This window comes from Coptis chinensis, chromosome 5 (assembly GCF_015680905.1).
Source record: "Coptis chinensis isolate HL-2020 chromosome 5, ASM1568090v1, whole genome shotgun sequence".
Classification (NCBI taxonomy): domain Eukaryota; kingdom Viridiplantae; phylum Streptophyta; class Magnoliopsida; order Ranunculales; family Ranunculaceae; genus Coptis; species Coptis chinensis.
Window position 1 is genome coordinate 87540627 of NC_141460.1, and position 72089 is coordinate 87612715.

Here is a 72089-nt window from a genome sequence, read left to right on the forward strand (position 1 = left end):
CCCATTCATGTAGTTCCTAAGAAATCAGGGATTACCATGATACGTAATGCTAAGGGTGAATATGTTTCCATGCATGGTCCTATGAAATGGAGAATTTGTATCGATTACAGACGTTTAAATGCCATGACACGAAATGATCATTTTTCTTTACCCTTTATAGATCAGATGCTCGAACGTCTAGCTGGTCATGTTTTTTATTGTTTTTTGGATGGCTCCTCTGGCTATTTTCAAATTATTATTGATATTGATGATCAAGAAAAGACTACCTTCACATGTCCTTTTGGAACATATGCCTATAAACGAATGCTTTTTGGCCTTTGTAATGCTCCTAGTACCTTCCAGCGGTGTATGTTTCATATATTTAGTGACATGGTAGAGCGCTTCATGGATGATTTTTCTATTTATAGAGACTCGATCTTTCACTGATTGCCTATCTAACCTGTCTAAGGTTTTGACACGGTGTGAAGAGAAGAGTCTGGTTTTAAATTGGGAAAAATGTCATTTCATGGTGAAAAAGGGAATAGTGATAGGTCACATTGTATCTAGTGATGGCATCGAAGTAGATAAGGCCAAACTAGATAAGATAGCATCTCTACCTATACCACGGTCTGTCCATGATATTAGAGCCTTTCTAGGCCATGCAGGTTTTTATAAGCGTTTTATCAAAGATTTTTCAAAAATAGCTAGGCCTTTAACTAATCTGCTTTTAAAGGATGCCATCTTTGATTTTAATTTTATCTGTAAACAGGCTTTTGAAACTTTAAAAGCCGCCTTAACCTCTGCACCCATTATACAGCCTCCCAATTAGTCTAAACCTTTCGAACTCATGTGTGATGCTAGTGATTATGCTGTTGGTGCTGTCTTGGGACAGAAACTAGATAATAAGTCCACTGTTATTTATTATGCTAGTAAAACTTTAAACAATGCTCAAAGGAATTATACAACTATGGAAAAATAATTTTTAGGTGTCGTTTATGCTTTAGATAAGTTTCGTCCTTATTTGGTTGGTTCTAAGACTTTAGTTTACATGGACCATGCATCCCTTAGGTACCTTCTCGCAAAGAAGGATGCTAAGCATAGATTAATCCGATGGATTCTTCTCCTACAAGAGTTCACATTAGAAATAAATGACAAAAGAGGGGTCGAAAAATGTAGTTGCCGACCACTTATCTAGACTAACAAATGATGATGATAGTGATTCTGAGTCCATACCTGACTCTTTTCCTGATGAACATCTGTATGCTATTTTTTATGCACCATGTTATGCTGACATTGTGAATTATTTAGCTTATAATATTATTCCTAATGATTGGTCAAGAAATGAACGTAAGAAGTTCTTGGCCAAAGTTAAGCTATACTATTGGAATGAGCCCTATCTTTTTTAGTATTGTGCGGATCAGATTATTCGTCGTTGTATTCCCCAGTGGGAATATAATGAGGTTCAATCGTTCTGCCATGACAAAGAGTGTAGTGACCATTTTAGAGGTATGAAAAAAGTTGCTAAAATTCTTCAATGTGGGTTTTATTGGCCTACCCTTTTTAAAGATGCCCAAGTGCATTGCAAGATGTGTGTTCGTTGCCAACAACTTGGGCGAATCACGAAGCATAATATGATGCCATTAAATCCAATCATGGTGGTAGAAATTTTTGACGTATGGGGCATTGATTTCATGGGTCATTTTCCTATTTCCCATGGTTTTATATATATTCTAGCTGTCGTGGACTACATGTCTAAATGGATAGAGGCCATGGCTTGCCGTAGCAATGACCATAAGACAGTTGTGTTTTTTGTTAAGGAATACATTTTCTGTTGATTTGGCATTCCTAAAGCCATCATTAGTGATGGTGGAACACATTTTTGCAACAGAGTTCTTGCATCTCTAGTAAAAAGTATGGAGTTTCACATAAGGTAGCAACTCCTTATCATCCACAAATTAGCGGACAAGTAGAAGTTTCTAATAGGGAAATCAAAAAAATCTTAGAAACAACTGTAAATCCTGATAGGAAAGATTGGTCTAAGCGTCTAACTGATACCTTATGGGCGTATAAGACTGCTTTCAAAACTCCTATAGGTATGTCTCCCTTTAGACTTGTATTTGGGAAACCTTATCATTTGCCCATTGAATTGGTGCACCGTGCTATGTGGGCTATAAAAAGCCTTAACTTCAATTTTGATGAGGCGGGTGTCAAGCACAAATTGCAATTGAATAAGCTTGAAGAAATCAATAGAGATTCTTATGATCTCGGGAAGGATTATAAAGCTAACATGAAATGTGTTCATGATAATCAAATCTTACGCAAAGAGTTTGTGGTAGGTCAAAAGGTCTTGCTTTACAACTCCCGTCTACATATTTTTCCCAAGAAATTAAAAACCCGTTGGTCCGGTCCTTTTTTGGTTACTGAAGTTACCCCTTACGGGGCAATCACCTTGGTAAATCCCAAGGACAACAGTACCTTTCAAGTCAATGGCCAACAGTTAAAACATTTTCACGAGTTAATGTCCCCTGATGTGGAAGAAGTCCTTTTACAGGACCCCCCGTTTATGAGGAATGACCTTTGTTGTTTGGTGTACTTTTTTACACTTCCATATATTGGTAAGTGCACCATTCAGATAACCGAGCCCTCCCTATGGAGTAAGGGTGTTCATGGGTCGGTTCTGGGTCGGTTCTTATCAGTTTCGGTTCTGGGTCTATTTTTAGCGTTTCTTATCGGGTTCGGTTCTTTCGGGTTTTTTCTTATATTTTGAAAACCCGGACCCATACCCATTAATTAAGTCGGTTCGGTTCGATTTCGGTTCCTTATTGGGTTATACATTTTTATTGCTAAAATTATTTTTTTTAATTATATAACCGATATAAAAGTTGGTTTACGGCGACTATAACACTTGTCATCAATATTTTTGTCCTCTCATAAGAAGTAATGGTCCTAAATTCAATAATAATATTTGAAAGTTATCTAAAAATTTTAAATACATTCTCATACATTATACGCATGTGTATATTTTAAATCGAACATATGCATATTATACTATACGTAATGCGTTATATATAGAATAAATACCACATGTACTACAATTGTTAGTTAGCATTGCACATATTCGTTATCTAATATATATACATATAATATATCAAGCACGTACATGTTCATGCATTAGTTAATATAAACAGTGCATTAGTTAATTAATAGTATACGACTATACGTGTAGACTTAGACACGTAAATATTATTATTAATATTTATAATACACATATTTAATGTAATATTATAAAAAGTGCATTTAATAATACACATTCACTATTATGCTAAATGTTATATATATAGTTAGTATAATTTTACACCTAACAAATATATACTATATATAATAATAATATTTGGGTTTGTCTTTATTTAGTGTAATATAATACTAAATTCTATATATCAAAATCAAACTAATCGGTTCCAGTTTCAGTTCGGGTATCCATTGGTTTTTTACTATTTGGTTCTAACGGTTTCGGTTATTTATTGGGTCGGTTCTTGAAGACCCACTTTAAATGGGTCTAACATTTTAGGACCCAGATACGCTATAAATGGTTCCAGTTCTGGTTCGGGTTCGGGTAATTGGGTACCCATGCACACCCCTACTATGGAGTGTGTGGCTGTAAGTACCAGATCCTAAGACCACGTATAACATAATTCACATTTTTCACCCTTGCATGTTTTCTCGGTTTTTGAGTCATGTTTATCTATGGTGTGAATTATGTCCTTATTGCTTTATTGTTTTTCTTATATTAAATCTTATTCATAAAAAGAAAAAAATATCAAAACCATATAAATAGTAATCTAGGAAGTCTCGGGAATCTTACTTTAAAAGATCCACGTTTAAAACAAATTTTCTAAACTTTGTTCTATCAAATTTGTTTAGGGGTGGGGTGTTGGTCTTTCCGTTCTTCATTGTTCAGCTTTTCATTTTGTTTGTTGCATTTGCCGTTTAATCGTATTTTGATTCAGGTTGACATTATCTATAAATTTAGATTTTATTTGTTCGCATAACTTACGACATTCACGCACTTTGAGGCATTTTTCATATTTTTATATGTCACCCACGGTTAGAATAGAGTGTTTTATGGATCATTAGATTGGAAATTCTCTCCTGATCATTTCCATATCTCATTTGCAAAAATCGGACCGGTAACGAATCGGCAATTTTAGTTTGAAATTTGCGCGCATAAAATCGGAAATGTCAAAAATTGAATTGGGCTTGGGCCCAAATACCGCACGCACGTGAGCGGCACGTGCCTCTCCTTCCTCACAAAAAAACAGATCACGAGTTTTTTGTTTTCATTCCGCCATTAACAAAAGAAAACCAAACCCTTAAAAAAAAAAAAAAAAACACCACCACGCCAAAATAGTTTCTCCCACTCCAAATCTTCTCCACATCATCTCCACTACCATTACCAACAGTTTAAACCACCAAAAATACAAAAAAAAAAAAAGAAAATTTGAACCACCACCGCCACCATTGCGCCCACTCCCAATTTTTGAGTGAATTTGATTCAAACTCATTCCCCACATTGCATTCAAGCCACAAATCAACTCCAAACTTCAATGGCTCAAAAACGAAGAATTTTGCTAGAACAAGCTTTTAATGCCGACCGCTTTGCGCCGTTTTTTAGTGACGAGATGATTAGAAGGGATTGGAATAGGTTGTGGTATTCGACAGATGATTTCTACCCCTCCGATTTGGTCAAACAATTCTATAAGAAGAAATTTTTTGTAGAGGTGGCTGGGACGAGGAGAGAAGTTTCTAGAGAGTTGTTGGCTGATATTTTAGGCATTATGCCGGAATGCCATCTCGAAGCCACCTTGTAAGAATCCCAGTATGCAGGAGTTCCTGCATTGATGAAAGACACTGTCATGGAGGGACGGTACAATCCGAATTCTCATTGTGTCCGACAATCATCTCTGCGAACCAACCAGCTGGCTGTAGCTCAGTGGATTGGTAATAACGTCATCGAGAAAGAGAAAGTCAGCGACATCGGTCTGACCTGTCTTCACGTTCTCTGGATATTGCAGGATAAGAGGTATAAATTCTGCATCCTCAATTTTATTTTAAATATGATTAGAGGAGTTGGAAAGAGTATTGCGCCCTTCTCGGTATTGATCACTAAGATCATGATGTCTTTTAAAGCTGTTACAAAATTTGATCGTATTATGTTAAAATTGCATTCAAATGTAATTATTTATACGGAGTGTATCCAAAAGACTTGGAAGTTGTCGGAGGATAGGGTAGTTGATTCGGATGATGAGATGGAGGATATGACATGTTTGGATGCCAATGCCTTGGAGAGTTGTACTTCTGATTTAGAACACATGTCAGTGCTGCATAGTGGCTTGCGTTGCATTTATAGTATTTGTGAAGATTTACGGACTAGGCAGATTAAAATTCGAAATAAACAAAAGAACCTTCAGACGAATTTTGAACAGCTCAACGATGGTGGGAAGGATCTCCAGTATAACATGGAGACTCTCGTCTAGCGTCAGGATGCGCATTGGGTAAAAATGAAGGCAAAGATGGAAGCACAGCGCCGGTTCCGAGTAGAGATTTTAGAACACATGCCACCCATGAGGGGTTCTTCCTCAGGGGAGTCTGTGAGGCATGAGCATCGTCGCCGAAGGACGGATGGCTCGGGCCGATCTTCATCCTAGGCCCCATCTTCATCCCAGGCCCAATCTTCATCTAAGGGGCCATCTTCATCTCGTGGCTAGCTGTTTAGAAAAATTTGTTGTTTTGATGTTACTTTTATTGTTTTTATTACTTTGGATGTTAAGTTGTTAAATTCAGTAGTTAAATTTGAATTTGGTAGTTAATTGTTATTTGAATTTTGATTTGAATTTAATTTGGTTCTTTTCAACGCATGCGATGATTTTTGCGTTAATCTCACCTTCCCGAATTGTTTGGGGGTGGTATTATATATATATATATATATATATATATATATAGGGGAAGGATAGAGGCACATTCACTGTAGCCACATTCTAGCCACATTGTGAATTAATTAAGTCATGGATTTAAAAGTTGAATTAAATGCTGAATTTTTGAGATATAATTTGGTGCTCACAAAAATTCATCTCATTCAAAGAAGTCTAACCTTAGAACATGCTCACAAAATTTTTTGGACCGTTAGATAAAAAGCTCAAAATGAACACTAATTTTTACATGGTTAGACATATCCAAATATTATAATTTTTGTGAGAATGATCTTCATGGTGGGAAGATCATCTCCACAAAAAACTAGACCTTAATTCATTTGTATGTGAAAAATGTGGCTATAATGTGCGCATAAGAATGTGCCTCTATCCCTCCCCATATATATATATATATATATATATATATATATATATATATAGTATTGCTTTTATATGATCCACCATTTTAGAAGTAATTTTACGATGAGTTGTGGGAATGTTGTCGATATTGGCATGGCTAAGATCAAATATTATGGTAGGATGAAATTTCAATGAGTTAGGAAGTTGCTAAATCTAAAAGATATTAGGTTTGTTTTAGAAAAATACATATGGATTGTTTCCATTTTAGGTTTTGGAAATATTTTGTTTCCGGCAATTGCCTTAATTTTTTTTGGCAACTTGTTAATTTGTTTTAGAAATTAAAACCCTATATATATTTCCTTCATTCTACACTCAAAACCCACACATCTCACTTTCATCTCTCACCTTTAACCTCCAATTTTTCCTCTTGTTTTTCACTACACCCTATTCTTCATACACGGAGCGCGCCCCGCGCCCTAGCAAGACCAATTATGAGCGCGCCTAGCGCTAAAAACATTATAACTCGATTTAGACCTGAGCGCGACCTGCACCCTACCAAGGCTATTTCGGAGCGCACCCCGCGCCCTAACCTTCGTAGCCCCGAATTTTTTTGATTTTTTGTGAGTTGTTCCAGGGTTGTTTGCAGCTCTTCTAGAGAGTAGTTATTGTGATGACATCTCCGTGGTCATACCTGAGCAGTCTTTCGAAGACTTGTTGGGAAGCGAGACCTACGGAGGTTGGTTCCGCGACAGGATCTTGCAGTTAGGATGGTGACATCTAATGGTAAGTGACAACGACTCGTATTCACCTCAGCTTACTGCTTATTTCTACAATAATGTTAATTTCTATTGTAACCAAGATGGAGAACAAAAATTCTCCATTGTAGTTGATGACACGCCACTAGAATTCAGTAAGTCTTTCGTAGCGTTGGTTTCGAGATTGCCTTTGCCTGATCCTATACACACGTGGGGATATATGACCGATAATGCATACCTCTATGACTATGCGTATTTCCATGAGTATTATGGGGGAGGGGTGTTTCGTGTAATGGACCAAGGGCGATATAACATAGCCTTTGGTAGCCTGTCCCTAAATGTAGGCACCACCATGTTATTTATCCTGATTAATATTTTAGGGGAGTGGCAGTTTACTTTTGCAAATAGTACCGCTGGAGACATTTTCCTTGCTTTAGCTGAGGGGCGTCGCCTATATGACATTCCCAGAGTTTTAGTGGCTAGTCTAAAGATAGCCCATAGCATGAGGCATAAGTATCTTCTTATGCTTGTTTTGGTTTGCCGCATCATGCGCGTTTGTTTACCTATATTCTGTACCCAGTTCACGGATTGGGTTAAGGTTAAAGTCATGAGACCCACCAATTGCATGGTTTGTTCATTTCGAGTTATGACTTGGCTGGGATGGCAGGTGCAACCTCATTTGGTTCGTTGCTCCTTACACCCCATCAGACCGAGTAACACTTGACAGGTTAGCACGAGTTGATGATACACGGCGAAGGGCTTGGCAAGTTATCATAACGTGGCAAGACGCAAAAGAACCGTGGTCCTATGGAGAGGAGGAGAATGACGCTTAAACGATGGAGTTAATGTAAGTTTTAGTTTCAGTTTGTGTCTGCTTATGTCCCAAGCAATTTAATTCTTGTAACCCCATAACGGGTGAAACTCATATAGAGTTGCGTCTGTTTTTCTTTATCTATATTAGTATATTTTAACCTTGTTTTGCAGATGTTCCAAAATTTCACGTGTTTCCATGGTATTTTTCTACCTTTTCTATTTCAATACTTTGAGGACAAAGCATGCTTTTTGTTTGGGGGTGGCATAGAAATTCGTGTAATTAAGGCATCTATTAGGATATAGATATGTACAATATGCACTTGTTTTCTAGTAAAAATTTCAAAAATTAAAAAAATAAATAAAAAGTTATGTTATACACTTAGGAATATTGGTATTGTTTTCTTTCCCTATGCTCTTAATAATCTAGAAGTCTCACGTTAGCTTTTGTATTAGAATAGTTTATAGAAACTTAGGTTAATACGTAGATAATAATATTTGCATCTTTCTATAAATATATTGCATGAGTATCTATGATTGTTTGGCAGTAAGTTTATGAAATCTAGGCTAAAGTACTTATTCTACAAATTCAGTGAGAATATAGCCTAAATCCTTATATGAGTGAAATATTTGAGGAATGACATAAGGAAGAAGTAAATTCTGAATAGAGAAATCACACGTCCACTTGCTTGATCACTATACCATATCCTAAGCGATAATTTAGGCCCTCTTTGGATCGATATAACCAAAAATTCAAACCTTATGAAATTATTTTCCGCTAGTTGCCCTTCTGAGCCTTTCTTTAGCCTTTCATAAACCACAATTCCTTTACACTTTTACAAAAACAAAACAAAATAAAAAATCAACCTACCTATTTTAGAATGAGTATGAGAATAGGATGAGTGAAGAAAAGATAAGAGAAAAACCTGTGTAAACAAAAATTAGTTAGTCGCTTCAGAAAAGAAAAAGAAAAGAAATTTCCATCCAAAGAAAAGAAAAGAAAAATAAAAATAAAAACAAAATAAAAACTCTAAAAAAAAAATAAAAAAAAATAAAAAGAGTCAAAAAGCCAAAATAAAAAGGCTAAGGATGGAAACAAAGTGTAGAAGCAAAAGAACAAGGGTTTCTCTAGTTACATAATATGAAGACCTTATTATCTCAGACTTATCCTTTTTGAATATCCATTTCCTTCCTTCTTAACCCATCTCCTAATCCCCGCAACACCTAATAAAGACCTCTAGCTCAATTAGGAATAGGTTAGTGTGATAGTAAGTGGTAGATGTGTTTGATCAATTTCGGCTCCTTGTGTGTCATTGAGTTTGTAAGGTAAAGTGTGTCCATTGCACACTGGAGTAGCGAAACTTGAGCAGAAAAATCAGAGTATTTTTGTCTTGACTTTTATGTGAGGACCTACTTAAGGACACTATTCCAAAGTTTCAGAAACGGACCTGTTAGTGCATTTCATAGTATTACTCATTGTATATATGTTCATTCAGACGATGATTGATTATTATGCATATATTAGTTTAGGTTTCGGCTTGATTATTTTGTATTCATTGCTAGTGAGATGTATAGATCATTAAGATATAAATAAGGAAACAATAGTTTTATTTCTTAGTCGTTGTAGTATAGATGAAGTTTGTGAGTACCTTCACTGAAAACTCTCACGAGGCTATAACTCGTCCACTAGGGAATTTCTAGTGGTTTAAGGCCTTGTTGCATATGGTCAATGCAATTGCACTCGGCGAAATAAGATTAGTTAGAACTCCATTTTTGGTCACTTATGCCAATTTCTCATATTTGTTTGAGGACAAGCAAAATGCTATTTGGGGGTGATTTGATAAGAGCCCAAAACTGTAGTTTTAATCCCTTTAACAATATCGCTTTTGACCAATTATATGATTAATAAGTAAGAGTTAGTGCTTTTTATCGTGTTCTTATGTATTTCAGGCATTGGAGTTGGATATGTGCAAAAATGCGCCCCTTTTATGAGATAATAGAGCAAGAGTTGGTTGTTAAGAAGTTCTATGATTAAAGGCCAAGATCCAAGGAGAAAAAGCCCATTTAAAGCCGGTCAAAGCTAAAAAGTCAAAGTCAATGTGGGCAGAAACAACACACAAAAGTCAGCACAACTTTTGAAGGCCGTATCTTTGGACTCAGACCTTGGAATTGGGCCTACCTTATGTCAAAACGACCGGCTTGAAAAGAGCTTTCTAATGGTCTAAGCCTTGACCCAATCAAATGAGTATAAGTGGACGAAAAAAGCTGTTGAAGTCAAATCCAGCTGAAAAGACCTTTGTGGACTGAAGAAATTGGGTTTTGGGCTCTATTTTTCGGTCCAAAACATGGCTCCTCAGCTCATGCACGAAAAAGTGGATCTTGTCTCCTCCATATGGGAGACAAAGACTTAGCTCTTAAGCATCTAGTTTTTTTACTTAGCCATTATCCAATAATTTGTTTTAGATCTAGTTTTTACTTCATAGAATTAGTTTTCCATTAAAATATATAGATTAGTTAGAACAAAGAATGAATATTATTTAGAATCAGATTTAATTTTATAATAAATTATTAGTTTTTCATTTCAATTTAGTTTATTGATTCAATTCTTATTTAGTTTTAGTTGTCTTAAATTCATAATTAGGCTGTCTTAATTTGATAATTAGTTAATCATCATCTTAGTTTTAGATTAGGTTTAAATATTATTTTAATTCATTCGGAATCATTATTATTATTGTTCAATTATATTTATGAGTTTAATCATTTATTCAATAATGGGTTGTTCTATGTGTTCTTGTGTTAGAAATGATAGTGTAATGATTCAAGGCTAAAACCTCCATTAGAGGGGTTTGAGGAAGTCTTGATGAAACTTGATTTCGATTAGCGTAGAATAGATCATAATATTTTATTCCATTATAGAAAGTAATTAGTTCACTATGAGAATAGGTTTGATTGCTTCACATGCTAGTTGTTAGTTAGTAGAGATTACCATAAACAATTAGGGATTAGAAAGACCCAATTGTTATGCAAAAGCATTACAATTTGGATTACGACAATTCTTCATTAGTAAATTAAGTCGAGTTAAGGTGGAATCAAATTCCCCTAATTCTTTATCTAGATTCAAACCTTAGTATTTGAATTGCCATCTTAGTATTTAGAACATTTCGATTACGTTATTTCCATCGTTGTTAGCATAATTATATAATTCGTACTCTCATTGACTTTGATAGAACTGATAATCTTAGTTAACGTGAATTCTAAAGAACTAGGAGTGGAACAAACTTTCTATTCCAACTATATTGCAATAGCATCGATAGTAGAGAACTTTGATAATATAAAACTGAAATTAGTTTTAGTTTTACTTACGTTGAGTTTCGTAGCTTATTCGTAGGTAAAACTATCATATTACCTTTTATTAATTCTCATCAATAATGCTACTCGTATAAAATCTGGAATATTGAAATTGATTCTATAAATACAAACTGGGGTCTAAGGTGGATTTAACAGTCCTAGAATTCTCTCTATTGAATTTCTCAATTTAATTTATTGCCTTAGTAGTAATTAGTTAATTTTAGTTAATAGTATTTCAACTTCCATAAAAAGAATATTGTTCGAATTAGTTAAGTATAATTTTATTACTCGTTTGTCCCAAGTAGCAATTCCTGTGGGATCGACCCGTTTGCCACAACTATTTTCAACGATAGTTGTGCGCTTGCGGTTTAATTATAAGATTAGATTAGTCTATTTATCTAGACCGACTAATTTCATATTAGTAGGTTATCGTTAGATTTTAAAAACTTTCCTTAATCTCGTCAAAATTTATATCATTGTTTAACATGGCTAGTCTCCGGGGAAACGGGGGTTTCTCTCTATATTTAGCATATAGGTCAATAGGAGTTTTAACCTTGGCTGTTTTTTTTCTTGGGTTGTGGTTTAACTGGTACCTCTACAGGAGTAGGATATTTAGTTTCTATATCGGTATGTAGTAATTTTTCATTTTCAATGACCACCGGAGGTGTATCAATGGGCATAGTTACGGCGTTATCAACCACTCTGCTAGAACGGAGAGTGGTGATGGCATTTAACTCACCTATATTTAAATTTTCTTTACTAGTATTACCGGTTACTTCAAAGGCTGTGTTTGGCATTTTAGGATTAGGTATAACTTGACCTGGAAACACACCTTTAGGTTGGGCTTTATCTTGTGTTAACTGTTGTAAGGATTGTTGTATGGATTGTAAAATCTGTTATTGAGCTTGCATGTAGGCATTGAAATGATCCGGTTGTGAAGGTGTAGTGGCCACAGGTGGTGTGACAGGAACTATCTCAAGTTGATTATTAACGGGTGGGTTGTGATAGTTGTTATTAACCGAGACGATACCTTTATTATTATTATTATAATTATTATAATTACCTGGTTCTTGTCCTTGTCTTGGTGGAGCTGGGTTGTAGTTGTTTGTTGGTCTAACATTTTGATTATTAAATTCCGGAGGTGTAACTGGTTGATTATTTTGCCAACCGAAGTTGGGGATTTGTCTCCAAGGTGTGTTAGGATGGCTATTTATGGAGCAAACATTATCTGGTTGTGCGGGTGGTTGTTCATAGATGAGAGGATAATAGGAGTTGGGATGCTCAGGAATCAAACAGAAATTACATGGAATAAAGTTGACGTTCATGACAGAAGTAGGCTTATATTGAACATAATGGCTCTACCTTTTTTTGTGAGAGATTCGATTAGAGTTCTAAGCTCGAATCAGTTTTAACCTCAAACATACTGGCAGCCTTGGCTGTGGAAGAAGAATTACCGGAGCGGGGGCCCCCCCAGTTATTATTACGCTTAGATTGATCTTCTAGAAACCTATAAGCCTATGAGGCTCATTTACTAAGGAAACTACCCCCATTCATTATATAAAGAACCTCTTTATGATGATGTGAAATCCCTTTGAAGAAGGCACAAACAAACGTGTCTTTCGCACGGTTATGATGTGGACACTCTATAAGAAGATCAATATACCGGTTCCAGGCATCTGAAAAGGATTCATGAGGGTTCTGGCAGAAGAAATGAATCTTTTGAATCATTTCATTTGTTTTCAGCGGTGGGTTAAAATGTTCCATAAACAATTGAACGAGTTTGGCCCATGAGTTCACAGAATTAGGCGTTTGGGCTGTTAACCAAGATGTCGCCTTATCGGCTAGGGTGAAAGGAAACACCCTCAGTTTAATTTGTTCAGAACCTACGCTAGGATGATGGAATATAGTGAGAACTTGTTATATCCTACACATATGCTGATAAGGCTTTTCGTGGTCTACACCATGAAAAATGGGTAACAAATTAAATATTTGGGGAATTCGAAAATCCCCCATTGGGTCTGCAAGAACAATGCAAGACTTAGGGCCATCATTTAGGGCTTTGTAAAAATCAGAGAGAGGAGTCTCTGATTCTTCAGCCATTGATGCATGTGTAGTGTGTGATATTATAGATAGGCGTGTGCGTTGACGTTTATGATAGATAACATTAGATGGTTTTCTCTTACCAGACCTTAATCTCATGCAAGGCTAAGTCCAATATGAAAAAAACACAACAGCAGTCAAACAACAACCTGATATACTAGGATTTAAACTCCTCTGATAGAAGAAACGAGGAATGAAAGAAGGAGTACCTGAATGCCTCCTTGCTACGCGTATGAATAACGTCTTTTATATGCAATCTCAGTGTACAGAAGAGGTTTGGAACATTGAATAAAAACTAACTTGAACGAAAAGAGAGTCTGTAACTAACTTGTGAATCGGGCTTTCTTCAGTAGGGGTGCGGGCGCGCTCAAATATAAGGCCACAATGGCGTGGGCACGCTTTGTGATTTTTTTTTTTAAGTAATAGGCCTGCATGTGGTTTCTTAATGGGTTGGGCCTAAAAATTAGAAAGAAAACACAAAATTAGCTTACTAGAAGGAAGGGGCGGTGCTTTCGAAACAAGCTTGATTAAAGCGAGGAGCAAAAGCTCGAAGTTCTGAGTTAGAAAATTTCTAGTATACTTCCAGGAGCAAAATCCTATTTTTTTTCAAAAACAACAAACACAGTTAGAACACAAACAAAAGGGTGGGTGGGTGAAGTGGGATTTTGGTAGAATTGAAAACACGAAGGGAAACTATTCTAAACACAATTAAGATGGCAGTGGCGCCATTTGATAATTAGTCTCTTGTCTCTTGTCTCTTAGTTTTTCTTTTAGTAAACCTAGTTTATGTTATTTAGCCTAGCCACCATTAATAAAATCCAAGTTCAATAAAATCTTCTATCATGTCTTCTTATTTTTATTCTTTTATTTATGATAGTCCCATGATTCATAGCTAAACCTCAATTAGAGGGGTTTGATTGAAGCTTTGATGAAGACTTTATGTGTTAGTATAGAATAATTGTCTTTAAGAGTTTCAATCTAGAGGGTAGTTCATTCACCATGAGAATGGGTTTAAACTTCCTCTCATGCTAATTATTAGTTGGTTAGAGATGCCATGAATAATTAGAGATAAAAATACCTAACCATTATGTTGAACCTTGTGTGAAAACATAAAGATTAGGGCTGCAATAAAAATCTATACTAACATGCTAGTATAGATTTTTATTGCAACCCTAATCTTTATATTTTCACACAAGGTTCAACATAAATGTTAGGTATTTTTATCCCTAATTATTCATGACATCTCTAACCAACTAATAATTAGCATGAGAGGAAGTTTAAATCCATTCTCATGGTGAATGAACTACCCTCTAGATTGAAACTCTTAAAGGCAATTATTCTATAATAATACATCAAGTCTTCATCAAAACTTCAATCAAACCCCTCTAATGGAGGTTTAGCTATGAATTATGAGACTATCATAAATAAAAGAATAAGAATAAGAAGACATGATAGAAGATTATAATGAACTTGGATTTTATTAATGGTGGCTAGGCTAAATAACATAAACTTGGTTTACTATAAGAAAAACTAAGAGACAAGAGACTAATTAACTATTGGGTGAAAGAGTTAGAGTTTTGCCTTATTCTTCTTTATATAGGAGAGGGCTAGGTTTACAATTTCATACATGGGCTTTGGAGCCATGTTTTGGGCCACTAAATCAAGCCCAAGACCTAATTACTTAAGTCCAAAAAGGGTTTCTCTGCTGGAAATTACTACATTAGCCTTTTTGTCCACTTTTACTCCTCTGATTGGATCAGGGCCTAGACCATTAGTAAGCTCTTTCCGAGCCGGTTGTTTTAACATATAATATGCCCAATTTCGAGGTCTGAGTCCAAAGATACGGCTTGCGGAAGTTCTGTTGACTTTTATGCTCTATTTCTGCCCACGTTGACTTTGACTTTTCAGCTTTGATTGGGCTTTAAAAAGGTTTTTTCTCCTTGAAACTTGGGCTTTGACCATAGAACTTCTTAGCAACCAACCTTTGCTCCTTTCTCTTGCAAAAGTGACATATTTATTCACATAATTGATTCAAAAACTTGAAATACACAAAAGTATGTAAACAATACTAACTCTTATTTATTATAAACATAATTGGTCTATATGTAATATTATTAAGGGGTTAAAACTAAAGTTTTGGGCTCTTATCAGGCTGCCAAGGAGGCCTATGATAAGCTGCTGGATGTACAAGAGGTGGAACGGGTTGAAGTTGTAGGGCTGAGGGCTCAGGTCGGGGATCTAGCTGGGAAAGTGGCTTTGTTGCAGTCGTCTCTTGATGCTTCAAGGGTGGAGGTAACGCATTGGGTTGCTGAGAGCAAACAATTGTAGGTTGTTGCTGAGGGGGCTTAGAATGAATATAACGACCTGGTCGACTTGGTCGAGAGTGGTGATGTTTACATTCTGGTGGATGATTACATGGAGCTAGAACGTAAATATAAAACCCTCAAGAGATCTGTTACAAGTGGGGTTGCAACAGTAACTGTTGAAAGTACTATTGCAGATGCTAATAGACGATATACTCAACCAACCGACCTGGGTGCTGCTCCTTCTATTCATCCTACTGAAGATGTTACCACAGAAGTGCTGAATACAAGTGGTGATCTGGCTAGCAACTCTTTTGGTGAAGAGGGCTGCCTACTGGACCTCTTGAATGTGGAAAATATTCCTTGTGTCAATTGATCTTGTTCTTCTTGTAAGTTGTTTTGATGATGGACAAAGTGTGTGAACACTTTTCTTTTTTTATGTTGATATTGATACATCAATTTTTGATGGGGATGCTAAGGTCGTTTTCCCAGGATAACTTGGGGGCCTCTAGTGTCTCACCAAGATTGGATTAAGTGAAAATATTGAAATTACTTACTTGCTTTTGAATGAGATTATCTTTGAATTTTGCATGAATGTGATTGTGATTTGTTATTTGACGACCTGTGCTGCATAGTAGTAGACTCGATAACCTGTTGAACTTTGTTAGATCGTCTGATGCTTGTAGGTCGTAAGTATCTGTGTACGACCTGATAGATGCGCGTACTTGGCACCTAGGTTTCCTTGTGTCCTTAGGTGTGTGTATTGATTGAGTGGTTCCTTTTAGGGGAAGTTCTTATTGATTCTTGACTAATAATTAGCCTTTGATTGGTAATTATAGTTGAGTCAAACTTAAACCTTTCAAAGGCCTTAAGTTAACTTGTGGTCCTTTTGGGGGTATCTTGGATTGTATTTGACTGATAATTAGCCTTTGTGTGGCAATTACAATTGAATCATTCTTAACCCTGGCGTTGGTGCTAAGTTGATTTGTGGTCCTTTTGGGGGGTCGTGGATTGAATTTAGCTGATGATTAACCACTGCGTGGTAATTATAGTTGAGTCGTGCTGAACCCTGGCATTGGTGCTAGGTCGGATATTTTGGTACCCCAGATCGGGCAGCAAGTGTAAGATGCGTGGTACTCATGTAATGCAAGGATAACATATATACGCGAAATGCTAATGAAATTTTATTCAATTGATTGATACATCTGGAGATAGATTATTGGTAAAAATGCTTGAGTATAGCTGTATTCCAAGGTTGGGGAAGTACATCACCGAGCTGAGTTTTGATCCAGTACGCTCCATTTCCAATGACTTTGTGAACTATGTACGAGCCTTCCCAAGTTGGGTCAAGCTTGGCTAGTGCTAGGGCCTTTTTGAGGACTAGGTCACCCGCTTGAAAAGATCTTGGGACAACCTTCTTGTCGTAAGATCTTTGAATTGTTTGGTGGTACCGAGCTAGGGATATTGCAACTGTTTCCCTTCGTTCCTCTAGGAGGTCGACTTCTTTGGCTAAGATGTTGTCATTTTCTCCTAATTCGATGATGTCAGAACGTGTAGTTGTGATTGTTAGTTCTGACTACTTCTGTTCCGAAGCAAAGTGTGAAAGGAGACTCGTTGGTACTGGCTCAGGCTGTTGTTCTGTATGCCCATAAGATGTTCTAGAGTTGTTTTGGCCATTGGCTTTTCTTGCTCTCTAATTTCTTTTGGAGATTTTCTTTGATAAATTTGTTTGTGGCCTCTGCTTAGCCATTACATTGCGCTTATCTTGGTGTATAAAATGCTTGAGTGATGCGTTATTTTTGTAGGAATGCCTTGACTTGTGTGCTAGTAAATTGGGTTTCGTTGTCCATGACGAGGGTGTAGGGTAGACCAAATCTTGTGATGATATTGGTCCATATAAAGTTGATGACGTGGACTTCCTTGACTTGAACAAGTGGGATTGCCTCAACCCATTTGGTGAAGTAATCTGTGGCTACAAGGACGTATTTGAGTCTTGTTTTCTTTTATGGGATGAATGGTCCTGTGATGTCTTGCTCCCATATATGGAAAGGCCACGGGTTGGTTATGTTGATCAATTCCCGTGCTGGACTTAGGTGGTTATGGCCAAATGTTTGACATTGGTGGCATTTGAGAACATACTTCTTTGCCTCGATGTGCATGCTTGGCCAATAATACCCTTGGGCGATTGCTTTATGGGCCAGAGATCTTGCTCGTCTTTGTGAATTTTGTCGAAGGTGAGTTGGCCTTCGCATGGAATTCTGCACTTTAGGTGGGGTCCTCTTGCAGATTTACGAAACAATCGTCCATTGATTACGGTGTATCTGGGGGCTCGAAATTGTATGGCACGAGCATTTCTTGCCTCGGTTGGGCACTCGCCATGTAAGATAAATTTTAGGAATGGTCTTATCCAAGATTAAATGATCTCTTCTTCAGATGAGGGCTAGAAGTCTGTGAGGCTGTTGACGCTTTCTTATTGGTAGGCGGGCCTCTCTAGGATGTCAATGTAGACTGTGCTGGGACATGCATCTTGGGTTTTTGAGACTAAGAAAGCCAAGCTGTTTGTATGCCTATTATCATCTCGGGGAATGTGTTCTAAGGAGAATGTTGTGAACGAGCTGATGATATCATTGACGACTTGGGTGTACTTGGCTAAGTTTGCTCTATTTGTCAAATACTCTTTGGTGATCTGTTTGATGATTATTTGTGAGTCACTGTAAGCTTTGAGCTTTCGAACTTGTATTTGTTGTGCCATGCGGAGGCCTGTGATTAATGCTTCATATTTTGCTTCGTTGTTGGATGTTGCAAAATCGATCTTGATTGACTTTTATAGCTAGGTTCCTTCTAGTGAAGTTAACACAGCCCCCAGTCCACTACCATTATTGTTGCACGCTCCATCTACGTAGAGGTGCCATGTGTCTGGGGTGGTTGGTTGATGAAGTGAAGTGATGGGCTCAGGTTCCCAGTTGACATCTTCGATGCGGAAGTCAGCAATGACTTGATCTTTGCGAGACGTCCTGGGAACAAATTTGATGTGATGTTCTCCGAGTTTTTCAGCCCATTTGTCCATGCGGGCTGTTTTGTTGTTAGAACTCAAAACCTGTTTGATGGGTACATCTGTTATGACCTTGATGCTGTGAGCCTGGAAGTAAGGTTGAAACTTGCGAGCAGAGTATAACAAAGATAACATTGTTTTCTCAATTGTAGAGTAATGTTTTTCTGAATCTGCTAATGTCTTGCTGGTGAAATAGATTGGTTTCGATTCCCTCGCTTTCGCGGAAGAGGACTGAGCTAATGGTAAAGTCGGTAGTTGCAAGGTAAAGCCCCAATGTCTCTCCTTCAGTTGGTCTGGATAGGACGGGCGGAGTTGATAGGTAAACCTTCAGGTCGTTGAACGCTTTGTGGCATTCATCTGTCCATGTGAATATTGCGCCTTTCTTGAGTATTTGCAGGAACGGTCTGTAATTGTCAGATACACGTGAGATGAATCTGTTGAGGGCTAAAACCATGCCAGATAGCTTGTGAATTTGTTGCTTGGAAGTTGGTTCTGACATTTCAAGGAGAGCTCGTATTTATTTTGGGTTTGCTTCAATGCGTCTTTGTGAAGCGAGGTATCCTAAGAATTTCCATGAGGCTACCCCAAATACACATTTTGCTGGGTTGAGCTTCATCTTGTTTTGGCACAATCTTTTAAATGCTTCTTGCAGGTGAGAAATGTGATCGCCAGCCTTTTCACTTTTGACTACCATATCGTCTATGTAGACTTCCATAGTGTCGCCCAGCAAGTCTTTGAACATCTTTGTGACAAGTCTTTGGTAGGTTGCACCGGTGTTCTTTAAACCGAATGGTAGGACGTTGTAGTAGAAATTTCCTTGTTCGGTTATGAATGACATTTTTTCCTGGTCTTCCTCTGCAAGTGGTATTTGATTGTACCAACTATATGCATCCATAAATAATAGAAGCTCATGTTCGCAAGTTTGATCTACCAATATGTTAATTCTTGGTAGGGAGAAGTTGTCCTTTGGGCAATGCTTGTTGGCGTTGGTAAAGTCTATGTAGAGTCATACATGGCCATTTTTCTTAGGAATGGCTACAATGTTAGCTAACTAGGTAAGGTACTCGACCTTTTTGATGAATCTTATATTTTTGAACTTTTCTATCTCTTTATTGATGGCTTTTTAAAATTTGAGTGTTAGTTTTCTAGGTCGTTGTTTGATAAGCTTTATAGTTGGATCTACATTTAATTTGCAGCAAGTGACCTGAGGGTCGATTCCTGGCATATCGATATATGACAAAGCAAAAACATCTTTATTGAGAGATAGAAATTTGACAAGTTGCTCCTTGAGCTTGGGGTCTAAATCAGCCCCTACATAAACAAATTTTGGGTCATCATTTGTGCCCAAATTGACTTTTTCTCCTGGTTCGATTTGTGCTTGTTTTTCCTTGAGTTTGTCGGTTGCTGATGCTGGAGGGTTTGAAGCTTGAGGATCTTACGGCTTTGATATTTCTTTTGTTTGGACGACCTGAGTTTTGGCCGTGGTTGTTGCGCTGACTTGATTGCATCGATGAGCTTCTATTTGGTTGTTTATGAGCTCTATGGTGCCTCGGGGTCCGGGGAACCGCAGGACTTAGTGTAAGATTAATGGAACTGCTTGGATCTTGTGAGACCACCTGTGTCCTAAGATGGTAGTGTAGGACGACTTGACATCAATCACACTGAAGCGTGTTGAGGTCTTGACCATGTCCTCTTTTTTCCAATAGAGACTGGTAAGATTACGTCTCTAATGGCATCTGTGCGGTCTCCATTGAACCCGTAGAGTGGTGCATTTGACTCTATCATTACCGAGTCTGGCAGGTGCATATCCTTGTATGTTTGGTAAAAGAGGATATTGCAAGGGCTGCCTGGATCGATTAGGACCTGTTTGATTGTCCATCTGTTGATCTTGACATGCACTACCAGGGCATCATTGTGGGGTAAGCACACCTTGTCAAGATCTTCCTCGGTAAATGATATGGAGATCGTAGATTGAGAGCTAGTAAGAGTGATTATTTTAGCTTTATGGGAGAGGTGGTAGATTTCTTGTAGTGCACCTACACACCTGTGCTTTTCCTGACCTGAGGTTTCATTGTTGGAGGTGTTTGTAATCATGTGGATTATCTTCTCCTTGTTGTGATCGGAGGAGTACTGTCTCCTGTTGTGCCTCGACCGACCTGGAGATTTAGATTGTCGGGTTGTTCTGCTTCTACTCCTTTTGCGAGCAAGTTGTTCATGGATCTGGCTCCTGCTTCTGTTGCTTTTGGCATTTAGCTTCCTGAGGTCGCTTTCTGGTAGGAACTCTTTTAGCTTTCCCTTTTCGACTAAGTCTTGGAGGTAGTGTTTGAGACTCCAACATTTATCGGTGTCATGGTGGTGGAGTTTATGGAAGTGGCAGTAGTATTGCTATGACCTTGTTGATGTTTGGCTTAAAGTAAGGTGTTGTATATATCTTCTTCAGGATATGGCTTGGCGTCCTAGAGAAGTTGGAGAAGTAAGGTGTATGAGGGCATGTGGGGGTTGTTTCCCTTGTTGTTGTTGCCTGAGTACTGATTGCTTTCTTTGGGCCCTCGCTTGTCGCTTAGTGCGAGGACTTCTTTGCCTTTGCGCTGGGCCATCCATTCTTCGTACTTCATGTACTTGTCGACTCTGTGGTACAGGTCGTCTAGGCGTTCTGGCTTGTTGCGCATGAGAGACCCTGCTAGGTCGGAGTTATCTAGGAGGGTGTAGGTGAACGTGGAAGTTGCGAAGCTCTCTTTGAGGCTTGGCTCCATTGATAGGAGTTCCTTCATGAAATGTCCTAGGAAAGTGTGGATAGTTTCGCCGTGTGCTTGCTTCAGCTGGAACAGAGAATCTAGGTCGGATTGTTTCTTCCTGTTGTGGACGAACTCTGCTTCGAATGTTTCGGCCAGCTTATCAAAGTTGTTGATTGAATCAAGAGTGAACGTGTAGAACCAGTCTAATGCTCCGTCCTTCAAGCTGGCTGGAAAGAGTTTGCACTTTAGGTAGTCATAGTCTGGAGCGCTGTAAAGCGCAAGGATTTGGCTGAAGCGAGCTATGTGCTGGCCTGGACATGAGCTACCCTCGTACAATGGGAACTTTGGTTGGATAAAATATGTGGGAGGCTACTTGTCCCTGATTTCGGTGGTGAATGGTGATGCCTTGTACGACTGTAGCATCTTTTGTACAATCTGGGCTGCGCTGGCCTTTTCGCTTGACTTCTCGATGATGTCTTATAGTCGTTGATTGGTGGTTGTGGTGAGGGCTATGACTGTGTTGTTCTCAATTGTGTTTGGAGCCACGTTGTTGGTGTTTGAGATGGTTTGCTCGCGTATAGCTTGGTTTTATTATAGGAGTGTGGTGAATGACTCGTAGAGAAACTTGACTTGATCTAATAGAGCTTGTAGCTGTGCTTCCATGGTGATTTTTTTTACTAGCTTCGTGGGCTTGAGAAAATAGTGTGTGTGTTTTTCTCAAGGAAATGAACTGGCAGACGGTGCCAATGTAGAGGTGTGGATTTTATGTCTACAACCTGATGTTGAGTTTGGTAGGGAATGGCTGCACTCTTCCTTTGGACAAGAGTTGCCTACGTATCAAGTTCCTCCGGTAAACTTGAATTAAGCCTTATGTAGTTCATCTCTCTCTACTTATAGATGTTTGAGCTGACTTTCCTTATTTGCTCCAGGCCATTGTCAAGTGTAGATCCATATTTTATGCTATCTTGATGATTCGTCATTACTCCTGATGTTACAAAGTAAATGTCTCCTTGATTGGTGCGTTGAATGAGCTCCATGATCGCGGTAGATCATTTGCTTCCATATATGGATGTATCTGATGTTTGGGATGACCTAAGTCTGGGTCGTTGTTATGTCCTGATGGCTTGGTATGAGTTGGTAATGTACGAGCTGTGAAGATACGACCTGGTGTGTGGACACGTGTGTTGTAGTGATATGAATGTAGAACGGAGGGTACTTACACATCCCCTTTTATTTTATTTATTCTTTGAACAGCTATGGTGTGAAAAGAAAAGATAAAATAAAACTTTAAAACACGTGTCATACAGCTGGTTTGTTTGAATGGGTTTGGAAAATGTGCGGGAACTGTTGGATTTGATCCATGGGCCCAAATCGCGACTGTGGGCGAGGTTCTGATTGCTTTTTTGGGGGAAGGCAAAACGGTTTGTCAGTTTTCGAGATTTGTGCAGCTGAAGGGTTTTTGTGTGTGAAGGCTTTTCATTGTTCATTCTATCAACACAAAGTAGAGACAAAGCAGAGAGAAAGAAAAACAAAAACCTTTCGAACCTTTCGTCTTTAGGTGCGTCTTTTTTTATCCAAAATGATAAAAATTGTCCAAAACCTATGATTATGTATCTAATAAGAATGAATTGTGCAATTGTTTGAGAATGAAAATGATACTAGGAATGAATTATACTCTGCTCATGTTACATATTCTTATACATCTCATATTACATAAAATTCATTTAGCTCTCTTCTTATGCCCCTTACCACTCGACTCTCCTCTTTCTATTTGGATGTTTTGAAGCTGCTCCTCTATGTTCCTAACCTGAGAACCAAGATCTTTTCTGTCTGCACGAAGGTTAACTAACTCAGCCTGAAGTTCCTCATATCCCTGATGTTGTTGTGTGTACACCTGCTGAATATCCTAATACGCTTTTCGAGTCTCATCATACGCACGTTGGGATTGCTGATATGTTTGCGAATATGCCTCCTCTCTTTCTTGGCTATAATAATACATGGCAGTCCTCATCCCATCAAACATACAAACCTTGTTCTCATATCTTTCCTGAACCTTAGCCTGAAAATCCAAGAAAATACAGTGTGAGTACATATTATATATATAATGAAGAAGATAAATAAAACAACTAAACTCACTAGGGTATACTGATCAATCTACGGCTCTAACTCATAGAAACAAGCATCAAGCATCTCAGGAATGGAAATGTAAGTAGCCTCCCCATCAGGTCCACACACGACAAACATCTGAGGATTAGTGGCAGACATAGGAGCTGGATGATATGCATTCATAGGTTGTGGATTGTAAATAGGCTATGGTGGATGAGGAATACATAGCTCACGTCTCATCCCTTCTAGGCCCACAAACTTGAAGTTGCTTGCCCGACCAACAGGGGGCAATAACGGACCCATAGAGACACGGTTCCACCATCTACAATACTGATCAGCAGTCTGCTCAACAAAAAAGAAGACGCATCTGGCCAAGGACCACAACTGGTATGAACTTCATGAACTTGAGTTCTACTCCATGACTTATCATCACTAACATCTAGTATGGGAGCACATGGAACTCCATACGTCCAGTCAACTGTCTCTAACATCTGTCGCCACAGTACCAAACCTTACAGTCACGTGTGACAAAAACAACTCTGTGACGTGACAAAACACAAGCATGCTGCACAACTGGATCGTCAAAGGTAGTAGACAAACGCCAAGGTCTCCACTCAATAGATGACAATGATCTAATATCAATCTGAGCACGAGCCATACACACATTATTTCTAATATGCCCCCTGTTACGAGTCAAGTGAGGCCCTAATTAACCAACTTCCAAATCTAGGGCGAGTATTAGCAATCATGTCTATGTTAGGACAAAAACAACGGAAGTACTCATAAAACCAAATCTCCAAAGTCCTGTGAATCTTGCAATTTGAGGACTTTTACTTTCAAATGTCTGTGAAGATTTGTCTAACGCCGCTATCAATGTGGCATATACTGAGCTACCAAGGTCATAATCTCTTATATTATGCAACTCAAAAACATAAGCATAATATCCAAGTCGTACCGTAGAATGACCATTTGGCAACATAACATGCTCAATAAAAAATATCAAAAAAGCTCTAACATACACATCGATCAATACCCTCACTACCAGGTAGAACAGTCAAAGCTAACTCCGATCGTGTATTAGGATCCAAGAGAGGTTTCATGTATGCAATCTTAATATGAGATAGTTTAATACTAGAAGAATCATATGCATCCACATCCAAGCGAGGAAAAATTATAAGCATACTACCAATGTTCTCATAATTTGTATTAAAAGGTACCGGTTGGCCTATACCGATACTCAACCCAAAAATTATGGTGAAGTCTAGTGGTGTGAACCCCAACTCCGCACAAGGAAAATAAAATGTATAAGTTGTATTCCACCATCTTTCTACTAAAGTTATGACTACTGTCCAATTAGTTTTCTCATAATCTACATTAACCAAAAGACTAAAAGGTGTACACAAAATACTATATCTAATATGTACAAATTCATCCAAACTCTTAAGAACCTTCCACCACTCTCTAACACCAAGTAAAGCCGATCTAACTCGGTAGTCAATAACTTGCTGATATTATGAAAAAAAAATAATGCATATAATTAAGATAAATAATTAATTGGTCCAACTCAACTAATTAATGCATAATATTCAAAATATTTAATCAAAACTAATTAATTACCTGAGAATTAACTGGCCACTATACACTCGACACGTGTTTTGTATCACGTGTAGAAGACACAACTTGCATATCAAGTGTTTCATCGGGATTAAATTGTCAATCGAAGTCGTTCAATTGATACTCAAGTACATAGGGATGTCTATTACTCGGTGCGACATCTTCGGCTTCTTCCCCCCCACCGTCTTGTACTTCCTCAGGTTCTTCTATCTCTACATCATCACCAATATCGTTTGTGTACTGTCAATACTCATCGTCATCACCGTCGAAAAGAATCCATATAAAATTTCAAGAGTTTGGGTAGGTTTTTGTTTTTTTTTACAAAAGAGAGGGTTTATAAATTGAGAGAAAAGTTAAAAATGAATGAACCGCGCGGTTTTGGTCATGTTTATATAGACATAGCATGCGGTGTTTCAAACACCGCGCGGTTTCTAGAAAACCGCGTGGACTTGGACTTCAAAGATGGGCTTCAGTGGCGCGGTTTTGAGAAAGCTATACGCCGCGGTTTATCCAAAACCGTGCAATTTGATGTCAATTATTTAATATTGCTTCTGAAATTGATTAGTGTTTTTTTGGTTTCTTTCCTAAAAAATGCTATAAAATGGACTATTGTAAGGTTTTACAATTTTACCATATAAATCACAAAGAAACTCAGAAACAGCAAGCCAATAGTCAAAAAGATGAAGAACATCTCTATACTAGGAAACCATGATTCCCTGAAATAACTTCCGTCGAAAGAAGCGTATTCTCAGAATATCCTCGACGTCCAACAACGCGTGTCATTCTGTAGTCGCACCCAGGCCACATGTCGACATAAGTTCCAAAATAATAAGAGACATAAAAACTGTCCAAACTAAATGAAGAAAGATATCAGTACGTCTCTCAATATCACAATCATTCGGCAGTCGGCACGTACACCTTTCTTCCCAAATTCTCATAAGAGTTAGTCAAATGGTCCAACTTCCGTACATATATATTCATGAACCTATTTAGGAACAATCGCAACTACACCAACCACTCTGTATTCTTTTGGATTCGAGATCTCTACAACCGGGTACAGAGATAATCTCTGTAACCGTTACTTGCTATTGCATTTCTCTTCAGTTTTCGTTGTCATTGTACTTCCATGGCTCTTACAGGTTCGTTACTTGCTATTGCATTTCTCTTCAGTTTCTCCGGGCTTCTTCGGTTCGGTATCTCTTATGATCGCCCACCTCCTCGAAATACCCTTTCTGTTCCATTGTCCGACGATCTCGATGAATCCTCCCCTCAACAGGTACATTTCATCTTGCTTTTCCTCGATCAAGAGGTTGCATATATATATATATTAGCAAATTAAACTTTTGAAGATGATGATATTTCCTATGCGGCTATGCAGGCTTTTAGAGTTATTTAATCGTATGGTGCGTTTTCATACCAATATATGTTTGCGTTTCTCTTGTTCTATTTGATGGATTTTCTTCGCTTATTTGCATGCGGTTATATCTTTATATATTTGAATTTTGAATCGTAGTATGGACTATGGAGAGTGTAATTAGTTATTTGTTGCGTAGAAAGAGTTGGCTGCCCATTGCCTACCTGCATGTTTGGCACATACGGACTTACTGATCAGTCACGAGTACGTGTCTTATGTTTGCATCATGTTTTTCTTCTACGTCTCTACTTCCATAACCATCATGAACTTTTGCAACCTTTTTTTACACCCGTGAGTGATAAGACCATGACTTCATTTTCCTTTTATATTTATATTTACTTTATTCAACCATAATCACACAAAAAGAATAAAAGAAGGATCAAAATATCGAATTCAGACAATATATTGTGTACCCAAAAACAAAATATATCAAAAATATCGGATATATCCATTTTTTTTTGTTAACCAGTCAAAATTTTAGTTTGTATGTTGATATATCAGAAAATATCAGAAATATCATCGATTATATCAGATATATTATTGATATATTAATAAAAATCGGTCAAAATCAACGAAGTCAGCAATTTATATAGTATATATCAGTCGATATATATCGATATATAAAAAATTACAATATATATCGGCAAAAACAAGATTTAATATTCGGTGGAGATATATCGAATATTTCCATCTCGTGTACCCTAAAAAACAAGATATATCGACGATATCTCAGAAATCTCAGCGATATATTGGGCCTTGGAATAAACTAACTAGCTATAAAATCCTAGAAAGCTAGAAATATTTTTCCATATTAAAGATTTAAATTAAGAACAGTGTGTGCACAAAATAGCTAGTTAGTTCTAGAATTAGAGAGTGTACTGTAGAAGTGTGTTACTTCTAGGAGAATAGGCGGGACTTGATTTCAATTGGAAAATATTTTTAAAATAAAATCTCATAGATAGATATCACTTGAAATTACAAGCACATATATGATTTTGCACAATGTTCTAAAAAACGCTAGGTGGTAGTCGGGCAATGGGAGAGCGCCTAGGCTTTTTAGGCAGCGCGGCTAGGCGCTAAGCGGTTTTTTTTTCCTAATATATCTTATAATATATATAGTAATACACATTTATACTATAAGAAATGAAGAAAATCATTTACCATAACTCACAAAATAAACACAATCAAAGATAGTTATTACAAAAATGCGTAATAGTTGAAGAATATCTACTTCATATAAAAATATTGGACTTTAGTCTTTTAAATTCATTCAAATCTTAAGCCTACACGGGTCTTTAAATTTTGACATTTAATCATTCAAAAAAAAAAAAAACTTCATTGGACCGCCTAGCCCACCTAATTGGTCTACCAATTTTTTAAACGACTTGGGCCTGGGCGAGTCGGTTGAGCACTGCCTAACGCCTAGAGATCGCTTAGACTGATTTTTAGAACACTGATTTTGCATGGTGTACATCCTGGTGGTCACTCTCCCATGTAAGTATAGAATAAAAAAGAAAAAGAAAAAGAAAAAGGTTGTTAAAAAAAATGGGGAATCTATAAACCGAACCAAATCGAGCTGAACCGGGTGAAATTAACGGGGTTTTTATTTTTTCGGTTCGGTTGCCCATTCTCAAAAGACAAAATCGACTGGTTAGGTATGGTTTTTAGTTTAACAGTTCACTTAACCGATAGAAACCGAACCAAGCCGAGTGCTAGATATATATAGAAATTTAAAATTATTATTATTATTATTATTATGATTGCTAAATATTTCATGGTATTGAGCACTTAAATACTTGCTTCTTGTGATTGACGTTATAACTTGTCAACATATATAAATTGGCACCAATACTATATATTTAATATATTTATTAAAATTCACTTGGGTGGTGATCAATATACTCATAGAGGCTTTGATTTGAAGCTTATAGATGGCCCAAACCGAACCGAAACCAAACTGAATATTCGGTTATGTTTTATCGATTAACAATTATAAAAGATTTAAAAATGGTCTACCTTACAAATTATGATTAGGTATCAAATGTGTGCACCATCAAATCTGTGTTCTCGAAATGCATATGCTTGCTTGGTTGCTCACTTACTCCTAATCTCCTATGAAATGCTTGTCTTGGGAATAATTTCTTGATCCAATGGTGCATAAATTAAGGCGTGACTGAATACAAACTCAGTAGGAATAACTATGTTTCAAAAAATTGCAGGTACATATATCTTTGGTGGGCAAGGACAAGATGAGAATATCTTGGATCACTGAGGATGAAACTCCTGCAACAGTTGATTACGGTGTAACAAAAGGAGCTTACAATTTCTCTGCATCAGGAAGCGTATCTTCGTATAACTACTTAATGTACACGTCAGGGAAAATATATGATGTAGTTATCGGTCCCTTGGAACCAAACACTCTGTATTTTTATCGATGTGGCTCTAATTCACAGCGTGAGTTCAGCTTCAGGACACCACCAGTTAGACTTCCTATTGAATTTGCTGTAGTAGGTAATTTAACCATCACCAAACTTCTCTTCTAATATAGCTCCTAGCTTTATATTTGACTTTTACATAATAGTGTGTGGTTTATGCTAGAAGAATAACATCACTTCTAGATGCAATGCCATTCTGTTTTTCACTTCTACTAATTGAATAAATTGAATAATCACAACACCAGGATGCAGTGGCATTCTATTTGTCAACTTACATGTAATTTCTTTTTATTTGTTATAAGATATTACCCCCCACTAGATGAGCCAATTAGGATTTCCCCCCCACTAGATGAGAAACTAGGGTCTCCCCCCTAAATACACACAAAAAAAAAGTCAAAGTGGGTTGACCGATTTTTTTTTGTGTGTATTTAGGGGGGGAGACCCTAATTTCCCATCTAGTGGGGGGAAATTCTAATTGGCTCATCTGGGGGTAATACTAGTTCACCCTTCTTTTTATTTGTTATAAGATATTAGATCTTCTACACTGGGAAATTTGCTTGTAACGCGAACTCTTTATGGTTTACTAAGATACCCAAGACTTCATTTCTTATTATCTATTCCTATTAGGTCTCAGATCACAGTATATATTGAATAGTCATATCCTAATTAACACAATATATGTAGGTGATCTTGGGCAAACAGAGTGGACAAAATCGACCCTGGAACACATTGCCGGATCAACCTTTGATGTTATGCTTTTGCCTGGAGACTTGTCGTACGCCGATCTTGACCAGCCACTCTGGGACTCATTTGGAAGGCTTGTAGAGCCACTTGCTAGCCAACGGCCTTGGATGGTGACCCAGGGAAACCATGAGATTGAGAAGATTCCTGTAATTCACTCTCAATCCTTCACATCCTATAATGCCAGATGGCATATGCCATTTGAGGAGAGTGGGTCCGATTCCAATCTGTACTACTCGTTTGAAGTTGCTGGAGTTCATGTTATTATGTTAGGTTCTTACACTGATTTTGAGATTGATTCGGCGCAGTATAAGTGGCTCCAAGCCGACTTGGCCAAGGTTGATAGGAACAGAACTCCATGGATCGTGGTGTTAATCCATGCGCCATGGTATAATAGCAATACTGCACACCAAGGGGAATATGAATCTGATGGTATGAAGAAATCCATGGAAGGATTGCTGTACGGGGCTCATGTTGATGTTGTTTTTGCTGGTCATGTTCATGCATATGAACGCTTTGTAAGTTTCGTAGACAATCTTCTTTCTACTTTTATTTTTGCTGCTCTTCTAATAGGAAAACCATTAACAATAAGAACAACGACCACAATAACAATAATAGGAAAGCAAAATTATCTGAATCTTTTGTACGTAACAGGAGTCACTGAGTCAGTAAGAGGATTGAGGGAATCAGATCGATAATTTACGCCTAGAATTATATAGTTATTTACTGATATGATCCTATATGATTATGTCAATAGTACCTATAGCTTGTAACAACTTCTATTTGACAATTTTCTATCTTTTAACATTTTTTCTTCCTGCCGCAGTGCACCTTTTGACATCATTATACATGTAGAACTTGGAAAGGTGTACACATACCAGTTAAATCTTAAAATAAAATAAACTTCTTGATCTCATATTACTGAAGTTCTGGGTTAAACCAATATCTTTACTTGTCAACTAGATTGCCTTGCTGGATTGTTTATTGTCTGATGTTATTGTGATTATGAAGAGTTCAAACGGACAGAAGAGAGCCCTGCTAGAAATCGTATAATAATCCGATGATGATAAAACTTGGGTCCTATTACTGCCGGACCCCAATTTGTGTTGGGCGGACTCCCACAAAAAAAACAATTATTACAAGTATGTCATTGGTTCCCAAAAAATTGAATTCGAAACCCCAAACTTAAACGATCCGGCTAGATCGTTTGGACTAAGTTCCAAACGACTTGACCACACCGTTTGGGACTTAGTCCAAACGACCCGGCCGAGATCGTTTGGACTAAGTCCCAACGACTTAGCCATTACCCTTTTGGGACTTAGTCCAACGACCGGGGCACCGGGTCAAGAGCCCAAAAAACAGAACTTTGAATTTTTTTTCAAAGTTCAAATCTCAAACGACATGGCCACATCGTTTTGAACTAAGTCCAAACGGTGTGGCCATATCGTTGGGGATTTTTCTAAGTCCAAACGGTGTGACCATTTTTTTATAAGTCCAAATCCCAAACGACATGGCCACATCATTTTGGACTCAGTCCAGACGGTATGGCCATGTCGTTTGGGATTTGAACTTTAAAAAAAAATTCAAAGCTCGCTTTGGGTTCTTGACAGTGTGGCGGTCGTTTGGACTAAGTCCCAAACGGTGTGTAGTCGTTAGGACTTAATCCAAACGACTTAGCCGGGTCGTTTGGACTAAGTCCCAACGGTGTGCTAAGCATTTGGGACTTAGTCCAAATGACCTAGCCGGGTTGTTTAAGTTTGGAGTTTCGAATTCAATTTTTTGGGAATCAATGGCATACTTGTAATAATTATTATTTTTTTGGACTTTTTGAAACCAATGACACACTTGTAATAATCATTTTTTTTGGGAGTCCGCCCAACACAAATTGGGGTCCGGCAGTAACAAATACCTAAAACTTTATTGATGTTGGTCGAGTTAGCACAAAGTGCAAAGATATTTTGGTTTATTTACATGAGTGCTTTAATTTCTACTAACTAAGTTTTCTCTCAAAATGCAATACCAGTCACGCGTTTACAGTGACAAAGCTGATAGTTGCGGCCCAGTTCATATCACCATTGGTGATGGGGGAAATCGTGAAGGCCTTGCTAGCAAGTAAGTTAATTGTTGATGTTACTATTGCACTTGCTACCTTTTAATGATGTTTATACTTTTCTTTTTTCCTTTTGGGTGAAGAGTAAGTAACTATGTATATTTGTGTGTGTAGGTATATTGATCCCAAACCAGAAATATCACTTTTTAGGGAAGCAAGTTTCGGGCATGGAAGGTTCAAGGTTGTGAACACTAGTCATGCGCTGTGGGAGTGGCACAGGAATGATGATGTTCAGTCCATTGTGGCTGACACTGTTTGGTTAAGAAGCCATGTGTCCGATCCGGCTTGCAAAGTGTAGACTGATCGATTAGTTGTTACTCTGTTATACAAATTTGAACACAAAAATTCTTTGTAGAGGAGAAAGCAAGTGTAGTAACTTGTATTTGTAAAATACATTGTCACAGTTACTTTTAAACACATACAATAGTTTAAATGCCAATTTTTTCTCCTATAGCCTTGTAAAGGTTAAATTTCGTTTAACCTTAATGGAGTAGGTAATTTGCCTACGTATCAAGTTCTCTCTGCTGGAGGAGACTTAAATCAGGTCAGACGTAGTTCCTCATCTTCCTTATATATATAGGCACAGATGCCCACGCTTCTTCCTCTCCCGCGTCCAGTCAAGTTCTGGACCTGATGACATTTAATGAGCCATGAAGGTGTCCTGCGGTGAAGTAATGGTGTGCGCATCTGAAGCTCCAGTCTTTAAGGCGACAACCAAGTCATACGTTACTAGCCATTGTGGTGCTGGCTGATGTGAGCGTTCTGGACGCCTAACGTTCTAGACATGGGTATTTTGGGAGCAGAGCGTTCTGGACGCCTAACGTTCTGGTGCTGATGAGGTCGCTTGATTTGTATGAGTTGATCATAAGCGACTTGGACGTATGGGTGAGTGTGGTCGTCTTGTTGTGGTTGACACGTGCTTAATATTTACTGTAAGTATATATTACTCCCTCACACAGCCCCCTCTCTGCAGGTTGTTTGTTTTTTGATAGCGATCTGGTGATAGATTTAAGTTGGCACATGTGAGTAGGGGTGTAATACGGGGCGGGGCGGGTCAACCGCGGGTCAAATAATGATGGGTCGGGTTGGGGCTGGTCTAGGGGATACAAACTCAGTGGTCACCAACGGGGCGGGGCGGGGCGGGTTGAAGTGTCATGTCTTAGTACCATCACCCGACCTGTTGGGTCAGTTTACGGGCGGGTTTTGGGTGGGTCATTCGGGTCAAGTGGAAATTATCATTTTAACCCAATTTCACCCAGAAAAAAACTTTCTAATTCTGCAAGTAATATATTTCCAATTCACAATATAGAGAAAAAAAAATATATAATCAATCAATTAAAAATAAATAAATAAAAAAAAAAAACTTGAACTAAAACCCAAAATCATATTTGTAAATTTGAAACTTTTTTCTCGTGATTTATCATTTGTAAATTGATTATTTTCCATAGCATGATAAAATGAAAATGGGAGCGAGGATCTATGGTACAAAACAATAAAATATAAATTAAAAGAATTCGAAATTAATACAAAGATGAATGATTAATCTTCTCCAAAATTTGAAAGTTGAATTTAAACTTTTGATATTTTCCCAATGTTCAAACTTGAATATTTGAAATTGATGTTGAACTCATAAGTTTGTGTTCATATCTCCCAAATTCCTACAAAAGTTAAAAGAAAATATAAACAAAATACAAAAATATTAGAGTTAGAGTCTTGAGATTGTGCAGGTCAACGGGGTTGGGTCAACGACTTTTGACACGGTACGGGTCGGGCAGCTTGACGGGTCGGGTTTGAGCATAAAACCTACACCCATAGCCCGACCGCGTAAAAACGGTGGCGGGGCGGGGCGGGTTTGTTTCCGGGTCGGTGCGGGTTTGGGTGGCGGGTGAAGACCGGATACCCTACCGGATGATGGGTCAACGGTTTTTTTTTACACTCCTACGTGTGAGGCACGTGAGACAGCTGATTTGAAAAGTTGCAACTGAACCGCCTTGTTTTGTGGGGAGACGTGGCACGTTAGGGCTAAATAAAATGATTACACTTCTTTGGGAAATGAACCGGTGGCTTTCAATATACGCCTAGAGAATTGAAGGGTTCATCACTTTGCATCCTACTGAGAATGAGAGCGTAAGGTTAGTTTCTTTTTTTATTCTCTGCCATTTTTGTTTTGAGATTTTTCTTCTGCCATTTGTTTTTTCTGTTGGGTTGTGAGGACGTTTGTAGTTGTTTGTAACTTGTGAAAGAAGAGGAAGTATGTTTGATTCAGATGATATTCGATTTGATGAGATTCGAGAGGTTTCTTTCATTAAGTGAGGAGATAAAGGAGGTTGGTTCTGATTCTGTGGTCGCGGTGGCGAGCAGTTCTGGTGCATCATCCTCTAGTGGGTTGCCTCTTAGGGTAATAGACAAGCGAGCTCTGAAAAGCTTTGGTGATTTGAGGCGTGTGTATGATATTCGTGGAAGCGATCTGGAGATTCACGAGCTGGGTGAGGACGCTAACGTTTTTAGTAACACGTTCGTCCCCCGTGACTATGGTGTGGTTATCTGCGAGGGGCAACTGAGAGCAGGGTTGAGGTTATCGTTGTCTAGGCTGACATGTGAGTTTTTAAATTTTTGTGAGAAAGCACCCTGCTAGTTAGTTGGGAACACATGGTGTTTGCTCAGAGTATTCGACCTTTTGAATGAGAGTGGAGAATACAACATTGGTGTTGTGCATATTGCTGAGCATTTTGTTGTGAAATGATCTAGAGCTAACAACTTTAGCTTACAGACGTTGACTGGGAAGTCTAGCGTTCTGGATGGGGTTAGTAACGAACCCTGGGAGAAGAGACCGTTTTTTATAGTTAGGAGTTATTATACTTCTGGGTTTAGTGTGGAGACTAGGGTTTGTAATTTTACTAGTACGTACTAGGTTGTTTGGTTGGACCATGCCTCTGTTTTGTATGTTGATAAGTATGTGCTATAACGAACTAACCTTTGACTTTTTTTTATGTTACAGAGGTCGCTATTGCCAGAAGAAAAGGACATAGCGTGATAGAGAAGTTTGCTCGTCTGACTCGTGCTGAGATGCGGGAGAAGTTGCCTGAAGTGGCCAACTACTTTGTTGAAATAGAAGGACGCGGGATCAGGGCAAAGAGGAAACAACAGAAGAAGAGGTTCAGAGGTCAGAACGTGATTACATCATCAAGTGGCTCAAGCATGGAGCATGAGGATAGTGGCATTATCAATAGGGGGTCTAGTAACAAGAGTTGGTCTGCTCAGGAGAGACCTGGTGGTAATAGGTCAGTGAGGCAACCTGATGGTGATAGGTCTGAGGTCGCTGCAAGGGGGAGAGTGCAGGAGGATGCCCCCTTCGACCTGGATGACATCGCCGCCAGCCTTCGTGAGCGGAAGAATACGCTGAAGAGGAAGGCTGAAGAGTCTGAAGGGCAAGCTGTGAAGGTCGCTAAAGGGGTTGGGAATGCTATTGGGAGCAGCTCAGGTGCTTGTAGTGTTGAGCGAACTGGAGGGAAGACCGTGCGTAGTTCGAGGTCGAAGGCTCAGTATTCTGGGTAGTGGTGGTACTGAAATTGTTCCGATCCCTACTGCTGGCAGGGTGAAGGAGAAGGGGGTTGCCAAGGATAGTGGGAAGAGTTCTTCTGGTAAAGGTAAGGACATTTTGGAATGCAATATGGAGTATGTGATTGAGAGGTCGGGACAAAAATAGTTCGTGATCGAAGAGGTCAGACATTAGTTACATGTCTGCACCTATAGCAGCTTGTTTACTGAAGGGGATGACGCTCGATGGAGATAGGAAGGATCTTGATTCTAAGGGTCCATAACATAAACTGAGGGTTATGGACTTGGCGCATTGTTTGGTAAGCGCTCAAGTTGTCATTGTTGGATTGATTTTACAGTCTTTCATATATTTGCGTTGAAATGTGCACTTGTGTGATGTTGCGATCTTCTTTTGGTGCAGTTGATAGCTGGTTATCAGAAGTTAAAGACGGCGGCTCAATTTGCTAAAATGGAGAAGGGTGATGTCGAGGCTTTGAAAGACGAAATGCATCCGTTTCAAGCGGTCAGAGTCGGAGAAAGAAAGAGTTGGGCGACCGTGAAGCGATCTCGCCTCGATAACTCGAGAAGATGGTATGGTAGCTGATAAGCACCCAAAACTCTAATATTAAACCCCATTGAGATATAGCAATTTGGGTAATTATGTGTTTAATAATCATGAAATAATTATATTTTCGTACTTTTGCAGGTTTTTGCCATTACCGTTAAAATATTGGTTAAACCTGCGTTAAAGCATGGGAACAACATATATCTGAAGTCTTCCAAATCAGCTGTGTAGCTCAACAAAGACGGAGAAGAAAAGTGTCAACTTTTGGAGCTCATATCTCTTGAACCTGGACTCCAATTTCAGCAAAGTAAACTGTCAAGATGGTCAGTACAACAAGCTTTTACCTTAGGCCAGATTTTACAGAAATTGACGTCCGGGCCCACTAATAGACATGGCACATGGACCCACCTTCCGAGCCCACAAGAAGAGATGAGTCATCAATCATGGAGCAAGTCAAGACAAAATTGCCAAATTATTGACACAAATTGACACTTTGCATGTGGTTAAATGCATGGTTATCCAAAATAGTGTAATTTGGCATGTTTTGGTTTGAGAAGATAGGATTGTAATAAATGTAATAAATATGGGAGGTGATTCACGTCAGATGGAAGGGAGAGAAAGCTCTTGATATGGACTGATTTTGAAAACTCCATGCACTTTTCATTCTCTCATTTTTGCACTTTCACTTTCATGTTTTATTTTCCAAGTTCTAGAATTCTTCTCTTGTAACACTAAGAACACTTTAGTTTCTTTAATAAACTCTTCATATTTTAGGTAAATCAGCATTGATTACTCTTCCACTTCTCTTGTTCTTAATACATTATATGCTTTGTTTGGTTCGATGTATTTACATGCAATTGCACCTAATTCCAAGTAACCACCCACAAAACAGTGTTTGGTAGCAAAATGCAAATAGGCGGTTGATGCAACAAGTTGCAATTATATGCACTATACAAGTAGTTTCCATGACATCCACTTGCAGCCAAAAAAGTTGTGTAAATAGATGCAAACACAATAGAGGTGCTCTCTTATTTAAGATGTGAAAAAAAGTAATGGGATAATATAACCAACTTTATAAGATGTGAAAAAAAATAGTGGGATAATGTAACCAACTTTACATCCTTTTGCCTTGGATTTACCAAACACAAGTAAGTTGGATGCAATGCAATCACATGCCATTTGCAACTATTTATCATTTGCAAGTCGGTGCACCGAACCAAACAGAGCATATAGTCTAAATTAGTCTGAACTATCAATCCAATGATCATAAGCTAAGACCCTCCAAGGTGGAGGGTTAATGATGCTCATGTGAGGATCCTTATATGTTTTTTTAGAAGTAGGATTAACTGCTTAGAACTTAGGATCCATTTAGCACCCTACCCCAAAATGGTAGTGTCCGGCCAAACTTGAGGCCAGGAGGTTGAGAATGACTCGCGTGCGCCACCTATTTCACCCCTGGGCTAGTCTCGCGTGAGTCCTATTTGAGCTCATATATAGTCCTCTATTTGACAGGAGTATGTTTCATAAATCTAGGAGTTGAGATGGTATTTAAGAGATGAAATTAATATCAGTTCAACTCCTCATACTAGTAAGATGGACTTAGAGATGAGTTCATCTCGCTAGGGATCGATTCTCAATCCGTTTAGGGTTTGTTAATGAACCCAAAACGGATTAGAGATTGTAGTAATATGATTCTAGAAGAAATATAGTGAGACCTTGCATGAGTAATGTTGCACCCTATTACTGTGAATCTCGCGACTCTCTAAATTTACTCAAATTCACTCTCTATTTTGGATCGGCTGCACCAATTTGGTTGCCTACGTACCCATTTCGGGATCAAGCCGCGTGGTTCACCTCTCTCCTCACCCCTCTCCCCTCTTTGTTAGCCTCCTTCTTCTACTCTCCTCTCTTCCTTTTTATATCCCTCTCTTAGGTTTACCTCATGGGGCCTAGTCTAGTCTTGGGCCTTTCTCTTGCTCAACACATCGTAGTGCGGGCCTTATCTCTTGGCCCAATACCTATGTGATACATCCCCTCAATATGGCTACTACATTTGCCCCCTCGGGTTCGGGCGGCGATGATGACGATGGACCCGAAAGTCCTCAAACTTTCTTGTCTCTCTTTTTGAACTCTAGATATCCACGATTATCTTGTGATCAGACGTAGTCTTCTCCTCCTTAGGACATTTCAGATCCATGTACTCAAGCTCGGACCAGTATGTCGTGAAAGTACTCAATCCATCGAGTTCTTGTTCATATACCCCATTAACGTATCCCCAAAGGATCTTATCCCCTTCGATCTCTCCCTTCAACTCGATCGACAATGCCCACAATGTATCTCAACCCGATCATAAGCTCTCCTTCATAGAACTTCACTACTATGTCCCGCGGGTGTCTCACCTCGGCCGACCTCTCTTTTCCTCAAAACTTGCCACTATGTCCGCCAAAGTGTCTCAAATACATCATAATCTCTCCTTCACATAACTCACTTCTATATCCGCCAGAGTGTCTCCCTTTTCATTTCCCTTTCAGTGGGACTCAACTATCTCATCCCCTTCGGCTCTCTCTTCAACTCAATACCATGCCCACAATGTGTCTCAACCCCAATGACACCTCTCACATAGAACTTCGCTACCATATCAGTGCAGATGCGCCTCCCCACCACCTGCTCTCCTTCACCGGAACTCAGCTTTGTCATGCGGGTGTATCACCTCAGCCACCATCTCTCCTTCAGAGAACTCACCACTATGTCCGCGGAGTGTCTTGTCCCCTGTATTTCTCCTTCTCATAACTCACTACAATGTTCATGGAGGGTCTCCCCCGCCATAAAGCTCTCTCCTTCATAGAAATCTCTATCATGTCCTCATGGAGGGCTCATCCCCCCCGTTGTCTCTGCTCTAGAGTGGAGAGTCGGATGAGGGGCAACTCCACTTGCTCCCAGGTTTGACTCGGATCTCATGTCCGCAGAGGGCTCATCCCCCGCTATCTCTCGCCTCTGGAGTGGAGTCGATGAGGGTAACTCTGCTGCCCCCGTGGGTTTGACTTCGGATCTCATGTCCTTGAGGCTCATCCCCCCGTTGTTCAGATCTCATGTCCGCATATCTCTTGCATCTCCGACCTGCGGCTCAACCAGGCTCTGGGGCTACTCTCTTTGACCTGCCTGTCTCTTTGCCTTTCTGTCCCGCGAAGGGCTCATCCCACTCTGCGGGCTCGCTCAAGCTCTCGCCTGTTGGGGCTCTCTCATTGCCTCATGTATCTCTAGCATCTTTGGTCCGCGGAGGGCTCATCCTACTCCGCGAGCTTGACCGGGTTATCGCCGGTTGGGGCTCTCTCATTGCCCCATGTATCTCTAGCATCTCTGATCCGCGGAGGGCTCATCACACTCCGCGGGCTCGCTCGGGCTCTCGCCTGTTGGGACTCTCCCATTGCCCCATGTATCTCTAGCATCTCTCCGATCTGGGAGACTCATCCCACTCAGCGGGCTCGCTTCGAGCTCTCACCGGTTGGGGCTCTCTCATTGCCCCATGTATCTCTAGCATCTCTGATCCGCGGAGGGCTCATCCCACTCCGCGGGCTTGCTCGGGTTCTCGCCAGTTGGGGCTCTCTCATTGCCCCCAGTATCTCTAGCATCTCTGATCCGTGGAGGGCTCATCCCACTCTGCGGGCTCGCTCAGACTCTCGCCTGTTGGGGCTCTCTCATTGCCCCATGTATCTCTAGCATCTCTGATCCGTGGAGGGCTCATCCCACTCCGCGGGCTCGACCGGGTTATCGCCGGTTCGGGACAGCTCTGCCTGCCCCACACGCGCTGTTTGGACACAAGGGTCTGCGGAGGGCTCATCCCCCCCGCACTCCTTCGGATAGTCCCACGACATATCCACGAAGGGTCTTCTCGAACCCCTCCGCTCTCCTTCGGAATGCACATCCGGGAACAGCTCAGCCTCCCCCACGTTTGATTCGGACAAGAGGGTCCGCGGAAAGCTCATCCCCCCCGCTCTCTGGCTTAAAGGCAGCTCATCTCTATCTCTTCCCACATAAGAATAGACCAAACATCATCTAGTAAATATCAGCTCAATCTCTACTCGTTTCCGCGGTGCATGAAAATCTTTCTTTCTCTCGTAACCTCGCCACATGTCTCCCCTGCTCTTCAGTAATCATCTTACCATTTGTATTCGGACGCTCCAATCTGTTGATCTCAGTCCCAAACTCTAGATCTCTTTGTTCCTCTGGATTTCCGAGTTATTCGTTGCATGCAACTCGCCTTCATATCACTATGCAACCTTCATGAAGGATTCCCTTTTTCACATGTACACAGAACAAACATCTTTACGCGCATTTCACCAAACATTCCTCATGCACTTACTTTGGCTGTGAAACACAACTATGATTTCTCCAGACTTTATGTGGAAGCCAAGGTTCAATCTCCAATACATACAAATACCTACACCGTCGTCCTACAGTTGATCGAGAGCAGTTACGAGAATATAGACACAATGATTGGCCATGTTACCCATCCGGGCCCGCGGACACCTAGATAACTTAGCGCTAATACCAACACCCACCACTACAGCGACAACAAACAAAACGAACATCACCGAAATCACAACCAACAGCACAGATATCACAATCAACAACACAGACTAGTCAACACGCCCAGGCATCCATCAAACCAACACTACCAAGACCAACAATTAAAACCAACAGCCACTAGTTCCAGGCACCCATCTCTAATCACCGCTAGCACCTTCCCTCACTCAATCAGTTGTCTGCACCACCATCACCTTCCATCGATCAGCACAACTGTCACCACTTTCTCAAACCAGAACCACCGATCAGTACCACTAAAACAACACCATCATTTCATTATTTACCCATCGTCACCACCCACCATTGTCACCATCGTCACAATCGAAATTGCAAATAAAGAACACCTTTTACCCATCGAGGATTGTACTAATGTCAGAGTTGGCAAGGCGTTTGTCAATGAACTGCGAAAACAAAGGATAAAATGACCTGTAAATGCAACTAACATGCTCGTCCACACATCCACGGACTGGGCATGAAGAACAATTGTAGGAATCATCCTCATCAAAACCCCATTCTGATCTTGTTATTCTCCATTCCTTTTGCTCCACTCTGTCTTCCCGGCAACCCTCCGAGCCTACTATTATTTGTTATTAAAATTCCTCAACATAACTAAACAATTGGACTATTATAAACTTTCATCCATATCACGGTAGCCAGTAATTCACTTAGGCACCGCAAGAGCCATACTTCTTCCTGATGAACAATCAGCTGTAGCTTGTCTTTTGTTTCTTCCATGACCCTGTCTTGTAGGGCCATCTCAAACTCCTCTACAGCTTTCTGCAGATCAACTGCTGCCATTCCTCCATACACCAACTCAGAAATTGGAACACTAGTTTTTTTTTCACCTTCCGTTTTGGAGCCTCAACCTTAGCATCTGTTTCCATCTGCACAGGCTTGTCTCCAAATTCAGCAGCACCATTTTCAACTCCGGAAGCATCTCCAACACTCTTAGAGTCTTCCATGCTTACATCATGTTCGCCGGTTTCAACAGGAGCCACTTCACTTGGAGTCTCATCAGTACCCATCTTCATTGGTTCCTTCATGACTGGTGCCTCGACTTCCTCTTCCATAAGTGTGGCAGACTCAATAGCTACAATCCCGTGTAAGTTCAGCTTAACTTTCACTTTTAGTTTAGCTCGTTCATCTTTTGTTGATTGGAATGGACCAATCGTGTAAGTGCTGATCTTTGGAGGAACTTGCAAACCCCCCGCGTCAGCATATATCACATCAACTGTAAAAGTTGATGATCTGTAAAATGTTAGACTTTGTGCTAGGAATGATATTTCCCTTGGGGAAGACAACAGTGCTTTGTGGTTGATCTGCTGCTCCATTCTGGAATCGGATCGCGATCCCTTTCGGGACAAGGCAATCGAGAAGGGGAAGCTCTCATTGACTGAAACTCTCTAACTTTAAGTGTGGGACCGAGTATAGCGCATTGAAGAGCACAACCCGGCAACACACTTCACCGGCATTCATAGTCCGCCTCGGTTCCTTCCCAAAAACTCGGTCAAAATCCTAATGATAGCGGGAACACGTGAACTGAACCAACCACCTCAACCGAATGTATATTCTCCATCATCGACCCGAAAGATGCGATAGCCTTCTCCAAAGGAACCTTCACACGCTCCGAATAGGAATGCTTATATTCTCAAACTCATCCCTCTTGATGAAACCCTCACATCTTTCTCATCCATCAAGCACTTTCGATATTCAAAGGAGCCTCGGATTTGCACTCAACATTTTCTTCAACTTCTCACACAAGCTCTCGAAGTCTAAGACAAGCTCGAGCATTCTGGTTGACATCCATCTTATACTCACCCTTAACTTCCCCACAAAATGCCGGAACAACACTTCATCAAAATCCCTACCACCAAGATTTGAATCAAAAGAATGAGCCAAAACCTTCAACCGCCCTTTCTTAAACCCGAAAGAATACAAACCTGCATACTAGCATGCCCAACATCAACAAATGCAACATTCACGATCATTCTCTCGTAAATCAGTCTTATAAATCCCATACGCCAAAGCGGTAGCCGTAGTCTCATGAAACAACCTCAAAGGATGCAAACCAAAGATAGTAGCCGCATCCATAACCACCCTCCTCGTAAAATCCGTGAAAATAAATAGGAATCCCAATAACACAATCCACAACAAAATATTATTCAAATTCTTCTCGGCAATCTCCTTCAAATCGGATAACACCATTTCCCCGTCTTCTCTACCCATCTCTCCACTCACCACCAGATCTGACCCATTCACCACCACCGACAACAACAAAATTACAGAATCCTCCCAAATTTGACATACCATACTCCATCACTATCGGATCTCCGATGGGCACGTGAGTGGAAGCTGATTTCCACATTGATCATATGCTCATGAGATATTGAAGAAGGAATATCGAGTTGACACTATTGCGGTTCTCATCTCAAGTGCAACGATAATTCCAAACCACGATCATCACTCTAGGTAGTCTCTTCCCAACTCGACCGAAATTCAAAGCATCACCAAAGATCCAACAAGACCTTGAAACCATTGTAGAGTACAAACTGACGTTTAGCATTTGCTTCAATAATACCCACATCATCTTTCATACCATTTTCGCAATCCAACTCATTATTATTCACTTTAAACTGTTTAGAAAGCAACCCAGAATCCTTAGGCAGATTATTTTCACAACTCAAGTCTTGTTTCTCTTCAAAGTCGATAACTTTAGGTGAAACCACCTCCTCAGCGCCTTATTCCGACACCATGAGTGGAGAATTCGAATCCACAATGAAGTAGTCCCGACCTTATTATTAAGCTTTCAGAAACCCCCGAAATAACTAAACTAGTTTATGGGCTTTAGAGCACCTCCCAGTCTTCCAACTCTCCCCTGGCAGCAGTGTTCATTAATTCATTTACAGCAGCAGAGTGAGTTGGGAGAGAATGTTTATCCCTGCGTTTCCCACAGACGGCGCCATTTGTTGCACCCTATTACTGCGAATCTCGCGACTCTCTAAATTTACTCAAATTCACTCTCTATTTTGGATCGGCTGCACCAATTTGGTTGCCTACGTACCCATTTCGGGATCAAGCCGCCGTAGTTCACCTCTCTCCTCACCCCTCTCTGCCTCTCTTGTTAGCCTCCTTCTTCTACTCTCCTCTCTCTTCCTTTTTATATCCCTCTCTTAGGTTTACCTCATGGGGCCTAGTCTAGTCTTGGGCCTTTCTCTTGGCTCAACACATACTGTGGTCTGGGCCTTATCTCTTGGCCCAGTACCTATGTGATACATCCCTGAATATGGCTACTACAAGTAACATAAGCCTCTACCCTTTCTCTCTCTTTAAGTACCTTGTTAAAAATCAAAGTTGATCCGTTTTCGTGTCTTGCATGATAAGTGTCCGTAGGAAGTAAAACAAATCAATACTTAGCATAAAAGCCTTACTCATTAGTTTCCTAAAGAGCAAACTAAAGCTTGGTAATGTTATCCTAGACTTTAGGTTAGAATGAATCCCTACTATAACCAGAAAATCGAAAAAAAAAACTATGAGTAAGGAAATTGAGTAGTACCAAAACGGATAAAGAAACTTCAATTTTTTACACCGCAAATTGCTAGCATCAAATGGCGCCACTGCCATCCTAAAGACGCAAGGACCATACGTTACAAGCTGGAATAGCTCCAAGCTAGGGGAACCCCCTCTCCTACCCCTCCATTGTTTTTTTTGTTTTTTCTGATTTCGTTTGTTTTTGTTTTTATTTTCTTTGCGTTTTGCTACTGATCACATATTGTTATTTTGTTTCACATACAGGTAGGTACCTTTGACTCGGACCTGAAACAGCAACTACAAAACTATATAAGCTCACTAGGTAAAAAAAAAAAAATCAGAGCTTTTTAAATGCGGATTTTAGTAAAAGAACAACCTGTTCTTTGTTACTCCAGTATTGGGTTGAGTCCAGACTCTCTGTTTTGAATTAGTCCAGTAACTTCAGGAGTTCAGGACGTTCACGGGGTTGAACCGACGATTTCTTTTCTTTGGCGAACTTGCGGGACGCTTACAGGTTCTAATTTTAATATAATTCTGCATGATTCACATGTGTTTATCTATTATGCCGTAGATAATGAACTATTATTTGCGTCTTAGGTTAGAAATAAGCATGAATCATGTGAATACATCTGTTAATATATATATATATATATATATATATATATATATATATATATATATATATACACTATACCAAAACAGGATATCCTTAATTAATCCGAATCGTTACTAAAAATATTTGTAACGGTTTTTATGCATAACTGTTTGGGCGTTATTAATGTGTTAATTTAATTAGTTACGATTTTTAACCGTTACAAATTATTTATAGTAACGGTTATTTAGCGTAACTAAAATTAATTACTAACGGTTTTTCACCAGCACGTGTGTTACTTATTTCTAGCAATACTAATGGTTTCCTTTGGATTCTAACGGTTATAAAATGTAAGTTCCTTTAGCTATTAGTAACGGTTTGTATAAGATAGTAACGTTTGTGAAGCGTAGAATATGTGTTATTGATTAAAGCATTTACTAACGGTTTTTGCACCTATTGCTAATGCTTTTACTTCCACGTAAGTGTTACTCAATGAATAGATTAGTAACGGTTTCTTGCCGTTACTAAACAATTTTGTATTTAAAAAAAATTATTTTTGCCCTACCACCCAATTACCACATTTACCTACATAACATGTCTCCCTTTTATTTTTAATGAATTCCACAAAAGTTATCAATAAACATAAAACCTCACAAGTACATCTGATCAAATACTAATTTTTATAACTATAAATCACAACCAAAAAGTCATACATAATGAATGAGTATGCGGATTTTGAAATTTACAACTTATCCATAGACTTATCCAAAAATTTATTGATTGACCTGCCTTCAGTACTTCATTATGGTCAGTTAACAAAACCTCGTGACAGAATTTGCTGCAGAGAATGCAGGTAACACCTAGTAACCACGGTAACAATAAGGAATCAACTCCCAAGTACGGAAGACCAAAATGATAAGAGAATATAAGTTCTAGATCATACATTCACACCAAAATGATAATGATATTATATTGATATCATATGCAAGAAAACACAAGTGCAAACTCACCTTTAACACACCCATGGCATTAGCTAAGGAAGACTTCATCTCATTCATTTCCCCCTTCAACTCATGTGTAGTCTGTAGAGATCTTTAAGTGCATAAGATACTTACGAATATAGCGGAAAAAAATATGAAAGTAGTGAAGCAGAATTACTTAAAAGATGAATTTGACGGCATTGAATTGTCGATGCTAGCAAGATAGTCCTGAGAAAAAAAATGGCATTAGTTTAGCAAACCAGCAACAATAAAACTTATGCCACTACTTCAATGAAAAGAAGATACCTACAGCACTACTTTAAATTCTGTAAAGTCACCTGTCATAAACACCGCATTTTTCTTCCCAATTTCAGGTTTGTGCCCTCCACATCGAGCTATACCATTCTACTGCCCTACTGTTTCTCTGCATATTTTTAATAATCAACTGAGATGAGTTTGAGGTAGCCCCATGGATCAACTCATTGGACAACTTAATTTTCCAAATACAGTATTTTCTATGTCCAGCAAGAGATATATGTACAATATATTACTAAAAATTGACTTTTGCCCAGTTGGTGATAATAAGGTAGCAAGAAACTTACTTGCTCATCTGTTATTTTGTGCAGCAGTGATCCTCCCCCGATATTGACCTAACAATCTAATTAGAAACAAAAAATATAACAAATATTGAGCTAACAGTCTAATTAGATTACTTGAAAATTAGTATATGCAGATAAGAAAGTTAAAAAGTAAAAATTTGGAAAAACTTACCTCAAAACTAAAACGACGATATTCCACACTCCTCGAAGGTTTAGGGGAGAGTCTTATGCTCGAAGCACACCTGACTACGGGAGAATTAAAAGGAGTTGGAGACTTAGAAAACTGACGACGGGACTGGGATTGAAAACTATACAAGGTGTATAGCTAAGCAGGCCTTGGGTATCAAGTTTCGGTGAAAACAACCTGATAGTCTTGGAGGCTTCATATTCAAGGAGGTTCAAAAATATTGGATGAAAAATATATCACAGGTTAATTTTTTATTTATTCCTTATTTCTCCAACTATTTTTGGTTATAGATGCATAAAAGGTGCGTGCAACAGTCTATATGCATTCATTACTGATGTTACTTTTTGATATGTTAAAGATTTGAATCTCTTATTGAACAAAGTGCGAATTCAAAGATTTTTTTTCCTTACTCACGATCTTCGTATTCATATGGTTTTGAGTAGGGATTCGAACCAACCTAAATTGTAGGACCACTTACAACTGGTTTTACTATTTTAGGAAACTAGTGAGTAAGTTTAGCTATGATTATATTAATACTAACTACTTAGTTTCTTTTAATGCACAAAAATTGAAAACCTTAAGTTACGTAAACATGTAACTAAGACAAGATAAAATTTTACTAAAACAAAAGTGGAGAGTTAATTTTTCTCATGTGAAGATAACTTCTATTATTTGATTTTTAGTAAGTGCATCTTAATCTTCCTAGAACTCTTAGACAAGTCCTAATAAAAATTAACTTGATCCCTAACATATATGACTCATCTCTAAGATCATACATGCTAGCATGTAGAACCAAAGCAATGACTTATCTCTAAGCTCATCACCTTGATTCCTAACTAGACTCTACACCAACTACCATTTTGGGATAGGATGTAAGTCTAGTTGTTCTTCCTAACAACTTACTAAAATCAAATAACAAAGGTTTCCTCACATGAGCATCATTAACTCCCCACAAAGGGAATGTTTAGCTCATGTTCCTTGGAAAATATGACAAGTGTAGAATGTAGAATGAGAGAGAGAACAAAAAGAAGAAGAACTATCTATATAAACTCACTTGCATTTAGATTTATTTTCAACTAGAAGAACACAAGGTTTCCTCCATTAAAACTATTACAAGCTTTCTACCAAAACTAAAAACTAAAAATAAAAACTAAGACTAAGGAACTAAAATAATGCATGGTAAAGGAAAAGAAGTTAAGGGAATAAATGGAGTGTCCCCCTTTGTTTTGTTTTCTTCTTTATTTGAGAGAAATCTCATTTCCTCCCACGTGAAACACCAAACCACATTTACTTCCTTCTTAACTACACAATCCACAACAAAGTGACACCTATCTTTTTTTCACTATTAACACCTAATCTCATCTAACTTTATTAACTACATGCAAGGTGTCACTTTTGTACCAATTATTTACACCTTTATCTTGACTTGTATGATGACTCATCAAATCTTGCGGGCCTGCATAGTAGGTCCACGTGCAGTCCAGTGGCGGTCAGGTTTTTTGGCAGTTTTACAACTTCTAGCCTATGCGTAGAGTTCATCTCCCTGATTGTCTGAGCAGCTCACTTGTCGCATTCGGAGTCCTGGTTCAAGAGGTGGGAGCTTCAGAAATTTGATGCTTCTGTGCGGATTTGTTGGGATTCACATGGCTGGTTTGGAAGAATTCATATATACATCGTTCCCCGTGCTTTAATGCAGGTTTAACCAATATTTTCATGTTTACTGCGAAGACCTACAAAAGTATGAAAACATACTTATTTTATGATTATTAAACATATAATTAACCAAATTTATATGTCTCAATGAGGTTTAATATTACAGTTTTGGGTGCTTATCACACTACCCCCAAATAGCACTTTGCTTGTCCTCAAGCAAAGAAGAGACATTAAAACAGATAATTTGCCAAAAATGTGTAGTCCTAACTAATTCTCGTTTCGCAGAGTGCGGTTGCATTGACCATATGCAACAAGGCCTTAAACCACTAGGAATTCTCTTGTGGACGAGTTATAGCCTCGTGAGAGTTTTCCAGAGAAGATACTCACAAACTTCATTTATACTACAACGACTCAGTGACAAAAACTCGTTTCCTAAATTAATCTTAGATATCCATACATCTCCTTAGCAGGGAACGAGGATTGATTTCTTTGAAACTCAAGTTAATATGCATTCAATAATTAAAACATCTACATATGATCATGCATGCAGTGAACTTTTCATTGAAATGTACTAGCGAGGTCGTTTTACGGATTCTTTGGAGGCGTACCTAAATAGGTTCTCCGCAGTGTCGTGTTGAAACACAAATTCACTCAAAAATTTCCACTCGGGTTTCGTTAACTCCAGAGTAATGCGGTGGGCACGTTTCCCCTCACATCTCAATGATACCGAGGGAGGGTAGAAATTCGATCAATCACATCTACTACTTATTATCACACCTTCCTACTCCTAAATGAGCTAGAGGTCTTTATTAGGTATTGTGGGGCTTAGGTGATGGTGTAGAAGAAAATGGAAATGGATAATCAAAATTTACGAGTATGAGAGAATAGGGTCTTCAAGATATTTATACTAGAGAAATCCTTGTTTTCTTTCCTTCTTCTAACTGAGTTTTCTAACCTTGTTCTTAAGCCTCTGGATCTTGATTTTTTTTTTTTTTAATAACTTAAGAACATGATTCTATTTTTCTTTCCTTAAGCAAGCAACTGACTTTTGTTTGGGACAAGTCTTTCTCTTTATTTTTCCACATTTCATCCTATTTCTCATACTCATCACTTAGGTAGGTTCTTTTATTTGGTTTAATAGATGGGTAAGGAATTTTTGGTGAAAGTGAAAGGTTTGATGAAAGGTTCGATGGAGTGACTAGAGGTAAAAATTTGTAAATTAAGAATTTTTTTAGCTATGTCGATCCAAAGAAGGCCTAAATTCTCGCTTAGGGTTCGGGTGGTGATCAAGTAAGTAGACGCGTGATTTTCTCTAATCAGAAAACTATTCCTCTATGTCATTACTCACATATCACACATATCGAGGCTTTTTGGTTAGATTCTCACAGGATTGATCGATTAAGTAACTAACCGTTGGTTCCAGAAACTTACTGCTATGTACATGAATGTTCATGAAAAGATGTATAAACTATTGCATACGTATTATCTTAAGTTCCTTAAAAACAAATCCTAATTCAGATACTAATGTGAGATTTCTAGACAATTTTCATCATTGAAAAGGAGACAAGACTTTGTCACTAAGTGCAATTATTAACAAGAAAATAAAAACTATATACATGCTACAATTTGCCTAATTTTTGCTACAGGTTTAAGACACCCCCAAATAGAATGATGCTTAGTCCTCGAAGTATCAATAGATAAAGAAAGAAATTATCTGAGAACCGTGAGCAAAATTAGGTCTGGATTACTGGAACACAAAGGTTGGAGAACATAATATATTATACAAAAAGAAACAATGAAAAACAATAGCACACGAAACATAATTATTTAGCTAGATATATGTACAATGTCATTCTCAAATTTACCATCCAGCAGGATGTGTTGGTCTGGCGTCCTCAATAAGGAAATACATTTCCTTAGCATCGCGCCAAAAGATAATAGTCTACCAAATTTCTGCCCATTATTTGTCTCCGGATTTGTTCAAATGTTTCTTCATATTTTCATCCTTCGGGTAACAACGAACATGCCTCGAAAAATCCGAGGCGGGGGACGTTTCCATTGACTAAACCTTAATGAACGAATGATTTTGTTTGCTAGGCATATAGAATCTACCTTGACCCAGTCATGAAAAGTAGCTGCAAACTGTGGGAAATGTGTCTCCATGATTCGCAAGCGGTTCTGAGGTAAAAGAATATCGCGATCCTGAAAGTCACGAGCTCGTTTTAGGTTGGAGATAACACAACCTAAGATGTTAAATAATGTATGACCTTGAGCCAGTGCACTGAACACTACGCAGGCAGCCTCATTGGCAGTTGAAAAATGCCAATCTCCCATGATGTTCAGGAGTATAAACAACATCGCAATCCCCATGTTCATGGTCATGCTTGCTAAGGGAATGGTGATGTCGCACCATGGTACATGGCCATCTCCTTCTTGTTTAATCTCAAGACCATCACCGTAAGTTTCGCGAAAAACTTGCCACTGAAAGGAACGGTAAGAATTATGATAGATGTAATGCCATGATGCGGTCAGTTCGTGATATGGAAGATCCAAAGTTAAGGCAAACTGTTGTTCAGAAAAAATATGATGTGTGTCACCAACTAGGATTGTGAACCCGTCTAAGTAGAAGCCATGCGCATGATTGAATGCTGGTGTGTCCTCTATATTAGCATAAAAGTATGCGGCCAAACTCGGAGAATAAGTTTGGTTAGGTTGAAGAACTAGGGAAGACCACCCAATGTTAGTGATGTAGTCACGGAAGAGATGTTCATAAGTATTGGAATCCATCATAGATTGAAAGGATTGCTCAGGAATGATTTTTGGAGGTGTCATGTTTGATGAAGATGCAATGTTTGATGAAGATGCCATGGTGGATGAAGTAAAGAAAAGGGCAAGGAGAAAGGCAAACTGGATGGATAAATGAGTATGGAAGAAAATAAACCCTCTTGTAATGACATTAAAAATCACATGTTCAAATTAGTTAATCACAACGTAAATGATTCTAGCAAGCATTTCTTACAAAAGAAGACACAAAGATAAGAACAAAATTAATAATACGATGAAAAACGTAATAATATATACGATTATTTATTTATTTACTTAGTATTATTATTCCATTTTTATTCAATAAGAAAATCATGGATTATTATGATGCTACTGGAGACGCAAATCGTGCACCACAGTGTTTAGTTCTTCAATTTGTTGGCTGAGTTGCATCTGAATGTCCCCTTGGCTGGCAAAGAGTGTAGTTTGCTTCTCCATTAGGAGAGCATGATTTTGCAAGGACTGAGAATGATTTTCCAAGATTTCCTCCTGTTCAACATCATGCATTGCTTGACGTTCTTGGAAATCCTTAAGAGTTGTAATGCTGATATTCTGACGAGCGTGTAGTTCCCACATGCCGTGATGAAGAAATTGAATGATTTCCATGGGATTAAAAATGTTTAGCATGACATTTTCATCAAAGAAAAGTTCAGAGTTTGAGTTTGGGTCGTTTTGTTCATCTGTCAGAGTATCAGGAGTCCAAAAACCAACGGAGTAGTCTGTTTGGAGTACACTAATATTTGCTCTTTGAAGGGGTGTCTCTAGAGAAATTATTGGATAACCCCAACGCATCATAATTTGCGTGACTAAAGTAGGTAGAGGTGCTGACCTTTTTGTTTTCCTGGTGATCGCGTTCCAGAGGTGTTGGATTAGACAAAAATCATCCCTTTGAGTCTGCAAAACCCAAAGTAGGTGAAGTTGAGACTTTGTGACTTCGATTGGTGTGATGTACCTACCACATTGTGTCCCACCCGTGGAGCACAACTTCGTTGATTCTGTTTCAAAGAGCGTTGAAGAACAACGTGATGTCTATTTTCGACTTCGCCATGAGATACGGTAGCTCGTAGTAAAGTTTTGACGGAATCAAATGATGACTCTAGAAAAAGGAACTACTGGGTATTCATTGGGATTTGAAGTATGTCGGAGATAATTTTCCTAGTCAATTCCAATCGTCGTCCATAGGCATTGAAATAGAATTTCCATTTTCAGGTCCGCTAAATTGGTAGAACATCATAACCAATTCTCTGGAATAACCAGCTGCTGAATGATATAGAAGAGGTGTCCATTCTCGACGTACAATTTCAGTGTCAAAATAAGGAGAAAACCGGCCATCTTCAAAAAAATTCAGGTAGTCTTTCTCAGGCATTATTTTTCTTGGTTGATCCATTTGGAAGTATTATGGAGGGAAGTATAGTGAAGAATGCTTAAAAGAGAATGGCTGAAAATAAGAGATTTATAGCCAATCTATGAGTCTGTATCAATCAGGATCCCAAGTTTAGTTAAATCCAGAATTAATATATGAAAACACAAGTGACTCATATGTTGTTGTGACACCGACCTTTATGAACAGCAACAATGGGTATCCATAGTAAGTCTTTTCATGTCAGATTTCCACAAACAATTAATGAGATGTTAAATTGATAGAAAGTATGGGGGAAGGTTTCACATGGCAGTTAGACCTACCCATAATTTCAAAATTTATGATCATACCTCAGTAATAGAATATGGATAGAATAATCGAGCTGCGTGTGTGACAAGTGTTATCGTACCGCATAGCGTGCGATCTTCTCTGAACACCATGAGTAGAGATAGAATTATTTTGGTGAGATTTGGATGGTAATTTCTTTGTTATGGTTTTCTTAGTTGTTGATTTTTTTTATTTTTTTTTTATTTCTTACTTTTTTTAAATAGGTAAAAATACAACTAATACACACAAATATTTAATACGGAACTTCTCCATTTAATACGTAAACCGTACAAATGTGTGAGAATTATTTAACACACCATACTAATATACAAAATGATAGAAGGAAAGATAGTTGTTGGTTACATAGATTTAGATATTCTGGATCATGTTATGCATGAGCGACAGTAGTACAATGATAAACACTGTTATCACGAATACTGTGATGGCCCATTCGCATTGCTCCTTTTCCCATCGCTCGAGTTGATTCATTATGTTGAAGAAAATGAGAATTTGTGAAGAGGAGTATTTGAAGAGTGAGAGAAAGGGATGAGTGAAAGTGGAAGAGGAGAGTTGGATTTATAATTAGAAATCTGACCGTTTGGATCAGTCCGTTGGGTTTTGACCGTTGGGCTTTGAGAGTAGGCCAAGTGCATCAAGGAACAACTAATATATTACGAAGTACAATAATTTCATATCATAAACAATTTCTCATTCAAACCGTCTAGAGATACAAAATTATGAGAAATCAAACGATATATAATTTTTTTATCACTAGAAAAATAAAAATGCAATGCATAAGGGAAATAAATGACATAGTAATTTCTAAACCAAGGAAAATAAACAACTACTAGGAATCCTCAGGGTTAGCAGAAGATGAACTAGGGTTTCTACTTTGTCGGCCACTTTTACTTAACTCCTAGCCGAAATTTGACCGGTCTAGAATGTGGCCCAAAGATCAGAAGTTTGATCTTAGAATTGCTCTTGATTTGCCATCAGCATTCTCTGGAAACGGCCTTGGCGATTACGCATTTCTTGCTGGAAGTCATTTTGGGAAGTAAGCATCTCTTCCTGACGAAGAAACATCATGCGCATGCTAGTGTTCATATGTCTCAAAGCTTCCATAAGAGTGCTGATTCGGCGCATGGTATCCTCATTAAAACAGTTGGGTGGTGAAGGAGGAGGAGGAGGTACGTTATCACGCTCAATATCATCTCTCGTTATAGGGTCCTAGTGATCCATTACACAAGTCTCGAAAATCGTAAAATTTTCAAAAGACCTTGTTGGAGTTAAAAGACTAGCGGACTGGAACCCTAAGTTAAGCATAAGCTGAGTAACAAGTACAGCAAGAGGAGCTTACCTGGTTGATGCAGACGTAAGAACATGGCCCAAGAAATGGACCATATAGAAGCTATCCTTCTTCTCCTGGAGGATCCACAGCAGGTGTAAAAATGTCTTGCTTGTTCACGTCAGACGTCTTTGAAGTTCCAATGACGTAAGCCAGCCACTGAGTAACAGCTAGTTGGTTATGTCTGAGCGAGTGCTGGTACATGCAGTTCGAGATAGCATTATATTCGCCCTCGAGAAGCGTGTCAAACATCAACTCCATTGTATTCGGATACTCCGAAATCAGCAGTGTCGCACTATTGGAGTTGATTGGAATATTCGTCGTTGTCGATATCAATTCCAACGTGAGTTCACGTTCCAACCCATCCGCCGTAATCCAAAACTCATTCCCTCGAAAACCTCCATTGTTAAAAAACTTCAACAGTAAATCTTCGGAATAATGAGCTGGAATTCAATGCAAAAGATATTCCCACTCTCTACTAGCAATTTCCCCATCGAAAAATGGATGAAACATTCTAGAATTATAGAGATTTGAAAATTTTCTCTCAACTGTGATTCTCCGATTTCGAGTCATAGAGGGATCGAGATGAATTTTTGAGGGCCTATATTGGTTGCGCGGAGTGAGGGGATGTTGGTGTTAAAAAATTGGATGAATCGGTGTTGTAGTGCCCACGCAGTCTTTGGTCAATTTGGACTGTGATGATGCAGCGTCTTGTGAAGGGATTTCTATGGGGACCAAGATCTGGATTGGGGGGGGGGGGAAGAAAAGTGAGGGGCTGACGCGTGGGATGCCCCACGTGTGGGTTTTTGTGACCGGACGAGTGATTTGGGGTCAGGTCCAATTTTTGGCCCAAGTCCAAATGATTTCCAGAAATTCCCCTTATGTCCCAAAATTTCAAACGAGGAATTTCAATTTGTTTTAACTCCAAATTAAACGAATGAGATATCAAAACGATCGGCATTAAAAATGCCATCCACTGGAATATGACAAAATCACATTCAAACTTTTTTATTTTTATTTGGGGGGGGGGGATGAATCTTGTAAAAACAGAATGCAACCCCCATATATATATATATATATATATATATATATATATAGGGGTAGGTTCCGTTTACAACACTTTTTATACAACATTTTATACAATACTCTCCACCGGAGCCTTCAAGATGATTTAAGGGCTAATGTTTTGTGGATAAGATGCTCTCACCGTGGATATGACCTCCACAAAAAATCGGGTCATTTGACCATTTCTAAGCTTGCCAAAAAAGGGTTACAAAATCGATATATCTTGACCGTTAATAAAAATTCATAGGTTGAAAGAAATTTTTCTTATGGTTAGGAGTTTTCAAATAAGTTGAATTTTTATGGAGATGATCTCCATGGTGTAAAGATCATATCTACAAATAATCAAGGCTTAGTTCATATTTTCAAAGAGTATTGTATAAAACGTTGTATAAAAAGTGTTGTAAACGGAACCTCCCCCATATATATATATATATATATATATATATATTAAGTTTTTATTTATTTACAAATTTTATATACAAATGTACAAGGGGAGATGAACGTGTCAACAACACCGGACTTCAAGAAGAAATCATTACTATAAAATCAGGCAACTGTCATGTCGGCTCTGGAGCGAACCCAATCCAGCCAGACTGTGGCTTAACCTTTATGGCGACGGTACCATCCCTGACCAATGTGCAATGGTCTAATAATAATATTACCCTTAGTACATATGGTATAGCCTCAAACCGCCCCAAACTGTAATCAAATAGAAAACTATTCGGGGTTGGCTGGTGAAATCCATTGCTCGTGCGAACGAGGGACCATCCGATGTTGCATATCACGACTCTCTTTGTGCACAACACTTAGTGCAAAGGTGAAAATAAAAAACACGAGTATGTACATGTTGAGTCTTTTAACGTCAGATCTTCAAGACGAATCCCAACCTGTGGGATCAACGGGACGATGACGAAGTTTATCCTACTGAGCTGGTGTCAGACAATAATATACCTTATACCTGCTCATATTGGATAGTAGATCAAGACCTAGACAGAAAGGTGTTTGACAATTCATACACTACCCCATCCTTTTCGCACGTCGCTTTCGAGCAAAAGTACTACGACCATTACCTATTCGAGAGGGGTGAGATTTACACCAAATGATTAGTTGAAGTTCGCGAGGGAGAGAATAGAAAAGGGAAGAGAAGGAGGGAGTTGAAATTTTTGGTACCCATTGTTTACCAGAAGGCACGTTTGCTCGATTAACAGATGACATTTATACTCAGTTTTGAAGTAGAGTTTTTTGTGGACTAAGGTTCTGGCGCTTGCAACCACACACTCTAGGGATCTTTAGAAAAGAAAATAGAAGAGGGCCCAGCTACCCTAATGGCATACTTTCCCTATTTATATCACATGGAAAGAAGTACACCAGTGAATCTATTAGTCTAGGTAGACTGGATCTTTGAGAAGAGTCTCTTCAACATCTGGAGAGCTCAACTTATGATAATGTTTAACGCGTTGACCATTTACTTGAAATTCGCTATCATCATTTACGTTATTCAAAGATATAGCCCCATAAGAGGTGACAACAGAGACAATGAAAGGACCAGACCATCGAGTTTTTAATTTTCCTGAAAAAATGTGTAATCTTGAGTTGTACAACAAAACTTTTTGACCAACTTTGAAATCTTTTCTCAATATGTGCTTGTCATGCACTCTTTTCATGTTGGCTTTATAAGATTTCGAGAGATCATAGGCATCACCCCGAATTTCCTCAAGCTCATTTAACTGCAATTTTCTCTTTGTGCCTACCGCATTAGTATTATAATTGAGGCTTTTGATGGCCCATAGAGCACGATGCTCAAGTTCAACCGGCAGGTGACAATGTTTTCCAAAAATGAGGCGATAAGGAGACATCCCTATAGGTGTCTTAGAAGCTATTCTGTAAGCCCACAAGGCATCAGATAATCGTAGAGACCAGTCTTTTCTAGATGGATTAACAATTTTTTCCAAAATGGATTTGATCTCTCTATTAGAGACTTCTACTTGGCCACTGGTTTGAGGATGATACGGAGTTGCCACTTTGTGCGTGACTTCATATTTCTTTACTAATGATTCAAAAATTTTATTACAGAAATATTTTTCCCCATCACTAATTATAGCTTTTGGAACGCCAAATCGAGAGAAAATATTTTCCTTTACAAACCAAACGATCGTTTTATGATCATTAGCACGACATGCCAATGCCTCAATCTATTTTGACACGTAGTCAACTGCTACCAGTATGTAAAGGAAACCATGAGAATTTGAAAAGGGACCCACGAAGTCGATGCCCCATACATCAAAGATTTCCACAATTAAAATGGGATTTAAGAGCATCATATTGCGTTGAGTAATGTGTCCTAGCTGTTGCCAGCGGTTGCATGCTTTGCAATGCTCATGTGCATCTCTAAATAGTGTTGGCCAATAAAATCCACATTGTAGAACCTTGGCCGCTCTTTTCTTACCACTGAAATGACCACCACAAGATTGTTCATGGCAGAAGGATAACACGTCATTGTGTTCCCAGTCGGGAATGCAACGACGGATTAGTTGGTCCGAACAATACTTGAAGAGGTAGGGATCATCCCATAAATAAAATTTCACAGTGAATAAGAACTTTTTTCAGTCATTACGAGACCAAAATGAAGGGACTTCCTCGGTAACTAAGTAATTTACAATGTCAGCGTACCAGGGGGACGAAAAAATGGAATATAAGTGTTCATTCGGAAAGGAATCACAGATAGGTTAGGTATCAGAATCAATATCACTGACAAGTCTTGATAAATGGTCTACAACCACATTTTCGCAACCTTTTTTATCTCTAATTTCTAGAGTAAATTCTTGCAAGAGGAGAATCCAGCGGATCAATCTCTGTTTTGCATCTTTTTTCACTAATAGGTAACGAAGCGCCGCATGGTCAGTGTAGACAATTGTAGAAGAACCCATTAGGTAAGGACAAAACTTATCCAAGGCATATACAACGGCGAGAAACTCTTTCTCAGTGGTGGTATAGTTACGTTGAGCTTCATTAAGGGTTTTACTCGCGTAGTAAATGGCAATTGGCTTATCTTCTCGGCATTGCCCTAGTACAGCTCCAAAAGCATAGTCACTCGTGTCACACATTAATTCAAAAGGTTTAGACCAATCAGGTGGTTGAATTATGGGAGCAGTAGTTAAGGCGGATTTTAAAGTCTCAAAAGCTAGTTTGCAATTGAAACTGAAGTCAAAAGCGGCATCTTTAAGCAAGAGGTTGGTTAAAGGTCGAGCAACCTTTGAGAAATCTTGAATAAATCTCCTATAGAAACCTGCATGTCCTAAAAATGCGCGAATGTCGCGAACTATTTTTGGTATAGGAAGTGAAGCAATTTTTTCTATCTTAGCTTTGTCGACTTCGATTCCGTCTTCTGAAACGATATGTCCTAAAACTATTCCTTTTTTAACCATGAAATGACATTTTTCCCAATTAAGAACAAGGTTTTTCTCTTCACAACGTGTAAAGACCTTTTCAAGATTTGATAGACAGCTATCGAAAGAATCTCTATATATTGAGAAGTCGTCCATGAATACTTCCATAAAACGTTCAACCATATCAATGAAAATGTGAAGCATGCAGTAAATTGAAAGTACCGTGTGCATTGCAAAGGCTGAAAGGCATTCGCTTATATGCAAATGTACCAAAAGGACAATTGAACGTAGTCTTTTCTTGATCGCCAGGATCTATGACTATCTGAAAATATCCTGAATAACCATCAAGAAAACAGTAATACGCATGACTGGCTAACCGTTCAAGCATCTGATCGATGAAGGGTAGTGGAAAGTGATCCTTACAAGTGACTGCATTAAGTTTGCGATAGTCAATGCATATTCGCCATTTCATTGGAATACGAGCGGAGATGCATTCATCTTTATCATTACGCACAACTATAATGCCAGATTTCTTTGGAACAACGTGTACTGGACTCACCCAAACACTATCGGAGATAGGGTAAATAATACCTGCATCGAATAACTTAAAACTTCCTCCCGTACCACATCTTTCATGGTTGGGTTTAGACGACGACGCCATGCGTTCACGCGCGACGTCTTAGCATTTTCTTCAAGATGTATGCGATGGGTGCATACATTAGGGCCAATGCCTTTAATGTCATCGAGGGACCATCCAATAGCAGAATGGTGTTGTTGAATGACATCTATTAAACGGGATTGTTGATCATCAGTCAATTGAGATGATATAATAATTGGATGACTACCATCTGGATTAAGATGTACGTATTTTAATTCCGAAGGAAAAGGTTTTAAGTCAGGGGCAGGTGGAGTGGGTATGAAAGATTCTTGAGGAAAGTCGTCTTCCATAGAGTAAACAGATTGATGTTCATCCAAATCGCTGGACATCACGGTCGTAGGGTCAAATAATGGTATTGACTCTAATAACTCATTTACTTCTTGTGTATAATCATCGTCCTCAAATTCAAAATTACTAAAGTAAAGAAATTAGTATACTTCATCTTCAGGAAAAGTGTTTGTTAAATACTCTTGCACAATGCTGTCAACCCTGTTCACCTCACCATCAATGTCAGGCTCTGGAATTTGTTTCATCATCTTGAACACATTTATCTCGACCAAAAGATTTCTGAAGGACATGGTCATGGAACCATCCCTACAGTTAATAAGAGTCGCATTAGCAGTTGCTAGGAACGGACGTCCTAAGATGATAGGAATGGAATCACATGCAACTTCTGTATCCAAAATAATAAAGTCTACAGGATAGAAAAAGTCTTGGACTTTTACAAGGACATTTTCCACAATTCCTTTTGGATACTTAATGGAACAATCGGCTAACTGTAGAGTCATGGTGGTAGGTTTTAGCTCATGAAGACCTAGTTTTTTAAATAAGTAATATGGAAGTAAGTTCACACTAGCTCCTAGGTCTAGTAGCGCAGTAGCCGTATATTTGTCACCTAAGGTGCATGGAACCGTTGGTCTACCAGAGTCCTTGTATTTGACTATACCATTGTGTTCGGTGATGAATGGAAACTGTTCGGTGAGGAACGCTTGTTGAGGAACATTAGTTCTCTTTTTTGTGGTGCACACATCTTTCAGAAATTTTGCATGTTTTGGCAATAGCTTTAAGGTATCGAGAAAAGGTAAGTTGATTGTCAAATTCTGAAAAGTCTTTCGAATTTCATCAAAATTCTCATCAGGTTTATTCTTTGCCAAGTGTGCAGGAAATGGTGCCTTAGGGCAGAATTTGGCAAAGGGGTATGCTTGCTTGTTTCCTAAATTCTGAGATGTTGACTTTGTTGTATTTGGTGAATCCTCCGTAGGTTCATTATTGGAAATAGATTCATTGGAACCGTCGGATTCCTTTGGTTGATCATCTGGCATACGTATTTGATTGTCTACAGTTTTTCCAGATCGAAGAGTAGTGATTGCATGCACCTCAGCTTGGTTGGGAGTACTTGTACCAGGTGCACTGGTGAGTTCAAAGGCAGTGTTCGCTGGCTTAGGGTTTGGAATTGCTTGTCCAGGAAACACACCTTTCTGACTCTTTTCTTGCGCCAATTGTTGAAATGATTGTTGGATAGACGTTAAAATTTGAGATTGTTGGTTCATGTAAGCTAAGAAAGTCTCACTTGTCCTATCCGTAACGAGTGGCGTAGGTTGTGCAACAGGTACTAGATCACGATTATTGCTGAGAAGTTGTTGATTATAGTTGGGATTTGGATTGGCTGGAACAAGGCTGCGGTTGGTTTGATAGTTAGCATCAGAAGTATTTTGAAATTGATTCTGACTTTGTTGGTATTATTGATTATTTCCTTGGCGGTAAGGAATAAAGTTGTTGATTGGTCGAACTGGTGGATTAGCAAAACCTGGAAGAGCCCCCAGCTATTGGTTATTTTGGCGCCAAGTGAAATTCGGATGTTGTCTCCAAGGTGCATTAGGAATGTTGAATACACATGCCTCCTCCAATGGTTGAGTAGAGGAAGCATATAACAAGGGACAATATGCATCAGGATGGTCAGGACTAAGACAAAGAACACATGGGGAGGTGTCAATGTTCATAACCTGTTTTGGTAGTTGATCGTTTACTTGAACTACAAGGGCATCTACATTTTTAGTTAGGGATTATATTAATTTTTTTAATTCAGGATCGGGTTTTACCTCAAAAATAGATGTAGCTTTTGTAACAGTATCCTTTGATGAACTAGACAATTCAGTGTTACCCCAGTGTGTACCTTTTTTCGCTTGTTTTTCAAGAAAAGTATATATTTCAGTAGCTCTTTTGTCCATAAAGCAACCGCCGTTCATTATATCAAGAGTTTCTTTTTTGATGATCAGAAAGTCCATTAAAGAAGGAACGAACAAGGACGGCTTTGTCTAGTTGGTGATGAGGACATTCTAAAAGAAGATTAGTAAAGCGACTCCATGCTTCCGTAAAGGATTCATGAGGATTTTGACTAAAGAATTGAATTTTCTGAAGCATTTTAGTAGTTTTCTTTTGAGTGTAAAATTGAATCATGAAAGCTTGAACAAGTTTATTCCATGTATCTATGGATTGTGGCTGTTGTCCTGCTAGCCAAATTGACGCTTTTTCCGCTAAAGTGAATGGAAACAGCCTCAACAAGAGTTGTTCCTTAGAGACAACTGGATGGTGAAATGTTGTGGCCACTTGTTGAAGCCTACGAAGATAATTGTACGGTTTTTCGTAATCCAAACCATGATACACAGGTAACAAACTAAAAACGTTTGGCGGAATTCGAAAATCACCGACAATGTCCTCAAGGTTGATGCAGGAAGAAGGTCCTTCCTGTAATGCAGTATAGAAGTCTGACAGGGGCTTCTCAGCTGGTGAAGGATCGTCGGCCATAACGACAGAAGTTACTGGCGAAGAAGAAGAACAAGTTTTAGGTGAGAACTTACGCAATTGCCGATCGTATTTTTTTCGACGATAGGTATGTTCAAATTCTTTAGTGGAACCAGACCGTAATCTCATGCAAGCATAAAATTAGATCTAATTTACAGAAGGAACTTATAATTACTTGAGTTTTATGATTCTCTTGAAGTATTAGAGTTGAACAACGTAGACCTAAGTTGCTGCTAATGTAGCAGTGAAGCGAGGAATACGTGTGCATAAACCAACGGCCAGGTTACAAGAGAGCTATGAGGGAGGCTTTTTGTGCAAGCACGGTTCTAATTAAGTAATCTCAATCTTTTAAGTTTCCTAGACATCGTTGGAATATGATTAAGATTTATGGAATTAAAATTTATGCAAGGTCTTTCTTATTTTTTTATTTTTTTTAGAATAAGAAACTATACAAGGGTGAAAGTACAAGCATGCAAATACGATCTACTCATACAAGACTAGATGCAGTAGCATGTGAAGATACTCTACTCATACGTATAGCTACACAAATAGGCAAGGTTGTATCATCGATAAATACTTCGATACGTACAGGCAAATATACATCAGTAATACGTATATGTATGCTAATTTGTAAATCGATATTATGTAGACGATATCAACAAGAATGAGCAAATTTGAATCACTCATATGATCTAAATACATTAGCATGCTAATATAGTATAATGTCGACGCAGATAAATAATGACAATGCTAAAACTAAATATGCAACGATTTTACATAAACTAAAATCGACTCTTGTATTGCATAATAATTCGATTTCGCAATACTCATTGAGATTGCGAGTGTCATATAGAGAGCAGCTTTACCCCATAGGGTTTAGAAACAACTTACCCAACTCAGATTTTAACCCTCGTTGGAATGTTCTCCTCTTTCTTGACAAAATCGAAGTATTATACAAGGACGTGTACTTATATGTAGAGAAATACTAAACATACAACAATAGACACTTATACGTAGAAAGACAGATAACCATGCAAAACAGTACCATTTATATGTATATATACATTAATATGCAATTCATGCCCAATTAATCGTATATAAATATTTACAGGTATATGAACATGATTCATGCATATTTCTAGGCTAATACGTAAATAATAATCCATAAACTAGTACATAATAACTACATACATGACATTCATACAAAAACAGTAAAAATGTGGAACCTGTAGCGTCCCGCTAGTCCGCCAAAGAAATGAAACAGACGTTTCAATCCGTCGACGTAATTAATCCCAGAAGATATTTGAATTTTCTGTTACAGTTCCAGAGAGTTAGGCCTGGATATGGATCAAGATATATCAGTGGATACTGCAGCTAGAACATGAGCAGCAAAAGAGAAACGACACCCGCGGACCCGGGTTACACCTGCGGACACAAGTCCAGTACTGCGCACGCCGAGGATTCTCCCACAATGAGCTAAACTTTTCACAGCAACCTTAGATTTTTGTGTATGTAGTTTACTTTCCCGGTCCTAACTTGTTGTTCCTGGAAGTACCCCAAAAAATCCGTTAGTGATCAGGTCTTTTGCGAGGCAAAAATGTTAAAAAAAAAAAAAAAAAAAAAAAAAAAAAAAAAAAAAAAACAAAAACGTAAGAAATAAACAAAAATGAAGGAAGGATGAGAGTGGGGGTTCCCCTTGGAGCAATTTCCAGTCTGTAGCACAAGTCCTTGGTCTTTAGCATGGCAACGGCACTATTTTGATATTACCTTTTGATATGTTAAAGATATGAATCTCTTATTGAACAAAGTGCAAATTCAAAGATTTTTTTCCTTACTCACGATCTTCGTGTTCATATGGTTTTGAGTAGGGATTCGAACCAACCTAAATTCTAGGACCACTTACAACTGGTTTTACTCTTTTAGGAAACTAGTGAGTAAGTTTAGCTATGATTATATTAATACTAACTACTTGGTTTCTTTTAATGCACACAAATTGAAAACCTTAAGTTATGTAAACATGTAACTAAGACAAGATAAAATTTTACTAAAACAAAAGTGGAGAGTTAATTTTTCTCATGTAAAGATAACTTCTATTATTTGATTTTTAGTAAGTGCATCTTAATCTTCCTAGAACTCTTAGACAAGTCCTAATAAAAATTAACTTGATCCCTAACATATATGACTCATCTCTAAAATCATATATGCTAGCATATAGAACCAAAGCAATGACTTATCTCTAAGCTCATCACCTTGATTCCTAACTAGACTCTACACCAACTACCATTTTGGGATAGGATGTAGGTCTAGTTGTTCTTCCTAACAACTTACTAAAATCAAATAACAAAGGTTTCCCTCACATGAGCATCATTAACTCCCCACAAAGGGAAGGTTTAGCTCATGTTCCTTGGGAAAATATGACAAGTGTAGAATGTAGAATGAGAGAGAGAACAAAAAGAAGAAGAACTATCTATATAAATTCACTTGCATTTATATTTATTTTCAACTAGAAGAACACAAGGTTTCCTCCATTAAAACTATTACAAGCTTTCTACTAAACTAAAAACTATAAATAAAAACTAAGACTAAGGAACTAAAATAATGCATGGTAAAGGAAAAGAAATCAAAGGGAGTAAATGGAGTGTCCCCCTTTGTTTTGTTATCTTCTTCATTTGAGAGAAATCTCATTTCCTCCCACGTGAAACACCAAACCACATTTACTTCCTTCTTAACCACACAATCTACAACAAAGTGACACCTATCTTTTTTCACTATTAACACCTAATCTCATCTAACTTTATTAACTACATGCAAGGTGTCACTTTTGCACCAATTATTTGCACCTTTTTCTTGACTTGTATGATGACTCATCAAATCTTGAGCCCAAGATAGTGGGTCCACATGCATCCAAAGGGGTCGGGTTTTTTGGCGGTTTACAACTTCCCTATCTATAGTGGGAATTCATCATACGATTGTCCGAAAGCAGCTCACTTGTCGCATTCGGAGTCCTGGTTCAAGGGGTGGGAGCTTCAGAAGTTTGATGCTTCTGTGCGGATTTGTTGGGCTTCACATGGCTGATTTGGAAGAATTCATATATACATCGTCCCTCGTGGCTTTAATGCGCAGTTTAACCAATATTTTCATGTTTATCATAAGACCAAAAAAAGTCGGTAAAACATACTTATTTCATGATTATTAAACACATAATTAACCAAATTTATATGTCTCAATGGGGTTTAATATTACAGTTTTGGGTGCTTATCAATTACCATTTCATACATTGATCATACTAGTTATTCTGTTCTATATCAAGGAAAAAAAATAGTTACCATAATGAGTTGATTAGAAGGTACAGGTTTTAGACTGTTCACATTTAAACATTGAGTGATTGAGATAATATTAAACAGTATGAAAATCCAAGGACTACCTGCTAGCATGCTACCATTTTGTTCATAGTAGTAGGTATAGGAACAAATGAAGAATCCAGCCAATAGTAACATAAGTACATTGCATACAAGGGTATGGCATAGAGCAGTCTGCAGATCGCATCACAAGCAGTTGACTATGCCGCAAAAATCCACAAACAACAAACAAGGTCATAGTTAAATGGCTAATGGGCTTTCAAGTTTAGAGTGATGGGCATACTACTCTATTTTTTTTAACGAAATGGACCCCGGGCTGAAGCCTGGTGTAGCCCTCTCCTGGATCCGCCCCTGGGTCTATGTGAAGTACTAGGTGGTCTATGTGCATGTGATATTGATCTTGGTATGTGGATATGCTAAGTCTAGCTGGTCTTCTGCATTACATGGAAGAAGGGAAATATAATACAAAAAACTTAATAGAACCAAAAGGAGAACAACAAAAATTTCTTCACCATAATTGAACAACTAAGATTTGACATATATTGATATGTATGTGGGAACATATTCTGCAACTAGCTGATCCTATGATTTTAAAATATGATTTCACTCAAACTGACAATCTATCTAGCTAGTCATCCAAATGATTTTAGAAATGCTATCATTTAGTTAATACTTAATTCTAAAAAGAAACAATACATGTGATTCTTTGACTAAGAAAGTGTTGGTACTCGTAAATTCGTAATACATTAAAATATAACCTAAGCTCTGTGGAGAAGAATAGCCAAGTCAAACCCAGATATGTTGTGCCCAACAAGGACATCATTGTCCAATTTGTGTAATTCAAGAATCGGGCGATTCAACAAGGCTCTTCCACTGCAAAATAGTTAAGTAAAAAAGAGTGAAATTGATTTGCAAGAGGATGATGGTAAATTTTTCCAGAAGAACTGTTAAGAGACGTTCTCTTAGAAAGATGAAATGGAACAATATCACATCAGAAACAAAAGTTTACCTGCTTTCAACACCAAGTATATTCAAACCAGCCTTTGAATTTCTATCAGTAACCTCTTTCATGAAACCCATTGGAAAGATGCCTCCTTCAAGCTTTCTTATAACAGTAAAATGGTTAAGTGCTCCAAGTCTATTCAACTCAGATGCCAACATAGAAGTGTCAATCTGAAGTTCAGTGCAAACTGAACATACTAGAATAGAGTAGAGCGACAACAGGATGTACTAAAGTTTGTTTCGATATGGACTGGAAATAGCATGCACTAAATTTTTGTTTAAATAATCAACCATGACACCAAAATTCAGCACACAAGCACACCCAGGATGATGAACAAGGAAAAGCACAAGACGGGCAACAAAATTTCCAAGAGCTCTCTAAATCAAAGACAGTATAGACATTCACACTAGAATTTCGTGAGTAATCGACAAACAAACAATCTATCAATCTACCTTCAGAGAAAGAAAGGTTTAAGGGGAGCTGAAATTGGAACAGGGGAGAAAGAAGACAAACGGTACAAACAGAGGGACACATAAGTTATAACCCCCTCCCCCCACGCCAATGTATCGTCAATGGATGAAGGTAAAAAAATACAGATGGAGGGACAAAGAAAAAAGTCTCTTCGTCACCCTGATAAAAGAAACGGTAAAGTTGTGCATGCAAATATATATCATATAGACAAGTGAATACCTATGGGTCAACTATCCAACCATGATATAACGGAATGTCAAGAAGATCAAATATAGCACATTCTTGCGTAAACTCAAAATCATCCATCCTACAAATAAAACCGAAATTTTCATTTCAATCCAAAAACCAATAATCACACCCAAACAAAACTTATCAAAACCTATAATAAACATAAACACCTACTTTCTAAACTTAACATTCACATCAATCCCAGTTGCAAGCCGATCAAGTAGATTCAAAGCATCCGATATATTCTACCTCTGATTCTCAACATGTGTACAATCAGGCATGGAATATAGCAACAAAATCAAGTAATGCTAACGCAATCTATATACCAGTGAAACGAGAAGAGTGTAAGTGACAACCGCCTTAACTAAGCTAGGCACAGGTAGCTTTTACATTATTCAACAGGCTACAGAAACACCAACAAGAGACTTTCCTCCTCCACAAGGTAGTCCAATAAATCCAAATCTTGCCCTGCCTGCAAAATGCAAAATAATGACCTATAAATCATAAACAAAATCTTCTATTTGAAAAATGATTCACCTCAAAGTATCTCATTACTAAAACTAAAGAAAAAACAAGATGAACAAGAAAAATAGATAACTTGAAATTCACACGACTTTAGAAAGAAAGGGTCAAACATTTTACACAAGCTATTTTCTTGGTATAGTACAAGAGAAACTAAACTAAGTTACAACATGTTAAGCAAAGACTAGTACACACCTTTAGTTCGAGAATCCCAATGTTCAATGGAAAAATAGTCCAAGGCTCCACCATCCTCCCTGCTCCTTTATCCGGGCTTGGGACCGGCAATGCAAACCAATTATATTAATTTGCACAGGCGGAGTTAAAAATGGGGTAGGACTTTCTTCAACCTGCTAAGCAAACAAGCATACATACACTGCAATCAAATTTAATAAATAGATATAGTACGAACATATTAAAGTTAATACTCATCCATACCAAAAAAAGACCATAAGTTTGTCAAGTCACTATGACATCCATATTAAACAAAAAACAAACGTCATTCAAAACATAAAGAAACCAAACCATACTGAAAAATCCCAAGTTCAGAAAGTTTGCATATCCCAAACAACTTATTAAGAAAACTGCATCCTTGACTCGAGCCAAATTAAAGGACCTCCAGCACTAAAGCTATCGAAAAATCTAACTCCATCTTGGGGCCCATCGTAAACAAGAGCATCACCAACCAAGACTTCCTCTATGTAGACCTTTTTTTCACCTGCAAGAACTTTTCTGCCATTGCAATCTCCAACTGTCTCCGTCATGACATACCCCTTAGCAACCACTACACCATCCCTATCTAATAAGGATAAATTTGGTAAATAACCAAGCGTCCCAGAAGGAGGATTCAAATTTGCAAACATATTCATCAAGTTTTGTTGAGTCGAGTGACGAATAGAACTGGAACCAACTTCAGTTTCTGGTGTTGTTAGGCCGCATGGTTGTTGAGTAGTTGATGTTCCATTGTTTTTAACAGCCTTAAGTACATCTTGACACAATTTATAGTAACAATTGGTTATACATAATGAAATTGTATGCAAGAAAGCACAAGTGCAAACTGCAAACTCACCTTTAACACGCCCATGACATTAGATAAGGAAGTCTTCATCTCATTCATTTCCCCCTTCAACTCAGAATTAGATGAAAAGCTTGCTTGCTGCAATAATGCCTTCACAATACCTGTACGTTGCAATTTCTTCTTAGACTTCCTGGAGTTGATTCCACGAGTTCTACTCTTTTTGTCAGGCCCAAAGACTTCAGACAACTCATTATTATCGAAGTCTACTTCCATTACACTGCTCTCACCACCCGCGCTTGCTTCTTTTCTTCTTTTATTAGAAGCCTCCACTTGTTCCTATATGAGTAATACATGCATAAATTATGAGAATGGTATGCAAGTATGCAACATAGTCTATATACAATACCAACACATAGGTAAGTTCAAGCTTCAATGTTATTAGAACTTGCATAATGGGTTTGAGCGCCGCTAATATAGTTCCATCACGACGCTCATGTCCTTTTTTCCAACTATCTACCCGTCCATGTTTTCTACTAGGATCTTCTTTATCCTACAAAAACAATCCTTAATAGTGTTGCTAGCATAAGGTGATAAGAAAACGTTAGTACAAGAATAGACACCTACCATTTTATCCAGTTTATGGGCATATGTGCCCCGCCCATTAGTATGTTGATATATGTTCTTTTTGGCATTCTCAACATTCTTTGCGTTTCTAGCTCTCACTTCAGCGGCACTCTCATTTCTGAAAAAAGCAGCCCAATGATTTGGATCCTTGCCATCTGGGCATGTTACAATAGCTTCTTCCACGCTCCTGCACTTACACAAAATCTCTTTTCAAAAGGCATACTTTGTTGATCTGAACTTTTGGGGAAAGTCCTTTTCAACTTCTCGGCGTGCCGTTGCTTGGGGAAAATTAGGCTCAAATTCTTCCTACATGAACAAAGTGATGTTTGTTCATTTCATATTAAGTAAATTTCCACACATAGGGCTGGACAACATGTAGATATAGGATTGGAAAAACATACTAATTATCAAGAATAATGGATGCTATCATTGAAATTAAAGTACATGTAAACCATACCATTAATTTGTTCCAGACATTATCCTTAAAGCTTCCATCTATTTTCCTCCAATCTTTGTAATGAATTGGAATACGAGCTCGAACATAAACTCTAACCTGGGTATTCCATTTGGCATGGTTAGGACCCACATTGACGCCATCCCCATTGAACTCTATAGTTAACTTGGTAATCATTGGTGAGGCTTCCGAAGGCCGAGATGTATGTGAGTCAGAAGTTAAATTATGAGATGGAAGTGGGACTGAACTCGAAGGCTGGGAAGCAGTATGTTGTGATTGACCTGATGACATTATTAAATAGCCTAATATGACAAAAAAAATTGTTAGAACAGAGAGGTAAAACTAGGATACCACAAAAAAAATGACAAAGTTCAAAAGTATACATTTATAAAGACCACTCTTGATAATAAAAAAACATAACTCTCACCTAATTACACAAACAAACTTCAAAATAGAAAAAAGTAGAAAATGAGAAGTTCGCATGCAACTAAGAATCTTAAAAATATGATAATGCAACTATTACAATCAGGTTAGACTTTGCATCAAAGGCTGCAAATTAGGTTGGTCCTCAAGAATAGATTGGAAGTCGGTTCATGCACAAAGACGGAGGGAGATTATAAGGAACTATGTAAACAGACCAACAACTGTAACTAGTGGATTTAATCCATCAGTTGCAATCCCAAGCCAAACATTAGGCCCTTCCTTAGCAAAATATGGCCAGTCATCTTTACATGTCTTCCACTGAAGTGAATCGATTGGGTGTCGCATATAATTCCAAGAAGGTGTCGCTCTATTGTGCCATGTCATTTCATGCTCTATCCATGGTATTGTGTACAACCTCTTGAGTCTTGGAATCAAAGGAAAATGTCTCAATACTTTTCTCGCCTCTTTTGTTTCTTTCTTCCCCGTTTTCCCCTCCTTCACTTTGTATCTAGGTATTTCACATTGAGGACATACCGTTAAGTCAACTTCAGTCTTCTAATATAACATACAGTTGTTTTCGCATGCATCTATACACTTGGGTTTCATTCCCAAATCTTTTAACATTGCCTTCATTACAAGATACTTTAAAGGCAATGTGTTTCCTTCCGGCAACCATTTTTTTAACATGGACAAGAGCGCGGTCACACTGTTTCCTGATCAATTATATTGCTTCTTTAAGTTTTGTAGGTCCACCACTGCAGAGAGAGTTGTTATAGGAGCCTCGCATGAAGGGAATAATTTTTCTTCCGCTTTTTGTTTATATTCATTATACCTTTTACCCAAATCTGGTTCAAGAACATATGGTGGTTCCAAATCTCCACCCTCACTTTCATCACCTCCATTCAAATGACCTGCTAGCCCTTCATGTATGCCATAAGCAACGACAACAAGATTCCCCATTATGAGTCCTTCATCCTCATCGTTTTCTTCTGCATCTCAATCTACCATTCGATCCTTATATGGGTTCTCACCATGTAAAACCCATACACGGTATATTGATTCTATACCATGCAAAATCAAATTTTTTCTCACTATATCAAACGGAAACCTTTTCCTATTTCGGCACTTATTACAAGGGCAAGGACACGTGGTCGATGTAGGGTCCTTGTCACTAGCAAATTGAATAAAATCCGACACCCCTTGCTTGTATACAATCCCAAATCTATCAATTTCATTCATCCAATCTTTTGGAATTGGTTGAGACATACTGCAAAATAACTCCTTACACTACACTGTTTAGAATAAAATAAAATCTAAGCAAAATAGTTTAGAGGCAAAAGGATGGAAATGACTTCGAGCTTGCAATATGACATATACAGACACAACTATTTACTAAACTTCATTATACCAAATCAGGGAGTTCTTTCAATATTCAAGTCTAGTATAGGTATTAGTAGAGTATCATTTTTTTTCGATCGAAATATCTGCAAAGTATCAAATCACTAAGGTAAGTATACTCAATATTTCAATCCAGTCACCATAACAAATTTGACAAGGAAACACTAAAGAAAAATACAAAGACAATGACGACAAGATATTTGTCCAAATAATGACATGTAAGAAAAGATCTCTCAAAGTCAGTTTTAACACCATCGATTAGTTTACTTACCACAATCATTTTACTTGGAAAAAAACCATAGAGATAAAATAACGATAATAACATGTAAACAGATAATAACCACAAAGATGCATTTCCACAAACAATCCAAATACTCAAAAGAAGAGTTCAAACAGCATAGTATTCATATATTGAATAGTACTAATAGAGCATACCCATTACATGCCTAATTAAACCAACAAACTGAAACAGAGAACTAACAACTCCCAAAAACAATTATTTTTTATGCCTGACTGTTATGTAATTTGCGTTTTTCTTGGTTACAAAATTATTTGCTTAAGTTTCTAATGGGCTTTGAATTTTATATTGTATATTTGCAATCGTTTTTGGATGTGTTTTAAGGGGTTGCATTTTTGTGGCAAGTATGATGTGGTCTTTGGGCTCATGGCATGTTAGGGATTTCTTACATTTTAATGTGGTAGTTATGTTTTTTTTATACGTAAACAAGTTTGAACAATCTTGTATAGTTAAAATAGATAAGTGTCCTTTTCAT

At 38.4% G+C, this 72089-nt stretch overlaps 2 protein-coding genes and 1 pseudogene across 2 annotated transcripts; 2 read left to right on the top strand and 1 right to left on the bottom strand.

The window, feature by feature from the left end:
* Positions 1-25983: 25983 nt before the first annotated feature.
* LOC147499741 (putative purple acid phosphatase 20) lies at positions 25984-32267 on the top strand. Its single transcript, XM_086561528.1, has 5 exons — positions 25984-26404; positions 28762-29053; positions 29662-30236; positions 31742-31830; positions 31943-32267. Exons 1-5 carry the CDS (start codon positions 26255-26257, stop codon positions 32124-32126), a joined length of 1290 nt encoding a protein of 429 aa, XP_086417654.1. The 5' UTR covers positions 25984-26254; the 3' UTR covers positions 32127-32267.
* A 1507-nt stretch (positions 32268-33774) lies between these two features.
* LOC147499742 (uncharacterized) lies at positions 33775-35869 on the top strand. The gene is made up of 3 exons (XM_086559196.1): positions 33775-33960; positions 34827-35685; positions 35787-35869. Exon 2 carries the CDS (start codon positions 34895-34897, stop codon positions 35381-35383), a length of 489 nt encoding a protein of 162 aa, XP_086415322.1. The 5' UTR covers positions 33775-33960; positions 34827-34894; the 3' UTR covers positions 35384-35685; positions 35787-35869.
* A 5254-nt stretch (positions 35870-41123) lies between these two features.
* LOC147499743 (heat shock 70 kDa protein 14 pseudogene) lies at positions 41124-42740 on the bottom strand (annotated as a pseudogene).
* Between the last annotated feature and the right edge of the window lie 29349 nt (positions 42741-72089).

Excerpts from the sequence above, each read along its gene's own strand:
- LOC147499741 (XM_086561528.1), top strand. The coding sequence starts at position 26,255 with ATGGCTCTTACAGGTTCGTTACTTGCTATTGCATTTCTCTTCAGTTTC. Across the intron at positions 26,405-28,761 it reads ATGAATCCTCCCCTCAACAG|GTACATATATCTTTGGTGGG; the intron begins GTACATTTCATC and ends AAAAAATTGCAG. Across the intron at positions 31,831-31,942 it reads CGTGAAGGCCTTGCTAGCAA|GTATATTGATCCCAAACCAG; the intron begins GTAAGTTAATTG and ends TTGTGTGTGTAG.
- LOC147499742 (XM_086559196.1), top strand. The coding sequence starts at position 34,895 with ATGCGGGAGAAGTTGCCTGAAGTGGCCAACTACTTTGTTGAAATAGAA.